Here is a 69,317-nt window from a genome sequence, read left to right on the forward strand (position 1 = left end):
AACGCCCCAAGGATCAGGGCCTGAATGGCTGGGGCTCTGCCACAGGCTGGGGATCGGTGGCAGGAGTCCAGCCCCTCCAGCAGCTCGAAACAAGCTGCCTGAGCAAACCACCCCGTGTCACCTTTCTGCTTCCTGGAGCAGCTCTAAACGCAGCCCACAGAGATCTCCCCTTGCCACCCTGTCCTGCAAACGTTAGTCTGACCCGGGAACTTCCCTCCTCCCTGCTTTCCCCCCTTTCCATCCCCCCTCCGACTTCCCTCCTCTTTTTCCTTTGTTAGAGTTTTCGTTTCACCCATCCACCCTCTCCCGAGGGATGTCCTCTCTGGCCACGCACGTCGAGGGCAGGCGCTCCAGCCCCATAAACGTCGGACTGGGTTGGAGGTGAGGCTCGGAGAGCCTGCCCGCCCGCCCACCCATCTCTTCAGAGAAACCTGTCTTTCCAGGGAGGGAGAGCAATATGTGGGAAAGCCGAGAGTCCTGGAACGTGAATTAGCCAGGGAGAGATGAATGTGTGATAGCTTGTACCTGGCAGCTACCAATTGAGTGCGTTAACGCTTTCAGGAGGGGGTTGAGCAGCGCTGGAGCTCGGGCGTTAAACGCAGGCGTCCTGCTACCCTGGGCCATGGTAGGGGGTCATCAAGGTTGTGCACGGCAGGGACAGGGAGCAAACCCGGTGCCTGGGTCCATCGGGGTGACTGTTGGTCCCTGTCACGGCACAGAGCGTAGGCTGAGGATCTGGCCTTTGGCAGCTTCCTACCAAAGGAGCTGACATTAGGGGATTTTTTTTTTCCCCCCTGGCTTCCCTGGAAATCAGTTAAATACTGCAGCTTTAAACAACATGGAGGAGGAGGAGGAAGATGCTGTCTGCCACTTCTCTCCTCTTCTTGGGGGACTGATGTACCACACAGAGCACAAGTCAGGAAAGGGGAGTCTCCATGTGCTGATCCTTGCCCTGCCCTGTATCTTTAGCCAAGCTGGGTGACCTTTATGCTCTTAACTTTCCTTTTTTGCGCTGATTGTTCCACATGGCATCGTTCAAGTGCAGCCCAGGCCTGGGGGACACGCAGACTGAACCACGCAGGCTGCTCTGATGGCTTGCTTGGAGCATGAGATGGAGCATGAGATGGAGCATGAGATGGAGCATGAGATATGATAAGCCCCAGGGTTTATCAGAGTGGCCAGAAATTAAGTGAAGGGGCTGCTTGTTGGAGGGGGCTGTTCCCGCAGCTCGGACGCCTTCTCTTCTGGGTGCTGGCGGCTGCCTTGATGCCTTGGCCTCCCTTAGCCGCACATGGTCAAGGGGCAGATCCACAAGCCCATCCAGGAGGAGACGACTTGGGTGCGGGGGCCGCCCTGGGAGCCCCTCCGCGAAGCCCCCCGCCCGCAGCCCCGGCGGGCAGGTGCCGCGGGGTGCATCTGCGCGGCCCAGGGCGGGCAAAACCGCCTTTCCTTCCTCCCTCCCTCCCTCCTTCCCACCCCACCCGGGGCCCTGGCAGCCCTGCAGGGACTCATCCATTCCCGAGTTACTAATATGCAAATGGAGGCTTTTGCATGGGCCGGGCGCCAGGCTGCTGGGTGTCAGGGCACCCGAGGGAGCCGGAGGTGGGGCGAGGCGTGGCGCGGCGCCGCATGCTCCCCTGGCCCTGCATGGCAACCGGCAATGGAGCTCTAGGTCCCTCGGGGAGCGGACCCACGGCCGGTTTGAGAGGCAGCGGGTGGCAGAGGAGGGAGGGCAAACTGGCAGCCCCTGGCAACCTGGGGCTGACGGCAGGAGGCTGGGCGCACCGCGGATTTCCCTCCGCCGGCAGGATGGTGAACCTGGAGTCTGTGCACGCAGGTAAAGGAACACTTGAGGAAGGATGGGGCTGGAGCTCGCCGCGTAGCCGAGATGGTGGAACTGGGGCAGGAAACGGGACTGCTCTGATTCCCGTGACCTTTCCTCCCGCCTTTCCCTCCTCTTCTCTCCAGCTGGAGCTGGCTATCGCAGCCGGTGCCTGGTTAAGTGCCCACATTCCTACCTGGGGATGGATGGATGCTGCCCTGATCCCTATTTAGGGGGCTGCCAAGCCATGCCCACAGTGTGGGCGCACCGCTCGCGCTGCCAGCCCTAGCACGGGTTGCGAAGCGGAGCGCAGGGGTCTCCCGGGCGCCTGGAAAATGGGCATTTAGTGCCTGACCTGTGGGTCCAGTCACTGGGATAAAGCTGGGAAGAGTGAGAGGGGATAAATTCACGGAGGGATGCGGCAAGGGAGGAGGGGGGTGTGCGTGTGTGCATGAGAGAGTGAGATGGGACATGGGCTGGAAGGAGAAAAGTTAACGACAAAGAGGGAAAAGGAGGGAGAAATGAATGAGGAGGGAGCTGTAGGAGGCTGGGTTGAGCGAGGAATGAATGAACAGGGATACTCAGCAGGAGCGAGACTCCTTCCAGGGGCTCTGACACACAGGTACAGCTTGGGTAGTCTCGCATCTTCTCTGAGCAGACCTCCCCTCTGCAATTACCTGGGGAACAAGAGCAATCACTGCCAAATCCCTCGGAGCTGTGCTGAGCTCCGGCTCGCCTCGACAGAGTGAGTTTGGCTTCTGCCCTCAGCCCAAGCCCCCGTGCTGGAGGGGAAGGACCACGTCCCTGGGCATGCCGGAGCTGAGGGTGACGCTGGGGCAGGAGCGGAGCCGCAGCAGCAGTGAAGGACAGATCCTGACAACCCCTCCTGGGGCAGGGGCAGGCAGCAGGGTGCCGGGGGTACGGGAGCCACGTCCCCCGCTAGTGACCTGTGTCTGGCGCTCTGTGCAGCAGGAGATGCTGTGTGTTGTCCCCAGGTTTGGAGGGGAGGAGGCGGGGGGTGGGAATACATCCGTCGGTCTGTCCCGGGCTCGTTCCTTTTGCATACCTATTGGCACGCCGCAGCGAAGCTGGGGCATTTGGTGGCCCTGCTGGGTCCATGCCCAGTGCTTGTAGCCCCCTCAACAGGCCCTGCCTGCATGTGGGCTCGCAGGCGGGCCTGCAGGGCAAGGCAGATGCTGCGGCAATGCCATCATCTAACACAGTGTCAGCCTGCAGTGGCTGAGATGGCCAAAGCCTCTGCTCCACGGCTGCATTGTAACCTCTCCATGGCTCTGGGGTGCCAGCAGCCAGCCTCCCTGTGCCAGCCATGGGGAGGGCAGCTGGGGAGCCCCCAGTATGGCGCAGCCGGCAGCGAGGAGAGGCTGCAGGAGGCTCGTGGTCTTGGCTCAGCGTGTGAGCCTGACTAGTCTGAGCACCTGCGATGGGTGTGCTTGTGTGCGGTGTCTCTCGGGGACGCATCCCCCGCAGGCTCCTATCCACCCATCTGCTTTGCTTGTGGGCGACTCTTTCTTCATGAGAAGATTCCCAAAATCGATACTGTGCCCTCTGTCAAAGCCAGTGGCATCACTCCCAGGGTGGATTTGGCCAGGAGCTGCGCGGAGCTGGGTGCGTGCTGAACTTCCACACTCTCCCAAGTCATCCCACCCCTGCCGTCTGCCGGAATGGCCTAAGGTTTAAGCAGCCTTTCTGCAGGGAGGGAGACCATCCTGGGCCCAACACTTCCATGTGCCAGAGCCCAGCGCTGGTGGGAGGATGTTTCTTCACCCTCCTGCAGAGGCGGTTCAGCGTGTTTGGTTTTGGGGTCCCTGAGCAGCAAGGCCTGGCAGTGAGCAGCTTGCGGAGGTGTGCTCTGTATCTTCCCTGGCCATGCAGAGAGGATGCAGCCTGCAAAGCGAGGGTGGGCTGCTCAGGCTCCGCACGCCCTCCTTCCCTGCAGCAGCGCCTTCCCCGGCGCATACCACCGCCTCCTCCCCAGGCATTTGGATATTGCACCTTCCTGGAGCCTCCAGAGGGACTCGGGCACCCAAAGTGGAGAAAATTCAGTAGGCTCCAGGTGATGGTCGCAGCCAAGCTGAGCTCCCCCACCATCAGCACTGGCTTTCGTTTTGCCTTTTAAAGTCATCAGGCTGGTTTACCCTAGTGCCCGTGTCTGAACAACTGCTAGGAATAAGGGCTTGGGAAAGCTGTATTTGCTGACACCGTTTGTTTCAGCAAAAATACAGATGCAGATATATCCCCAGAGAAGTGTCTGCACTGGTAGAGCTTCTTTGGTCTGGGTGAACAAACCAGACTACCCCTACCCCAGGTATGTTTGCTAGCCGAGGTATAGCAGCACATTTTTAATATGGCCCAGGCCGCAGTGGCGGCTCCTAATAGGTCTGTGGTTAGGAGTTAGGCAGTCCTAAGTTGCATTATTTTTCCCAGAGATTTTTTTTTTTTTTTTTTACTAGCCCGCTTATTCTCTGTATATTGCCAGCCTCGCAAAGGAGCCTGCATTTAGTCAAACTCACTCTCACAGCCTGTTTTGTCTTGAGATATTTTGTTCTAATGGGGGGTGTGTGTGTGTGTTCAAATCCAGATGCATCACTCCATCCTGGTTCATAGTGGAGTACTTTTGGGTGTCAATAAAAAGCTTGCTTTTATCTCGGCTACACTTATGGCATATTAGAATGTAATTCCTCTATATGCCTGCTCCCCGTTCTTAAGGACACCTTGGAGGATGACGGGTGCTGCACTGCTGTCCTGGCCAGCCCCAAACCACTCAGTAGGCTTTGACCAAAAGGGGGCTTTCTTTTTCTTCCTGCCTTGTGGGTTTTTTCCCCCCCTACAAGATATTTAAGCTTTTATTACATTTATGTAATAAAAATGTAGTAAATATGTGTACATTTATGATGGGAATTCAAATCTTTGTGAAAATAAAATTCTTCTGCTCTGTGTACGAGAGAATCAGAGGGCATCTTGTTATCTCCTGACTCCAGGAGGAAGGAATTTAACTGATGGATAGCATGTGATGTGTAATCAAGCTACAGCTGCAATTCCTCCTTTCCTCCTGGCCCACCCCAGGTTATAAATGGCAGAGGGGCTGAGGGCTCCCTCCTGCAAAAGGGAGAGAGCTTCTCATGGTTCGCTTTTGCAGCTTCCCTTCTTCAGTTCTGTCTGAATTGCTCTGTGTCTTGCTCTGTGCCCATAAGGGGCTCTTTGGTCTTGGGGATTAGATCACTTCCTTTCACTAATATGTGTTTATTTGTTATTTGCTTGCCCACAATGAAACCTGCAATACTCTTTTTTTTTTTTTTTTGCAAGCTTGCAGACTTTTTCACTAACCAAGCGCCAAACTTTTGCATAGCTGAAGATTTTTCTTACTCTATTTTATGAGAATGTGGCTTTTTTTTCTTTTAAGATAATTTTTGGCATCCGACAAAACTTTGTGCTTTGTAGATTGCCTAAGTTAGGGTCCCTTGGCAGTATTACAAAACAAGAAGATGATGATAATTACTCTTCCTGCAGTAGAAACACTTAGAAGCCCCACTAAACGTTCATGTCTTAATTACAGAGGGTTTATTTGAAGGGGGGGGGAATCCCACAACTCTTTTTCTCTCTTCTTTTTCCCCTCACCCCCTAATACAATTTAAAGGAAGGAACTTTATGAAATATGTGAATGCTTCTGCAGTCCACCTCTGTTATAAGATCTTGTCATTTTTTCTTTCCTTTTTTCATTTGCTGAAGAAAAAGCTTCAAAATTTAACCTAAACAACGCTATTTAATTTTGGCCAAAAAGCAGGTAACTTTCAATTTACACACTGGAAGTTTGAGGAGAGAGGGAAAACCAAACCTGAACAAACAAAAAGGCCTGCCTGCTTTAGTGTGAGTAACAGAGGGAAATGGGTATAAAAAGCTATAGGCTTCTTCTCAGCCTTTTGGCCGTTTGGAAATAATAAAAGGCATATATAGGAAAGAGGAAAAGGTTTGCATGATGCCTTTGAGAAGGCTTCCACCTGCCTTTTCTACCCCAGCTAAACCACAGCAAACACTCGCCCAGCTTCCACACTGTTGTTATTGCCCAATGCAAATCGGATGAGCTCTGTGGCCGGGATTGGCTGCAGGAAGCACATGCAAATCAGTCGGTTCTTTATAAAAAAATTATTATTATCTTCCCTCCCCCCCACTAGCCTGGAAAGAGTTAAAATTCTGATGTTAAAGGTAGAAGAGCATGAGGGGGTGTCCATCTGAATTTGAATAGATATTCTTCCTCCTTTCACTGGTGTGTACTTTGCCTCTTTTAAGGAGGAGATGAGCAATCCAGTGTAAAGTTGACTATTCCCACCTTTTCTTTCAGCTGTGCCCGAAGGAGAACGTGGCCCCGGGTGTGGTGGCAGCCATCACTTCAAGGGTAAATGACAAATTTATTGGCATTGATAAGGGTGGAGGGAAATGTCCCGGGAGCTTGATGGCAAAGTACTCCTCTTCTTACTCTTCTTGCTCCTGGGTTAGGGACAGTGCTTTGGAGCAAGGCAGCTCCTCGGTGGTTCGCGAGGGGTGGAAGCAGAGAGCAGGGCAGGCCGTTTGCAAACAGGGATCAGATGCGTTGAGAGAAACCATCAGATGTCTTGAGAGTTCACAAGGGCGTGAGAGGAGAAGAGGGACTTTGCTTCCCTCCCTGAGAGCATCTTGCTCCGCGCCTGCCTTCCTGAGGCCGGTCCTGCCTGAGCTTCCTACAGCACCAAGCACCGGCCCGGCTGAGCATCTCAAGGGACAAGGAGAGGATGCGGGCGAGGAGGGCAGAGCTGGGAGGGATCCCCTGCCTCCTCAGGTGTGGGTGGTGGACGGTGTCAAACTGAGAGCCACGCCAGCTGGCTTGGGAAGCCGGCATAAAGCCGTGGGGAGAGGCCACCGAGGCTGGGAGGGCTCCTGGTGGTCAGACAACCCCCTCATCCTCTGTGCGGGAAAGGAGCCATGAGGAAGGTGAGAACACAGCAGCAAATTGGGGAGGGGGAGATGAACGAGGGGGATGCGAAGAGCAACAGGAGGGAAAGTGCATCCTCGGAGCTGATGAATATTCTAGTGACTGTATGTTGAGGAATCAGAAATTTGAAAGTCTGATGGTTTATTATAATTACACATTCATTTGTGCTGTTTAGTGGAAGCCACATGTGCCTGTTGCCTGGGACTGTGACCTGTTATTAAAATCAGTTGTGCCTCCTTTTCCAGAGATCAAGATGAGCGGTGATGCGGCAGATTCCACAGATACTCGGCATGAACCCGACCAGGTGGAGCCAGGTAAGGAGGGTCCGGGACCTGGGGGGCAAGCGAGGGAGCCCGAGGAGGGAGGGGAAAGCAAAGCAAAGGGGCGTTATGGGTGCTGGAAGTTTCTGTCAGCGCTTTTCTTGACTCCTGTTGCTGCTACGTTGCGCTCTTCCAGCCAGCCTGGGAGTTGATCAAGAATGCGCTCTGGGCTAGGATTGCGTCCGTATCTTGATCAGCATGCAAGATCCTTCCGTAAGAGCAGTGAATCAGCGTGTGTCTCGGTGATGTCCTCTGCGGTTTTAGCATGGAAATACACCCGCGTCTTGCCAGAGGAGTGATGCCATTGAAACAGTCTTGGTCCGCTCAGCTTAGCACAAACAGCTCTTCGTTTTACACAGGGTTCACGTCAGGAACATTTCCTTAGACAAAACTCCCGGGGACTAAGCCTTTTTTGGCCACATGTATATAGAAAAAGAGGAGTGACTTTGGGAATAATCAAATCCAGCTAGGTAGTTCCAGCAAAAATTTATCGCTCTTCATCTTGAAGCTTGATTGAGTTTCTCATCTCCACTACTCCCACCTGACGGCTGCTCAGACTCTGGCTGTTCCGTGGCTGGAAGCCCCAGTTTTCCTTGAATATGCAAAGCTGAAGAACAGGGCGATCCTTTGAAGACGATAGCACTGGTGTTAGCACTGATTTCTGCCAGGTTACCTACCGACTCCTGCGCTGTCACAAGGCGTGATACACGCCAGAAAAATCAGTTTGGCGTTTTCTGGCACGACTTCTGACTGTCGCTGCCTGCAGTGGGCTTTGAATGCAAGACCTCGAGGCTGTCATTTCACAAAGGCTCGTGGTCAGATTCCTTTTTAGGCAAATAAACGGCAATAAGAAATATACGTAGCACCTACTAAGGATAACAAACTAAGGTTATTAGAAACTGTGAGGCTCATCTGTAGACACACCTTTTAAAACTAAAAGTGATAAAGACAACATAAGAAGAATCATTGCTCTTTGAGTAATGAAGAGCCCTAAGGTTGGGGTGGGGGTAGGTGTGACAGCAGATTAAAATTTTACACGGAATGATTTTACTGTTTCTCTTTTACTTTTGTCATTTGAGAGGACTTAGAAAAAAATATCTTGGTAAAGCCAGAGCAGCTTAGGCATGTTTAAATAGGACTAAACCTACCCCTTTATTTACACCATACATTGAAGACTAGAAATCCTCTGTGCTCTTAGCTATTAAGCTGGGTTATTTGACATAATCTAATGTAGAGATAAAATCTGGTTCTATTCATGTCCGTGAACTCTGATTGACTTTGGTCAGGTCAGCTTCTGCTCAGGGCTTTCAGATGACCCCAAGCTGGTTTTTGAGATAAATGTTTCCAAGCCGCCTAGCAACAAACGTCCTCAACTTCCCAAGCTCTTTCAAAAAACCCTGGTAGCTGATACAGGGCCTTAAATTGGGAACCAGGGTCTCCTGAAATGTTCCGTGCATCTTGGCACATAGAGCTGATGGAGAGCATAGTTGAATCAAGATTAGGGAAAGCTGTGTTACTACGAATTTGGTTTTGGCATTGGCTGTTACTAACTGTAGTGGGAGACTCCGGCTGCTGATGTTGTAGTCAAAAGTGTTAAATAGGTGAGAAGCTGGCACCGCAGTTGATTGGGTAAAATATGTTTTCCACCTTAAGCTTCCCAGACAGCCATTAGTGTTAGCTGTAGCACCTCTTTCTAGTGGTAATTGAGAAAAGAAAGCAGAGAAGTGAAGTCAATTTGTTTTAAAATAACAAAAATGTTTGCGGCAGCATTAGCTCTGCTCTAGGAGCCTTCAAATCAAGCAGGGAAATCAGAACAAGTAAATCTCCTTCATTTGCAAAAGAGTGACACTTCCCTGCGGACTGATACGAGGAACCTGTTTAAATTAAATTATTCCTTTTTCTAATGCAGTCCCCGTGATCGGTTGATCTGTTCGGGATCTTCAGAGATCACCACATCAGACTTAGCTGTGATGAGAGACCCCGCAGTGAGTCAGGAGCTTCTTGCCGGGCTGTAGCAAACAGGCAGGACCCCTCCTGCGGGGTGACGGGTCCCTTGCAGGACTCCCAGAGAAGAGGGTGGCCAGGGCAGCATGACAGGCTGTTGCTCAGCTCTGTATGTTGTATTTCAGGTGTGTCACCTGGCACATCAGCCCCACTGGCAGTCACCACGGCAGCCAAGCCCACAGAGGGTCTGCCTCCATGCTTTACTGAAAACCTCTACCCATCTTTGTCGGAGTTTTTGTTGGTTTTTTTTTTTTTCTCTTTCCGACCCTTCTGTTTACAAACAACAAAGCTCTTTGTACTGAACTGCCCTGGAAGTTTTTATTTTCCCTTATACACATTGTTAGAGGAATATTTACTGCAACACCTAATAGTTTAGTGTTTTGTTTACTAGCTTCATGTGGGAAAATCTGTTTTCTGATGACTCATTAATTGAAGACCCGTTTCCTAATGAATTGGTCCAATCTACACAGCTCCCCAGGAATCTTGTTACCTCCAAAGGAGAGGGCAGTTACCAAACTAACAATATTATAGTTTATAAAGAATGGAAATCCTTCTAGGTGCAGATTTACAAAGGCCTTTGATCACCAAAAGATGCAGACTGGCTCCAAGAAGAATTAAAAAAAAAAAAAGGCAACCAAAAAAATACAGGAGGGAGTTGGGTGCCAAAACGCTTTTGTAAACCAAGCCCTTGATCTAAAACTGATGCTCAAAGATCTGATGGGAAGTGTCAGTAGCAGAAGCATAATCTCATCCTTTCATATCTCAGCCAGTTCTAGGCTTAGAGGGGGAAAAAGGGTAATTTGGGGCATTGTTTTACTTTGAAAGTGTTTAAAATAATCGCGGGGCTTTTTCTTTTTTGAGAAAATTGTGAAAATTGTTCATCTTTCGTAGGAGGTTAAAAAAGCGAAGCTTTTTTTTTTTCTTTCTTTTTAATCCACACCAATTTCATAGAAAACACTTCAAAGCTTTTAGTAAGATGTTCTCCAAAACCCCATATTTGTTTGATTCCACCCCCTTCCACGTCTACTGGTTGTAGTGAAATTTTGCCATTTTACAAAAAGCCATGATTTAAAATAAAAATCAAAATCTGAGGAACATCACCTACCCTACTCAGGCTTGTAAATTTTAAGCCCTCCTTTACCTTAACTCTGCCTTTTTTTTATCACACTGCATGTGAGAGGGGGAAGAGGGGAACAGGCAGGAGTTTCTCCCGTGAGGGCTGTGGGTTGGGGTGCCTTCCCCCATCGCCCAGGAGCTGTGTGGGTCCCGAGCACCGGGTCATCCCTCTGGTCTGAGGGTCCTCTTCACCCTTTCCTGCGTGATGCCAGCGTGGTTCAGCGCTGGGCGTGCGGCGGCCGTGGCTGGGCTCGCAGGCAGTCCCGCTGACTCCATGGGGGGTAATGACAAGCGTGAGTTTTATGCTTGGCTGTAAGCTCTTTTCATCTTTTTAAACTGATGAAAGCCATGCCAGCAAGTTCTGGGTTGATTTTTTTTATGGGAACTGTGGGGGCTTGGCACTGCTGAGTGTCGCCCCTGGTCTTCAAGCCGAGAGGCAGAGATCTCCCCCTTCTTGTGGTTTATCTAAGCCCTCTGTATCTGATGCAACAAAATGCTGAGGTGGGACTTGCCTCTGTCTGTCTGTTTGTTTGTGTCAGACACTTGTTCCCCGTTTATCTGCTTGATCAAAACAGGTTACACCAAGCAAAGCTACTTCCCTTTGATTTCATCTGTTGAGGCTATGGGGGGGAAGCCAAAGCTTTAACAAAAGGGCGATAGGGAAGCTCTTCAAACACAACCATCGGTAACTGAATAGCTGCGGGCGCTCCGAACATCTTCCCTCCCCACCCTGTAACACGGGGAACTGGCCGGCCTGCCAGGAGCCCAGGGCGGGGTGCGCGATGGGCACCCCAGCACCCGGGGAGAGGAGCCGGGGTGTGTACGTGTGGGTGCAATATAGGACAGCCCTACAGCGCTATCGCTGCCTCGGGAGCAGCCGGTATCGCTCCCCGGGGACAGCGGTGGTTGCCTGACCCGACAGCTTCGCCCAGCTCCCTCGGGTGTGGGGTCTGGAAGGGCAGCAGCCAGGTAGAGGAGGGTGGTTTGAAGGGGAGGGCACGTATCTGGGTGTGCTAGGAACCAATAAAGCAGGTATCTTCTCTCTGAGGGTAAGAAAGACCCTTTCCTTTAAACCTCAGGAAAATTAAAATGGTAAGGAGCTAGGATGCATTTGCTTCTACGGTCTTGAAGAGTGTCCCTTTTGAGGGGACGGTCCTTTGAATGTCATTCTGCATCCTCGGCTTCAGCCAACTCGTGCCGGTGGCAGGATGTCAGCACGAGAGACGCCTTCCTCCACTGCTGCCGCAGGACACCTAAGGTCCCTTGGCAGTGGAGGCAAGAAAGAAAGGGCAGCTCTGAAAGTGGGCACCGAAATCTCCCACCCAAGGGAAAACTCCTCCCAGAACCCTGGCTTTTATGTCAGTGCATTTTGGTATTAAATCCACACCAGGGCAGACCTCTCCTCTCTGCCACACAGTCCCCGTACAAGCTTAGTTAAGTCTCCCTGTGTTCCTCAGCTCCCGAGGTGAGGGTCCCGATCTCTGCTCCCACCTTTTTGCCAGGGTGTAAGCTCTTTGGTGCTGGTCCTGCTCTCCCCAGAGAGGGGTACAGCTCTTGGCAGAACGGTGCCCTGATCCCTGCTGGGCTCTGGGAAGGCTGTTGGTTGTTGGGTTCCAATCGCAGGTGGCTGGGTAAGGTCTCTTTTATACTTGGTGACTCGTGCCGAAGTAGGGTATGGAGGCTCTGACCTCTGTGTCAGCTTCTAACTCGGGCAAAAGGAAATGTGCACAAGCAAGGGACGTCAGATTTGAGCAGTGCAATGGCTTGTGTGAGATGAGTTGGTGGGTGCTCAGGCTGTGCTGCTTGGTGCCCCCCTTGTGGCACTCAGGCGGCAAGCTAAGGGATGCACAGTCTGAGCTGTTTTTCTTCTGCCTTTTGTTCTTACCTCTTCATAGCAGGCTGGAAACAGGTTGCCAGGCCAGAGTCTTTTGAGGAAACTTGGCCTTCCCCGGCCCCACGCTGAGCCTAGTCCTTGGCTACGCCTTTGCTCTCCAAGGCTAGCTCTCCCTCGTGAAACTTTCCTCAAAGCCTCCAGGATTTCTCTTGTCTCTCCCCCCCGCAGCCATGCGCAGCCCCAGGACAAGTCCCGAATAAATAACAGCAGCAGCAGCCGGGCTGGAAACAGCTGGTTGCTATGGCAATTGGGCCTGCTCGGGATTTGCATAAGGCTGATGATTTTCATAGCACAGCCACATTTAAGGCAAGCAGGAGAAATTTCCATATTCCCAGCTCCGAGTCAGTTGGGGCGTGGGGGAGGCCAGGAGGGGGATATTTGAAATTCAAATGAAGGTGATTAGGGTTTGAGGTTGGGTTATTTTTTTTTTTTTTTTCTTAAACATCCCATTATGGAAGAGGATAAAAAAGGATGGGGAGGGGAAAGGGGAACAAAAGGCTGGTTTGACTTGAATTAGAGGGGCAAAGGAAGAGCTGGTCTGATCTGCCTCTTGCCTCTGGTCTAAGAGAAGAGACTTGCCCTCTCCCAGCACCTGCAGGTGAAATGTTTTCCGTGGGAACAACTGCTGCCCTCGGGTTTCCTTCTGGAAACTGCCCGAGTCTCCCACACTCGCTGTCCTGCTTTCTCCCCCTTCTCCCTGCCCCACACGAAGGGTATATCGCACTCGGAGCTGCAGTGGGACCAGGAGACGGGTTTTCTTTGAGGCACTGCTGACAAAGGAAAGGTGTTTTTATAACCCAGGGGTTTCCACCCAAATGAAACACTTGAGACTTCAGTGAAAGCTTCCCCTGGAGTCTGTAACCACCTGGCTGAGTCAGCACAGATTCACTTTTCTCGCTCACCAGCCTTAACTTTCCCAGGGAGATGCTCCAATGCCCCGCTTCGGTCTCTATGTGTCTTTAGAGCAGAGTGTTAACATGAAAACTGCAGCCCTACCTGGCTGCCTAAAAAATTCCCCAGCCTGTTCACACTTTCCCCTGCTCCCTTTAAGAAGTAATTCTTAAGGTAAGCCTTGGGAACAGCGAGTGTCGCAGCAGGGCATGTAAGGATCCAGGGAACTGACTGGTGTCTGCTCAGCTTCAGCTTCTGCTTCCCAGTGAGACTGGACACAGCTGGAGGGAATCAGGGGCAGCCACTAAAATGGTGAGAAGGTGATTTAAGTGAGGTCCCGCCAGCCAGGGCTCTTCCTGCTAGCTCTGGAGAAGTCGCTGGCCTGACTGCTGGGAATGGCAGCGTGAGGTCTATGACTTGGTATTTTCTTGAGCCTCCCAAGCGAATTGAAATCCTGAGGAGCGCATTTGATGCTGGGTATCTTTTTTTTTTTTTTTTGCTTAATAGAACCACATCCTTCTCAGTGCAGGTGAGCATTCTGCTTCGTTTATAGTATGTGGGTCAAGTATTGTTTATAGCTATAGTAATTGTTGCCAGTCTTTTCCTTACCCGCTCTTGGGTAATCTTTTAACTTGCCGTGTTGTTTGAGGTGAGAGGTTTGATTGTCGTATCAGCTAATGTGAACAAGGACGTTTCTCAGCTTCTAGAAAATGTACCTTGGAAGGCGCTCTGGCCTGCTTTGTCAGTCTCTAATGGCGTTGTGCTTTATCATCCGGAGTGCTAAAATCTTCGGGATAGGTGAGAGTAATCTTAATTTTAGATATTCAATACTTTGAGGCTGGAGCCTGACCTACTCACCCCAGGCTCCTTGTACAGTCAATGATGAAAATAGGTATCTCCAGAAGGTGACTCATCTCCCTGCTGTCTATCTTGGGGTGAGATGAATTGCCCTCTGGAAGCGCCTGCTTCCTCTCCCTGGCTGCAAAGGGAGCCTAGAGCAATTGGCTCAGAATTAGACACCTAAAAGTTAGACATCTAAGCCCAGGCAGCTGAATCCCCTGCCTGGTGTCTGCCTGGCACTGTTCCTCCATTGCCATTCAGCTGTTCCGAGTTTCCCTCCCAAATGCACGCGGCAGAAAACCGATTCCCTGTGGGAATTCCCCAGCACCTGCTAAAGATTGAAATCACCTTCTCTCTCATTCCCTGTCCCTTCTGTGCAGCTGAGATCAAACTGCCAGGTGAATTAGGTGTGCAGTGGGGTGGGAAGGGGGATAAGGTTAGCCTTCTGGTCGCAGCCCTGTTTTTGTCATCGGGTGAGAAGCCACGGGCGGCTGTCACTCCCCGCAGGTGACATCTGCATGTTGCTGCATGTGTTTGCCTCGGGAAGATGAAGGCGCACCACAATCTTGATTTTACTTTTCTCCCATCACGGCACTTTTATCCTCAAGTGCCGGACTGGCTCGGCGGCTTCCAGTGGGAATCGTGTTGGTTCTGATAGAGCGCTCGTCTTTGGTTTTCAGAGCAAACGGCGCGTTGCAGGCAGGGGGGAACAGCGGCGGGGCTGGGGGGGGGGGCGGGGAAAGCCGTCCGGAACTGTTCTGTTGCTCCCATCCCCAGAGAAACCTCCCCAGGCAAACTCGCACCAGATCTGATGCCAGTGCTATGCAAAACAGCTGCCAGGTGAACCAAGGAGAGCAGCGCAGTCCTTGTCTGCCGTGCTGCAGGGAGCCAGCCGAGCTTATCGCTGCCTTTTCCCCCCTGTCCGGAACACCCATAAAGAGGGGAATGAAGCCTTGCTTGATGGGGAACTGTAGTGCAAGGGGCTCAAAGCAATCTTTCTCCAGTTAAATCCCAGGGCTTTCCCCAGTTCGATGCAATTTAAGGAGGGGAGGGCTGTGTCTAGCAGACGCTGGAGACTTTGGATCCCACTGTGTCTGGCTGGTGTAGCAAGAGGCAAGCTGTTGGCTGGTGTGAAGCTCCATTAAAATTAGTGGAGTTCTGGCAGTTTACAGCAGACGAGAATCTGCTATGCTTTTCTTTCTTTTTATCTCCTGGAGCTAGAAAAGATTATATCTTAAGTGCAGATCCTCATCGTTTGAACAGCCCGCTCCTTTAAGGAGAGAAATGACTACTTCGGCGTGAGTCCTGATGTTGATAGAAACTGGGAGGAAACTGAGTCTATTTCAAAAATATTTGTAGGAAAGTTACTGATTTAACTGAAAGAGGAGAGTTGTTACCACTATCACACCCAAACCTTGCCTTGCAGCTGGAATTATTTTAATTTTACTCCAGCACAAGCTTTTACTGAAATAGAAAAAGATGAGATTTGTTTGCAAATAGATCTGTGCACAAACACTCACTGGTCCTGCTGAAAAGCTGAAGAGATTTGTGTATCCAGTTCCTATTTACATAACCACTGGGAGCAAAAATCACCTCACCCAGTTTTAAATATCTCACTATTGGACATCTAAGTCTGAACTAGTTGCCCCTGGGTCCCTTTGTAGTCAATAAAGAGAAATAGTCACCTCCAGAGGGCCATTCATCTCAACTTAAGATAGGCGTCTAAGATAGGTCAGATGAATGGCCTCTGGAGGTGCCTATTTCTCCTCACTGTCTACCAAGACAGCCTGGGGCAGTTATCTCAGACTTAGACGCCCAAGATACGACTAAGTTAGTGTCAATCTCCATGCCTGTTTGCAGCATGCTCCGCTGTCACAAAATACTTGGCTGAGGTGCTCCCGAACACCTCTGTTGATCTATGGTGGGATGTGCAAGAGAACGGAAGGTAGGACTTGGAAGAAGCTGTGTCTGGATTTGTAGGAGAGGAAGGGAAAAAGAAAGGTAGAAGGCTATCAGCCACATGTGCTTGTGCGGGGAGGGGGGGAAGTAAGAGATGGGAAGCTTGAAAGAGGAGGAAAGAATGTGCTGGAGAACTTGGGCCTGGTGGTAGCGATGTGGAGTGAAACTCCATTCCAGCTGTGCATCTCAAGTTCCAAGTTTTGGGGCGCATGATAGTGACTCAGAGCCATCATCACTGGGACCTAGGGATTTCCCTCAAGGACTTTGAATCTTGCCTCATCAACGTGCTCCATTTGAACGTGAGTGAAACTCTTGTATCCAAGAAACCAGAAGATTACCTTTTCCTTCCTGTTCTATTTTAGCAACTGAGAACTTAGTTTCCTCCTTCTCTCCTTCTTGCCTTTCTTCCCTTTAGCTACTGCCTTTAGATTGCATCAACCCCCCCGTGGGTTTCAAAGGTAGAAACTGCAGGCCTTGAAGATCCTCACGTGGTCCTGCTCAGGTGTGTGGATACTGATTGCGATCATCTATTAACACTATCAGCATTCCCATCGTTATATGTGCAGTTGTTGGCTCTTGGGGCGTAGAGCTGGAACGCAATGAATGAACGAATTCCTCGGGCGAGAGCAGCTGGAGAGAGGTGGTCAGGGAGCAGATGGTTACAGCGAGAGGCACGAGAGCGCGTGGCAAGCTGGAGGTTGTAGGGAATTACATGGAAAGAAGATAAAGCCCCGAGACCGGGAAGAGAAAGAAGCTTTGAGGAGCAGGTCGGGTGGAAGGCTCTAGCACAGCAGAAACGCAGACAGGCTGGGGGAGAAGGTGCAGAGCCGGATCTGGGTTGAGTTACAAGCAGTGAGAAGGCAGAGGAGATTTCAGAGAAGGGGGCAACAGCTTGTCCTGCTGCGAAATAGTGCTCTGGTATTGTTTGGTAGTGAAGACCTGCAGCTCAGTTCCCACCGTCAATGCTTTTAACACGTTGCAGATTAAATCTCCAGCGCTGTTTCTAGATAGCAGAGAACCAGGGTGCCATGAAACTGTTATCGTTGACTCTAAAATATTTTGCCGTCTATGAATAATTGTACCGAGTGCACTCGCCCTGAGGATCTCAAAGAACCGTGCTGATTCACCTGGGAATATAAAGCGTATGGTGCAAGCTGAAAAACTGCATGCGAGGTCAGAGCGGAGGCTCATTCGGTTGAAGAAAGCAAGTCAATGGGAGAGAGTTGGGCTTGTGCTCCTGCCTGCACAGCCTCTCCTAACCGCCTTCCAACTTTTTGCAAGAGAGACTTGGACTACTGAGAAACACGATGTGTTGAAGCTTGATCAGATCACAGGGCACGGGCTATGCTTTATGGGGAACGTTATACTGGGGGGGGGAGAGAAAGGAGGGGGAGCCCCTGGGGGCTTGTGCCTGTGGGATGTGAACAATTTAAGACTGTTTATCACAAACTCGGTTGGACTGGAAGAGAATGAGTGAGGGAATGGATTGCAAAGGGAAGGGAAGAGGTTTCTTGGGGTTGCCTTTGCAACTAAAGAAGCTTCGTGGAATCCCTTAAAGCATTCATATCTGTGGAGTGTACAACTTTTCCTCTGTGATGTTCTTGATGAATTTGGCAGGTGTGATGGGGGGGGGGGGGAGAAGGGGGGGGATGTTTATCATCAAAGGGGAATGAGTGAGGGCCTGTGCGGTACCTTCAGGCTGAAACCTGTCTGATTTTCCCCCTGTGCCTGCCAATCTCTTTTGGAATCAAGGAGACGCCTCTTGAGCACAACCCCACGGCACCCTCTGTTCCTTTAGATATCCCGTAATTACTCAGTGCCACACGGGTTCCTGAAGATCCCTGGTTAACAGCCTCGGCCACCTGTTTGCTAGCCTCTCCCACAGTTAGCTCTTGCTTTATGTACATTGCCTTGGTCCTGGACTTCCCTGGAGATTTGTAATGTCCTCCAGCTCACCTCTGCTGGAATCTCCCTTGCAGTCAGTGAGCTTTCCCCCACCCTTGCTGCTCGGCCAGGTCTCTCCTAGGCAGAAGCCCTTCTGTTATACTCCAGCAAAGCCTGATACCACCAAACGTTGCAAAAGCTGCCTTCATACTTCCATTGCTGCATTCGCATTGACTCCACCTTCCCTCTCCTCTCCTTGCTCTTACAGTTAACTGAGCTAGGCTTCCAGCGTGTCTTCAGCTATGTGTGTTCCCAGTTCTGGAAAGTTTACATCAATGCTGACTGTCATTAATACCGAGATATTTTTCTGTTTGTTTCGTTGTAGGAAATGAACAGAATGGGCTGGACTTTAACAGGCAGGTAAGACACTCCCTGGGTTACCAGGTATTCTCCTGCTTTCTTGAATTACTGTTTTTTAATTGCTCATCTTGCTGAGTCCCAGGCAGCTAAGAGATAAAAACTGTTAGGTCAGAAGCTACCATTAAACAGACCACATAAGTTCTTCCCAGTTCCCCTTGTGGGATAGAATGACAGATTAAACTTCTGGTTTCCAGGCCTTCCTATTTCATAGAAGTTCAGATAATTATGGAGTTTCTTTAAATCACCATTTGCTTGAGGCTTTTTCTGGCTTTTTTTTTTTTTTTTTTTTCCCCTCCCATTGTCATTTAGAAACAAAAGGGACCTCAGTTACACTGGCAAACGTGCAAAGCCTGCCCCAAAGCCCCATGTGTTTCTGCTGCTCGTGACGCTGGCGCTGAAAGCACTGTGGCGTGCGCGTCTGAGAGCAGGGGGCTGACTCACAGGAGTATCAGCAGGGGCTGAAGATGAGGCGGTTTGATGTCCTGGAGTGCGTAGGTCAAGACCAAGCCTGCCTACGATGGCAGATTCCTCTCCTCTTTGAGAGATGGGGTTGGAAAGGGACAGCAGATGAAAGCAAGTGCTTCTTGCAGGGCAAGCAGGCCCTAATTGCAAATGAACACGTGAGGGACCGCTGTCTTTGCTGTGTTTGCTGTTATCCTCTTGCTTCATATAGCTAAAAGTAACCCCTTGTCTCACCGAATGCCCGGAGATTTTCATACGTGACTCTGGGAAATCCCCAAATCTCACATCAGAATTGTGAGGGCAGGAAGGTGACGGCCCTCTGGAGCGTATAGATCTTGAGTCTGTGCAGACACGTGAGAAAATGTTCTCCGAGTCCAGAGCTAAGGACTCCTGCGGCCACCAGTGGGGCAGGACTCGGACCTTGTGAAGAAGAGGGGGAGGTCTAGAGAGCTAACCCGCTGGTCTGCTGCAGGCCTCCGGGGGCTGGAGGGGAACTGGAGCGAGGAAAGCAGAAGGGGCTGGAACTCCAGGGGCAGTCACTAGCATTCGAAGCAGATGTTGGCACTCCTAACAGTCCAGAAACCTGCCGGCTTCCAGCCATGCATTCCCCAAGTTCAAGGGTTGTGATCCTTCGCAAAGGCTCCCTGCCGGCAGCAGATGGGCAGCTGAAGCTTCTCGCCGTGACTTTTCTGTCCTTCAGGCTTGCCTTGGTGGTGGCTCTTGTCTGACAGATGTCAGCGAGCTACTGTTTGTTTGTTTGGTTTGGCTGCTCCGGTTTTGGGTGGGTCGTAACTTCCTATCAAAGGTGTCTTAACACGCTCAGCCATCTTCCAGGTTTTTGGAATACCCAGCTGAAAACAAAAAGTCTTGTGTCTCCAGCTCTGTGGATTGCAGAGCCCAAAGCACAGGCTTTCTACACGCCAAGAGAAGAATCCAATCTGCTTATAACTAGTGATAAAAGAAAATTCCCTCGAGATAGAAATAAGCTATGAAAGTATAAGATCGTTACACGTTGCAAACTTTTCCTATGGCAACACCACAAAGATGTTAGAACTGGAGGCTGTGCTGAGGTTAATCAAGGGAACGTTATTGACTGTGGTGAAGCGGTGCTGATTTACACCCACTGATGATTTGACCCATTATCTTTAAGGTCCTAGTCCCCTGCACGCCACCGAGTGAGTGGGTGCTGGTAAAGCTGTGGGGGCAGACAGCCTTGCAGTCAGTAGGATTTGGACCAGAGTCTGCTCAGCAGAAACATTCTCCCCCCAAAAAGAGACCGTAGTTTTATGACAGTCTTTTGTAGCATTCACTTCCCACTTCTGTTTTTTTCCTTTCACCAAAGGGGTACCGCAAAATCCCTTTTATTTGTGCCAGCACGTCTGTGTAACTGAGTAGCAATCCTGACTGGGGACTTATCAATGTTTAAAAAGCAAAAGCCTGTGAACAAGCTCATTTTAATTTTTTTTTTTTTAAATTTTATTTTTTTTTTTTAATCTGGTGGGATTCCACAGAACATAGATAGTGTCCGCAGCAGGGGTTTTGCAGGGGTGTCAGGGATGGGGTTGTAACAGTCCATGTGAGTGGACATAGGTGTGAGCAAACGGCTCTTTGTCTCCCTCTCTTGGCCCTCCCAAGGCCATGTGGAGACTTGAGCCATTATTGTTGTTATTATTTTAAATGAACGTGAGCCCAAACGCGCACACGGGTTATACACTCACGTTTCAGGTTGACCTCAGCTACTGGTGAATTCATCTTCAATTTAGCAAATAGATTTCAAATGATGAGAAAAAGGAAGAAGGGAGATATGGAAATATCAAAGTGTTTTCATGTAAAATCAGGTGCTGAGCTCTTTCATTAGGGGTGGAGGTTGGTGGGTTTTTTAATTTTGGTTTGGGGTTTGAGGTTGGTTTTGGGTGGCTTATTTTTTTTTGTTACCTTGCAATTCAAGTTTTCAAACTGAAGCCAGAGAGGGATGGTTTGAAACCCAACTCCAAACTGCATGCAAGAGCTGCTGAGCTCTCTTTGACTTTATTTGGAGCGCTGGGCGCTAATCACTTTGAAGATCATAAATCTCATATTATTTAAGCCTCTCCCCCAGTCTTTGTAGATGGCCTACATTTCAGGTCTGTTTCCCTCCCATGTTATGCTCCAGGCGGGAAGAGAAGGGTGGAGTGACCTGGTTAGACCCCTTACCTGCCTACCGATTCCCTGCTGTGGCTGCTCTCACCCTGAAAATGGGGAGGAGGGAAACTCCTGTGGAGTTTGAGGTTTTCTCGCAGTTTGTGGGTCAGCCCTGCGCTTTATGAGAAAGCTGCCTTCTGATCCCTCAACCTATTTGGCAAACATTTCTTCCCCCCTCCCCTCTTCAAACTCTCCTCCCACCTGGATGCAACAGTAATTTGTATGTGAATGAGAGGGAAAAGGGTGTGTATGGAAAAAGAAGCATCTTCTGCCTTGCCTATCTGGTTTGGCTTTTTATTTAGTGAGTCTAATGCTGGTTGTTTCCTGTTTATATCAAGGGAAATGCAAAGAGACAGTAATAAACTTTCACCTTCGGTGCTGGCAACCTGGGTAGGGACATCTGCTTCTTGATGGTTTGGGATCGTGTCCAGAGCGTGTCAGGGACAGAACCGAGTAACTGGGCAAGCACGGCTTCAGAGCCGCCACGAAAGGGTGTCCAGTGGGACCAGGAAAAGATCTGACTGAAACTGTTGAAATGGGAACTTTTCCTCGCCGTGATGTGGTGATCACCTCACCAGGTGAAGCTGCTGTGGTCGTAGCAGGTCTGGCCCGGTTTATTTCCCTGTTGGTATATGCAGCCTTCAGCCTTTACGGAAATATTGCACTGTTTGGTTTTGTAGATGGCTCCGAAGAGAGCTGTTCTGGAGAGCCAGGGAATTCACCCTTTGTCTGGAGTTAATCCCTGAGATAATATTGCCTTCTGGAATACACACGTGGAGCTAGCACTGATGGTTTTGGGAGACGACAGGGCTTCTGTGGGTGTTGTAGCCCAGCACATAGTGCTGTGCATTGATCCGCAGCTGGAGAAGGAAAATACACAGACACTGAATCACCGATCTCTTCTCCATCAGGAAAGTGATGTGTAGGATCGTGTCCTTGCGGCAACGCAGTCTCCGAGTGCCAGGGAGGAACGAAGGCTCAGATCTCCTCTCCTTCCAGAGGAGGGAATGAGAGGTCCTCTCCAAGCCCCTTTATGCTCTCAAGCACTAAGCTGCATCCCAGTGCTGGGAGAGAATACGTCTGTCTTGCGTTAAAGCTGAAAGGTTATGTGTTACCAGCACAGGAAAGGCTTAGCAGGATCTGCATGTGCTCTGTATCCAAATACGTCATGCAGTTTCATGCCAGCAAAAGGCTGACCCTTGCAGGCAGGCTGTCATTTGTTTAATGATAATGACAGGTTTGATGTTTGTATCAATGTAAAGGTGATCCTGCCGTGCGACTCTACAATATTTCAGACAGACAAGCAGGCATTAGTGAGCAGCTTGAATTTTCCTGTTGGTTCTTTACTCCCACTACTTTATTTTCTTTGGTTTACACCAATTATAATAAGGATATATACGTATTTCCAACAGGCTTCCTAGAAATAGGGTCTTGGGATGGATTTACCTGGGAAATGGACGTAGCTTGGAGATGCATTGCTGGGGCAGGATGGATTCTCAGAACACAAAGGGAAGCATCCAGACCAAAATAAGGAAATAAGAAATGCAATTGAAGTGACCTCGTATTTCATATGCACATTAGCTCGACACATTTGCACGTCAGGTTGTCTTGACTGTTGCACTTGACTGTAAGGGACAGATTTCAAAATCCCTCTCTTCCAGTGATCAGTCAGCATTAAATAATTCGAGTTGCTTAAGATTCCCAGTCAGTAGGACCTGAGCAGACTTTTTTAGCCAATTGAGTGTGTCTGTATATCTCAAAAGAGCGGTGAGGGACTGGGCATGTTGAAAAATTTTTCCCTTCCAAAACCAAGCGAAGGCTCCTGTGAGTTACTGCCCTGCTCTCTGCAAGAGGTGCCAAAGGGGTTCCCGTCCCTCAGGACCTCCTTATATTAGATGTCCCTGCCCTGTTCATATCTGACAGAGTCATTGTCTAAGGGAACTTTAATTTTTGAGGTTTATGTGGGCTTTTCAACAGTTGTTTTGAGGTAATAGAGTGAGTTGTCTCAGGTCTTCACAGCTGATGTCCTGTAGATGCATGAAATGAGAAATTAAAGTGGGCAAACTGCATCTGAGATCTAAAGTCACTGGTGGCTCTTTTTCGGTGCCATTAATAACACTCTGACCTTGTTTGGTGCTTTCCACCCACACGTCTGAAGGTACTTTGCTAATGAATTTAGCATCCCGGTGGCTCCAGAAGGTAGGGAGGTGTTTAACCCCGTCTTACAGATGAGGCAGACACAGACTGACTACCTGGCTTTTCCCAAAGATGCTGAGCATCATGATTGCAGTTGAAATCAGTGGATGTTTTTTAGGACAGTTGCCTGTGGACATTGAGGTGTATTGTAATCCAGGGACCTGCTCCCTGGCAGAGCCGGGATATGGACTCCGATTCTCTGATTCATAGTCTTGTGCTCAACCACAGACAAGTTCTTCCTCCCCTCCATCCTTTTGAAGGTGGAAAGAAGGGCCTAACTTGCTAGGTAGTTTGTTATTAATATCTGGGATGCAAAACTCTGCAGATTTAATTTTGCTCAATCAGGGCTTCCCTCCCCGCAGGGATCTCTCTCATAGTTTTTCATTCCACTTTGTGTTCCCACCTCCCCCTAATCTCATGTGTTCCCTATATGTCATTTCTGTTCCTGCTTGGCTTTTCCCTGTGGGTAGTTCAGGTTTCAGTCTGCCCTCCAGATTTCCATCCCAGTCCTGCTTTGCCCTCCTCTCAAGGGGAGGTTCACATCCTCCTTCCTTCTCCCCTCTGGCGATCAATTCAGATTTCACTCTCTCTTCTTCTCCGCATTGCCCCAGGGTATCTGCCTAAGTCTCGCATCTGCTTTTCATCTCTTGAGCCTTTACTAACTGGAAATCAGCCCAGCTGTCCATATCTGCCTTGATTGACACTGGATCTAAGCTGAACACTACCTTGGCCTTTCTCTTTTGAAGTTCCCCTGCTCTGTCCTAGGGATAGACTGATTGCATAAATTTGTATGTGTGCTGGTTCCTCATTGAAATGCAGCCCTTTGGGAAAGCATCAGAGAAAGCCCTGGCTTGAGGGAAAGTCCTCTGTTTCTATATATGGCACTGTTTTGCTTAGGATAGATATGTAGAGGAACCCCTTCTTCAAGCTAGTTTTGTTCTGGCGCCTTGCAGAGGCCCTGAGATGAGATTGCTGGGAATGAACTCCAAAACAGGTCAGTGAGTCTCTGGGGAAGCTTATGAGGGAAAGGGGAACGGAAGCAGGAGGAAGGATTTGGCCTTTTAAAATTTTCTCTCAAGAAGTGGACTGAAACCGCTGAATTAATTTGACGTTAGCCAATAACAGTTGACAGCAACCCAGCATCGCTTCACAGTTGGCTGGATTGTATCTGTTCCTTAAGATCCAGCTGCAGTGCATTCACAAACTCCCACTTTCCTGGTCCAGGCTTCTAAAGAGCAACCTATATTTATAAGGCATTTCCTACGCTTGTTGCCTTGGTCCACTGGCAATATATCTTGTACAGCTGTTTCAAAGCTGTCTTAGAGATGAGAGAGGGAGAGACAGGTCTTCCTTTCGTGCAAATTCCCTGCTCCACCTGGCCTTCTATCATCCTTTGGGAAATATTTTCTAGGCTTGCAGGTGACGAGCCCTAGTTTCCTGGACCTGTCTAAAGGGATACAACAACTATTTTCACAATAGAAACCATGCTCAAGGCATGGTTGTCACTGTCAAACCACTATTTAGGTTGCCCGGCACCTTTTTAAGCGGTGAGTTGCACGAACTACTGTGCATGGATATGACTCTTCTGCCTACTAGAGAATGGCTCATCGGTAATAAAGAGAGGACTCCGAATTCTTGAAGGCCTTTCATCTGGTGAGCTCCAAGAATTCAATCAAAAGCCTGCACCACCCAGCAAGGGTGGGGCCCTACACCCATTTTGCAGAAGGGCAAGTCATAGCATAAAAAAGGTGAAGGCGATGGGGTTTCAAGCAAGGCCTCTAATTTTGGAAGGCTGACATCAGAGTGCACTTTCTCTCTTCCCAGAGGTGCTGATCTGCTAGCGCTCCGTGCGGAATCAGTGGGCTGAACCGGGGCTGCTCAGCCCCTTAGGAGTCAGATGTTGGGTTTGTGCTAGCAAGAAACCCTCTTGCTCTGTTTCCCCGACACATAGAAATTGCCCAAAGCCACCACGATGGGAGTGGAGAACTGGCTTTGAGCCCCCTCTTCCCCTCAATCACTAGACTTCATTCCCTCCACCCAAAAGGAAAAACTATGTGATACTTTCCAGTGAAGTTGATCTTTCTCACTCTCCCTTTCTTTTTTAATTATATTACTTGTGTGTATTTAATGCAATCCCTCTAGCTGTTCTTCCTGTGTCCCAGATGCCTGGGGCACAGCAACTGGTGCCAAAACTGCCGTGAACCAATCAGAGACACCTGCGGAGCTGGGATGAAGCCAGCCCCAGTCACGGGAGCCGTCTGATTCCAAGTTAATTCCTTTCAAACGTGGGATGTGGTGGGAAGTGCCTTGCAACCAAGGGCTACCTGCACCCCGACTCGCTAGATGGACACTGCTCTGCCCTCCTCGGTAGATGACTGATCCGGGAATATCGGTACTGGACAGCAGGGAAGCAGTGCCAGATATTTGGATGGTTTGTGGCTGGTTCACAGCCAGAGGGCACAGAGAACACAGAACAATCAGAGTCTGCTCCCCTGGATGACAGATCCATGGGAAGGGGAAATTTTTTCACGCAGGGAATTTGGAGAATGGTTCAGGGACTGGTTCTGGCCCCAGAAAAGCCCAATAAGGCAACTTTGCTGCTGACTTCAACAGGAACATGATTAAGCTCCAGGGAACCTGTGTGAGCATGCAAGAGGGCATGGGAGAAGCCATGAAGCCCGGTGTGTGTGTGAAATCGGATTGATAAGGAAAGGGGCAGGGATGCAGCCCAGGGTGGGAGCAGAGAAGATAAGCACAAAGGTGTAGGCAGAGGTGGAGTTCTGGAGAGCTTTGGAAGTTGGGCAAGTGAAATTGAGAGAGATGCAGGGAGCAGTGCTGTAATGCTTGGGAAGGCTGGAACAGAAGGGCAGGACCTCCAGGCTGAGGATGGCTAGGGAGGAGTGGGCAGGGAGAGTCCTGGAATGGAGACATGAGAGAAATCACAGCCTTAATAGTGGTAAAATTGTTTTCTGCACTTTGTTTGGAGATTCTCACTGTTCTGACCAAGGGAATGGCATCTTTCCCTCCCCTTTTTTTTTTTAAAATACCTCCAATTTGGCATGTCCACAGGCCTTGGCAGAGAAGGTACCACATGCCTGAGTACCAACAGTAAGAGTGAAGGTGCTGTAAATTGTTGCTTCCCAGTATGTTTTTGCCAGCTCTGCTCCCTGAACACGGATCGCCATAGGAAAGCACCAGGTAGCCTCTGTGCTCTCCTGCAGAGGCTGGAGTCTCTAAAATGAAGAGCAGCCCTTCGTCAGGACGTGCAGGCGCCGATAAGAGCGTGGCCGTTCATACCTCTTCCCATCCCTGTTTTCGGTTCTCCGCTCCCTTGCCCAGCGCCTGCTTTAGGAGCCTGCTGTGCTACACGTCATCATTTTGAGGTTTATCGTTCGGCACAGAGGGGTGACTTCTTCCTTTCTCCCCTTCTCTGTTTAAAAGCAAAAACACTAGGGAAATGCTGGATCGGGAAGGCTGTGAATGCGCAGCTGAGCGTGGTTCCGTTTGTTTTCTTCTGCGAAGCCTGTAGCTTTGTTATTCTTAAAGCTCTGATTTTCCACCCTGCCTCTTACTGCAGCTAAGGCACAACTATTACCATCCCCAGCTGAAGCTCAGGGGATAAAGCACATCAGATCAGGCCTCAGTTAATGAACTCAAAGGCCTCGTATAGCTGTGATGCAGGTGTGTTGAGGGTAGGGGTTACACTTCAATTTTTCAGTGTGCTGTCATTACTGAGTTACAGGATATTGTCTGTTAGGCGTTCGGCGTGGGATTAATTCCCCTTTTGTCAGGCTGACAGCTTCTGAAAAATCCCACCCTTCAGTGTGAAAGGATATCAAATGTTATAGGGTGAATATCATTGCATTGACACAAGGGTTTTCTGCTTTCTTCCCGGGTGTCTGTTAAGCCTTGCCGTACGTGCAGGATAGTACATGTGGAAATAGTAATTGCAAGCCCATTATTATTATTGCTATAATTTATTATTAGTGTGTTTTTTATTTTATGGTGCCCACGTGTGCAGGTAATTCACAGAGAAGTGCACTTACACCATCGGAAGGTGGGAAGGCTCAGTTAACTGCAATAGCCTTGCATCCAGTTTTTGATACCCGTTTCTGTCGCAAAATTTCCTCCCTTGACTTCAGGCGAACCATTTTTTGGGGCAGCTTCAGATGGTCCTGTTGTATTGAAAAGTGATTTTGGAGCCATTCAGCCCTGGAAGAGCCCTGCTGTTTGTTTTCAGCAAGGGGCAAATTGGTTCAGACCCTCTTTTAAGCCTGTGTGCACCTGATCCTCTTTTATCCAGCGAAATAGCCTCAAGAGTGGGGGAGGGAGCCATGTGCCTAAGTCAAACTCTTCAACAGTTGTGAGTTGCTGACTGTGAGATAACCCAGATACGAAGGCAGATAAACATCTGTTTCAAAGAGGTTACTGTCTAAATAGTAACTGCACAACAAATACGATTGTCTTCTATCCTACAATACCCACCAGGGATCCTGCCTCGTTAGTGGTACTGGAGAAGGCTGACACGGCTTTAACGGCCTCGCTCTGGCAGGGTGCGGGGATCTCTTATCGAGATCTGGGGAGAGCACACGAGGCTCTGGGCGCTGAATCGGTCGGTGGGTCCCACCTCTGCGAAGAGGGTGATGGAGTGGTGCTCACGTTGCACCAGAAGCGCTCGTCAGAAGGCGGTGGCTTGGGGGTTGCATTCAGGCTGCCTGCTCCAGTCCCTTGACAGAGGAGGAACACCAGTCCAGATTACCAGTGAGCAGTGACCCTAAACTGGGTTTATACGGGGAGGGCTGCAGCCAGAGTCCTGCCCAACCAAGGGGATCCAACCACTGAATCAAATGTGGGCTGGTCAGTCCGTCTGTCTGTCTGTCAGGAGGGTATGGCCTTCCACACAGTGAAATCAGAGCTTCTAAGGCGAATCTTTCCAACTTCCTCCTGTAAGGCTGGCTTTTCACAGCTCTGCAATATGTCTGCAGGATGTTTTTCATGAGCCAAATGTTTGCCAAAAGTTCACAGATCAGTTACAAAACAGATGTACTCTTTCTTTTTTTTTTTTTTTTTTTTTTCTCCCCTTCTTCCTACTGGTAAGGAAGAGTTTGTGCAGTAATTGCAGGCAGGTTGGGAGATGTTTTCTTCATAATTCTCCTTCTTATGAAATGTTTATGAAACACCTTCCACAAATCGGTTACGCAAGCAAGCTGAAGAGCTTTGATCATTTTCCATCGCCCTCAATATGTTTCTTAGTTTGTTTTGCTTTTTGTTTTTGTTTTTAGGCCAGCGATAGGTAAGAAACAATCCATCCTTGGCCAGGCCCTGCAGAGGTGCTAGCCAACTAAGGAAAGGACTCTCTTTCCATCCAGTCACCCTTCCTGTGTTTTTCACTCCGATTTGCTCGGGGGCAGCTGACCCTATTTTAAGGCTGTGAAAACATCCACTTGAGATTTGCAAGTGTGATTCCTTTCCTATCCCGCGGAAGCCCGAAGGTAGCTCCGCGTACCGGTGCCGCCATCTGCCGTTACCTCCTCGGGAGGAGCTTGGGAGCTGCTCCCAGCCCTGCCCCGAGCCTCCCCTCCAGCCCAAAGGGAAGAAGGTGCCCGTAGATCCGCAGCTTCCAGCCCAGTTTTCGCACCTCTCCCCGCCCGCCAGCGAGCGGGATGTGTTTGCAGTGCATCGCTTGGTCCCGCTGTCCCGCAAGTTCGGGTTTTTTTTTTTTTTTTTCCTTAGATAAGTGTTATTTCCCCAAATCGAATTCAACCGGGAAGAAACTTAGGTTTGCTCTCAATGACTTCTCGTTCCCCATCTCCCGGCTGGCCTGACCGTCGTGTAAAACCAAGGTCCTGAGGAACCACAGTGGGATCTGGTCCCGGTTTTAACTAAATCACTGTCTCTCGCTTGCAACGTTTGAGCATCAAATACCTACGCGAGGTGATTCTGTGATCGTTCCAACCTCTTTTTGCTTCCTTAAAGAAAACTTTTCTCGTATTTGCAGAAAATGCCTGCAAATATGAGTCAGATGCGCTGGGAAAGGAGAAGGCAACTCCTCCCCTAGTTTTATTAATTTGAAATTTACATTATTTTAAGGGAGTCTCATGATATTGAGTGGCCTCGCCCACAATGTGTGTGGTTTTTTGGGGTTTTTGGTTTTGGTTTTTTTAATGTACAGTTGGTAATACTGCCGGTTTAGCCAGGGAAAAAATGAAGGTGCGGGATTTGCATAAACCATCCCAAAAGTTTTGGATATACCCCGAACTCTTGCTAATGAACAATTAGCCAGCTGCAGGCCTGTTGGGGAGAGAGAGAGGAGGGAGAGGTAAATTTGAGCCTAAACCCAATGAAAATAGGTGCAGGGGAGAAGGATTTGTCAAGAACACCCAGGTTCCCGCCCACTGCGCAGGAGGGAGCCAGAGAATTCCAGGGACGGGGGAAGGAGCAGTGGGAGATGTTGTTGTTTTTAAATCGGGAACCGGTCCTTTGCCAAACCCACCTCCCGTTCTCATATTGTGCGATGCCGGGATGCAGCTACACACCCCTTTCGCCCTGGAACGCTTCCAAATCATTCCGCTTGGCAGCTGTAAAAATTGATTTCAGTTTGGAAATGGCTTGTGCTTCTTCAACACTCCACTCCTATTGGGATCATAACTTAGGCGGGATCAAGTGCCTCCTTCTCTAAGACGTGGATAATTTTTCTTTTTGGGACTCTTCAGACTTGGATGACTGCATTGCTTGAGGCAGACACAATGAATTGCAAGCAGGCGTAACTTATTTATTTTTTTAATTTATTTTTAAGTTTTGGCTCGGATGACGACTTTTTTTTTTTTTTTTTTTTTTTTTAATGCACCCTCAGAAAGAAAACGTGCATAAAACCATTTGCCTGCAATGACTGAATGGCTCAGGGGTAACGGTGTATCCTCCTGAGCCTTTTCCCTAACATTTAGTAACTTAGACGCTATCCGCATTGATAGCCATCAAGAAGATCTTTTCATCTGATTTTTTTTTTCACCAGGCTAAGAGGGATGATCATGCCAACCTGAAAGGTAGGAACGGACTGGAATTGATAGCACGTATAACTCTTGTTGCAAGGAGCTAGCATTATTGCAAAACGAGTTTCGGCAGCGTCCAGAGCTATCGTTGTAATGAAAGGAGATGTTGTAACTCTCTCCCCTCCACGTAGTACCTGCCACAATGCAGAGGTGAACGTTACAGGGCCAGCTCCTCCACTGCGGCCGAGAGCTTCTTGTGGTCGCGTTTTCTCCTTTGCTCCGGTGGAGATTCATTTGCTTTGGCCAAATTGAAGTAAAACCTTCATCAACCAAAAATACTCGCTTGGGCCACTGTTTTTAAAAGCTGAATTTCTTGTCCCCCTCTGCTGGTGGGAGGTTGTATGACCTAAAGGCCGTACGGCAAAACCCCTGCAAAGGTGACCCTGCTTGTCCTTCTGGGGGATGGTGGGCTCGGGAGTAATTTGGTGGGAGATGGTGAGGTTCAGCCCTAGGAGAAAAGTGAACCTGCAATGCTGGGCCCATGGACAGGGTTTTCAAGACCTGTCTTTTCTGGTGTCCTCCTGGTTTTTCCAGTTTGTGGAAACTGGAACATCTTCTTACACTGGAAAGGCTTAGATGAGGAACGGGGCTCATGATGTGAGCCTTGTTCCAGGCGTTCTCATGCTTATGAAAAACGTCAGCCTAAGTTTAGAAATTGTTTGCTTGGATCTTTTCTTAGAGAAAAAATATGTTATAAGAGCTGTTATGACTTTTCTGTCTCCTGTGCATGGCATCTGCGTGTAGCCACTCCTCAGACAGCTTTCAGGAATTAACCTAAAAACTTCTAAAAGTTTCCCAACCAAGTTCCCCTTTCTCCCGTCCCAGTCAACCTTAGCAAAGGATTTCAGCTAGTACAAAGTGATGTAACAGTTTTTTGTTTGTTTATTTTTAATGTAGTAGCAACCTTAGAAATTAACATGGGGACTATGGAATAAACCAGACACAAGGACTCGGTTCTAGTTCCTGGGTAAATTCCTGTCTTAAGAATGTGAACTCAGAAATAAAGATTTTTTTTTTTTTTTTTTTTTTTTGTAGACAGGAGTCTTTCTTGAACATTAAAGTAGGTCAAAATGACCACTGGTCAAAGGGCTGACAGCTGTGAAGTTTTCCAGTTCTTTATCCACCGTTTGTTCTAGCTAAGAAAGCAGATTTTTCCTTGCCAAGACCAGTACAATTTCTTCTTGTTTTCTGAGCTGAAATATGTTTGGTGCCTGAGGTGTTGCATTTGCAAGTCTGGAAGATTACACCGCTTTTTGAGGTCTTTTACTTCATGACCTTTCCTTTCCCGTCCCCTTGTACCGTTCCCTGCCACCTGCAGGACGAAATCAGAGGCTATCTATAGCCAGCCCCGCCAAGGGGTTGCGAGTCGTGATCTGTAAAGGAGAATTGCTTCCTGTTCTTCCTTATAACTCCACAAAATGCCTCAGTGTTTTGCCAGAGGAAAGCACTCGGGTGTTTGAAACCTCGCTAAGTCACTGCAACTTTGTTACTTCCTCAAGTGTTTTAATTAGTATGTTTTCTGCAAGCCTCCCCTTGGCTTGGCAGAGGGGGAGAGCTATGTTCGTGTTATAAACCGGAGAGCAGAAGTGAGGAAGGACCCCATGCTTCTCTGCAAAGCGTGAGATGGAAGCGTTGAGCCCTGATCTCTAACTTTTTTTGAAAGGAGCCCCTTTCCCGATGCCTTCCAGCCTCTCAGACTCCTAGCCCCCCCCCCGCCACCTCCTCCATCCCCTTGTCTCTGCTCCCTAATGCTACAACTACTTTGCTCTTTTTCAGATTAAAACCGAAGACCTCAGCGACTCCTTGCAATCTACAATCCCCCCTAGGTCAGGTCACCTTGTGCAGGGATCATCAATGATGCCCGGAAGCCAAATCGCGGGGGTAAGTGACTTCGCTGCTTCAGGGATCCAGAAGTCTGAAACGGCACTGGTTAGAGAACCTCTGGAGAAGAGGCTGGGTTTGACACGCTTGCCAGACTACATATGCCTTTTGGCAGTGGCGAAAGGAGACGTGAGTGTACAATGGACACTACATTGAAAAAGTGAATTTGCGTTGGCAAAAGTCAGCTTCCTCCTCAGCCTCTTTCTTTTCTGCAGAAAATTTTATGTGTGTTCAAAGGCAGACTGGACACGTACTAGGAAGAGATTTCCTTTGAGGGTTTACTAAGTAGGCAAACCACACCATGCTCAGGAAATCCCTTGAACTGAAAATAATCGGAGGCTGAGACAACACCAAGGGGAAGCATTAGATATGCTTGCCCTGGTCTTCCTTTTTCATTGAGCACCTGGTTAATGCCATTGTTGGAGATGGCATCCGAGGCTAGGTTAACTCTTGAACTGAACCAATATAGCCATCCTTGAATATGTTGGCTCCAATTGATTTACACAAGAGAAGAAATTAATTCCTTGAGGGATTTTTTTTTTTCCTAAGGTAAAAAATTGGTGTTTAGCACTTAACTCTTGTTAAAGGCTAGTGGGAGTTAGATGCCAGAAGGCCACACAGCTGCTAGGTAATCTCTTCCTTCATTCTTTCATGGGTTATTCAGATCCCTTACACAATTCAGGGACTGTTCAAGTTCCCCAAGGCTTCGAAACAGTTCTTGAGAAGCTCAAAAGTCTCATCTTATTGAGTAATGAGCTCCTTTAAAAAGGTACTGCTAAAAAGAGTTGGTCTTATCGGGGCTTGTGTGTGTGTGTGTGTGTCCCAAGCAAATATAAACTCTTATCCCCTAATTCCTACACCAGACCTGGGGCTGGGACCCCAGTAACATGAAAGAGTGCTGGGATGTAATCCTCATCTCTCGGTACCTATTGCCCGCTCCGCTTAGTGCAGGGTGGGGAATTCCTGGCAGTGACGTGGCAAAGGACGGGAAACATTTTGGGATCTGGTCACTGGGTCCATTGCAGTGCATTTGCTGTCGGTGCAGAGAATCAGGCACTGCTGGGCATTGCTTCTTTCCCATCTCAGCACGCGGCTGGCTGGGAAATCAGCCTTCCATGGAAAGTAGGCTACCGGTGTTCGTGAGATAGGACAGTCAGCTGCACATTCCTGTGTAATTTTAGGGAGTTGACTCTCTGAAAACACAATATCTGGAAGAAACTGAAATCCAAGAGGTTTCACTGTTACTTCTAACAACCGGGTTTTGATTGTACGTGCCTCAAAACAATCATTTTTTCAAGAATTTACTTTTTCAGATAAAAGTAGACAATTCTCCATATGGATGTCTGAATGTGCGCAGAATTATTCTTATATAGCTGAAAACTTCAGATCCTAGAGCACCTCTGGATCCATAGTTCTCCAGTGCACGAATTGCACAAATCTGGTGTGTTGGCAGTTAAATGAAAAGTGTGCATTGGATCAAGGACGGTATAAAAGAGCAGGGAAGCTTTAATAGGAGAGGTGATAGTGTGTGAAGAGCAGACGTCTCTGAGTCTTGTTGTTCCCTTTGCTTTCTCCCATAGGATATGAGCTCTCTTCACACCCTGCAGCAGCTTGTATTGCTTCCTGGTCACATGCAGTCAGTTCCCCAGTTTCTTCTGTCTCAGTCTCAGGCTGGACAACAAGGTAAGAGCAATAAAAGCTGAAAGGGGCATTGTTATGAGCAGATACATATCTAGGAAAAACCTCCCTTCTCATGACTGTTGCTTTTAATCTGATCTGGTAATGTTTTCCCAGCACGATGGTGTCTGTTCCCCTGCTGTGTTACTAGCTGCATTTTCCCCTGCTCTTCCCCCCTGTGCTGGTTCCCACAGCTGGGATGATCCCAGTGGTTGCTCCGGGAAAGGTCCAGTCCTTGAGATGCTCCTGGCACCTGTGGCTTGTGTGCGCCAAGAGTGCCACCTTGGGGCCAGTCTTTGCAGGCTTGGTGGGGATCCCACCTCCGAAATTCGGGACAGCATCTGCTTGCCTTTCAGCAGAAGAGCCAGGAGCCTGCTCCCTGGGAGCTCCCAGGAGCCTGCCTGGGCTCCCAGCCTTGCCGGGTTAGCACCCTCAGTTTTCTGGAAGAAAACTGAGGAAGGGTTGAGTTGACCTCTCTAATACCTTAGAGGGAGAGCGAATCCAGGGAAGGAGCTGAGCCGCTCTGGTGGAAGGATGATGCTGGCACCGGAGCAAAGAGGTTTAACCTAGCCGGGAGCAAGCCGGGGATCAGAGCTGAGAGGTTTGGAGTTGCCAGTGGTTGTTCCCAAATCTCGCTCCAAGCCATGGGGCAGGAGAGGACAGGAGGTCTAAGTACTTCTGAAACACAGTGTAATCAGCTCCGTGAAAGGCCTGCGGACTGAACTCAGTGCTTGAGAAAGTCCCTGTGTTTCTATTTTTACCCCTGATATTTTTGATGGCATTTCTCCAATAACAGGGGTACAAGCATGCCATTGATGAAGTTTTATGCTGCTTGAGGACAGACGAGCATAGGCTGACAAATAACTTGACAGATGCAAAGGTACTTGAGTCCTTTGCTCACATTCTTGATTTATTCCAGCACAGAGGTCCCTCCGTATGAACCAATACTCAGAATTAAAAATGCAGAATATTTTAATATTCAGAATTAAAAATTCTCTGCAGCTTGAATCCACTGGTACACATGCTCCGAAAGAAAACCTGTATTGTAGGCAAATGGGAAACCTATTTCTCATTGACGGTATATAAACTCTTTCTCTTTGCCAAATCACGCTAAGTGGTGTAAAAAGAAACTACTTGTTATATATTTACCAATAATCTAGAATTTAGTTTGTTTGAAATGGCAGAGTCAGGATAATATGTTGTGTGCTGCCTGCTTTTATTCATGTATAATAGGAAACATATTATACTGCAAAACAGAACTTGGTTCCTTTTCATAGAGTTAGAGTTTCTTCTGTTAAGTGACTTCCTTTGGCAGCTATAAACCCCTCCAACAGATGGCCATTTGTTTGGCCATGAGCCCTTTTGGTTCCAGACGTGATAAAGCTGGGATATTCTGGCCAGTAGCCAGCTTTTTGTGCAAGAGCCACTTCCATTTGCATAGGTGATTGCCAGGTTTTAATGATCCTTTGCCATGTGCACGCACAGCCACTGGGGAGTGAAAGTGAAGGCACAGGTTAGTTTTGTGGAATTAGTTGTTTGGTACAGGTACAGGTGGAGCGTTCTTCATACCAAAGAGATGCCCAAAATATTCCTGAAGTTGTCCCTCGGGCCATCATGGGAACACCCTCAATGTTTCCCGAGTTCTGACTGATGGATACATCAGTTCACGGATTTCATGGCCAAAGGGACTTGGCTGTGGGCTTAGCCTTCCCAAGAAGTTGGGTGCTTTCTTTTGGGTTTTTGTGTTTTAAAGGTGTTTTTAAGCCAGGTAAGTTGCCAGGTCTGATTCAGCCCTTCAAAAACAGCTAATGCTGGCGGACTTGATTGAGGGGGTGAGCTCTGTGCTGTAAAGGTGGAACTGAACAGCCAGGTAGATGCTGGGAATACTCTCAGCCAAGATTTTGCTGCTGAAGTCTTCATCTTATGAAAACACAGCCTCCGTCTCATCAGATGTCAAACCGGTGATTCCTGAATCCAGTCCATAATTTTCATTTGAGCTAGAGCTTAGCTTTCGCAAAGGTGTTCAATCATGATTTTAAAGACTCCAAATGACAGAGCATCCGCCATGTCCCTAGGCAAGCCATTCCAGTGATTAATTACCTTCACTGTTAAAAATGTGCACCTCATTACCAGCCTGCATTTGAAATTCAAAGTTGTTCCAGCATTAGAGAAAGCTTATTGAAACACCAATCTAAATAAATAAATGGGATCCTGCACATTCAGATCTAAATTAAAAAAGGAAAGACAGAAAGGGAGAGAGGGGGGACTGATTGATTCTGGAGATTATCTTTTTTCCTTTTTTTCCTTTTTTTTTTTTAGTAGAAGTCCATAAATTTCTATAGTTTTCCCTATAATTGTCAGTTACAATCAATGGAATATATCGACTGTTTCAAGAAAGGTTATAAATCCTTACTAAATTCTATAGGCTTCACCTCCAACAGACTTGAAGAACCTAACTAAATTTCTAGGGAACTACACTGCTTCTGTCAGTACTTAATCCTTTAGGACGTTCCCTCTAAGATACAGGCTTGTGCTTGGCAGTTTGTCAACTAAACAATTACACAGTCTCCATAAATACTAGGTTTTGTTAGTTTTATAGATTTCCCTTCTTTTTTCCTTTCATCATTTTGTGTCAGTTTATATATTCCAAAAGAAATTCAATTTATTTGAAATACGGTAGGGTAGAAAAGAAAGGGTCAGATGGCTTCAAAATGACACTTCAAAATGAAATGTATAGTGGAAAGCAGAGTGGGAAGGCTCGTGCGATTTACTGTAGGATCAGGATTTTTTTAACAAGATCAAGTGGCTGAAAGTTGGAGTCAGAAAAGCTTCTTTTGGAAATAAGATGCAAATGTTTTTTAACAGCTACAATGATTAAGCACTGGGAGAGAACGCCACTAAGGATGTAGTAAATTCTCTGCTGCTTGGCATCTAAAATCAAAGTTTTGATGTCTGTCCCCTAGTTCAGCCTTGGGTTAATGAGCTACATGCAGGGATCAGTGGATGAGATATTTTACCTATATCATTATTGTAATAATTCCTTTCAGCCTGAAAAACAAAACAAAAAACATGAAAAGAACCTTTCCTTTCTCATAATCCAGCTCAGAGACATCCACACTCATAATGGCTAAAATTCTCATATTTTGAACAAGAGCTGACGTTTTCCATTCAGAGATGACCCTTCCCTGTGCAGAGTGACATTCAGCTGCCCAGGTGCTGATGAAGGAGCTGGTCTGATCAGATGCATCTCTCTTTCTCTCCTCAGCTTTGCAGCCAAACCTCCTCTCCTTCCCTCAGCAACAGGGCAGCCTTCTCCTCTCCCAGCCGGGACCCAGCCTGGCATCACAGGTAACTTGCCTCAACATATACAGTCCCACCCTGAGAAGCACTCATCTGCAAAAAGTGCTGCTTCGCTAAAGGCAAACGGCAGAAAAAAAAAAAATGTGTACTTTTCTATTGTTGTGACTTAATGCATCTTTTTTTGTTGTTGTTTTGTACAGGCTGTGGGCCGTTCTGGCCTCCCTGGCTCATCGGTTGAACCCCACCTGGACGTACCCCAGCATTTGCAAGTGGCAAAGCACCTAACTCCATCAGGAGCATCTGAGGAACCCAGTGACCTGGAGGAGCTGGAAAAGTTTGCTAAGACTTTCAAACAAAGGCGAATCAAACTGGGGTTCACACAGGTGAGCGGCCTCGTCAATGGGAATATGATGTGGACGCGTTGGAATGGGGGAGTTTATGGCAGAGACACGGATGGAGGAAAGGCTGGATTAGATACAGTCTGGCTTTCTTTGGAGCACCCCCTTCCAAACACATGAAGAGACTAAAAGCCCTTCCTAATATTTCATTACCACAGCATCATTATCTGCACCTTCTCCAGTGCACAAAGGCTCAGGGGTGTGGGGCAGATTCCCGTGGGAAGAGAAGCCACTTTCTCTGGAAGGCAGGTCATGGAAAGAAGGCTGAAGCCGGTCTGGAAGCAACTTGAGAGGTGGTCTGACAGCAGGAAGCTGTGAGGGGTTTTTCTGAGCTCATGTTGTGATTTGGATCTTTTCTGGCAGGGTGACGTTGGACTTGCCATGGGGAAGCTCTATGGCAATGATTTCAGCCAGACCACCATTTCCCGCTTCGAGGCTCTCAACCTGAGTTTTAAGAATATGTGCAAGCTCAAACCCCTGCTGGAGAAGTGGCTGAGTGACGCAGGTAGGTGACATTACATGCAGAAATGCCACCGGTCTTGGCCAGGACGAGAGGGTCCATTCAGGAACATCCAATAAAAGCTAGGAAAATCCAAGCTGGGGCTAAGACCTCTCAGATCCGCGGCCAGGCTGGTAACAGGCCGCTTTCTGCTGTGGATCACACAGCAGGTTGCACGAGCAGCCCGGATATCAAACCACATCTGTCCTTTCTCCCTGGCACTATGGGATTCACATGGCAATTCGGTGTCTGGGGCAGTCCCTTCCTGCATCACCTCTTGCTCGGTTGCATGGCCCAGGGCAAATCACTGGATTAATCCATTCAGTCCCTCCCTGTGTAAACTGGAAAGAATAGGAAGGGATTCCTAGAGTGCTCAGAGGTCAGCCCGTGATTAGTAATTAGAAAAGGAAGCTATCACTGCAAGGGGAATCCCCAGTAGCAGCAGGATTGGGCTGATGTCCTCTGCTGGCTGCGAACCACTGCAGGAATGAATGGATTAGTCTCATGTGCTTTACTCAGCCCTTCAGCAGTTGCCTGTTTGACCGATGTGTCGTGTCAGGAGGTGTTTCACCTACACGAGGCCTGATCCTGGGGGTGTAAGTCAATATCTTTAACTGTGCGAAATTAAACCATTGGAAAATGCGTGGTCCCCATCAGAGCAGGCTGGAAATCAAGCTGGAAAAAGGAAAACTAGTGTGCTGATTAAAATTTTAGCACTCGTATTTCTTTCCTGATTTGGACAAGATCATTGATGGATTTAGGACTCATAAGCAATTTTAACCATCAGGGGAAGGATCCACAATGTAGGAACATTTTCCTTATTTTAGAAGGTGCCACAGTTCCCAGAAAGGATCTAGGAATGAAAATAGCTCATTATCTTCTTGAATATCTCTTTTCCCCTTCCTCTCTCTCCAGAATCTGCTCCTTTGGATTCTTCCATGAGCACTCCCAATTCCTACCCCTCAGTGAACGAGATGTTTGGACGGAAAAGAAAGAAGCGAACCAGCATTGAGACCAACATTCGCTCCACGCTGGAGAAAAGATTTCAAGATGTGAGGGGAAAATCTTTCAATGTGTTGCGAACTCTCTCTGATTTTGGTATTTGCTAGGTCATAGGAGCACTGAATCCTCAAAAAAAAAAAAAAAAAAAAAAAAAAGAGATAGCAGGTTAGAAAAGGCTTGAAAGGGGTTAACAGGAAAAGTGATTTAAAAAAAAAAAAAAGGAAATCGGACACAATATTTCCTCAATTTCATCACCACACCTCCCCATATATCGCCCCCCGATCGGTGCCCTAGCCAGAGCTGATCTGCTGCACCCACCTCTTCTCTCTGCGAGCTGCAGGCGTGTGTCACGGGAGTTGCGTGGCCACGGTGCAGCACGGGAACGGGCGCCCCGTTAAGCAGGTCTTGTGAGACCACAGAACTAGTTGCTCCAGATATTGCTGCTGAATCGTTTCAGAAGTGGAGCCCTTCACTTTTTAAGAATCAAGATTTCCAAGAAAAATCGCTGCAGAGAGCAAACAAGGCTTTAAATCAGTAGGACTGAATTGTACACTGAGAATTTTTCATCAAAACTGTTTTTGATCAGCCCTCATTTTTTCTTGGTTTCTCCCTCGTATCTTATCATCTAAAATTTTCCTCCTAAGGCTGCTAACGAGAACAAAAGACAGTCATTGCCAGACCATTATCGGCACCTCATTTATAGCTAGTATGAGGGATTCTTTGTAATGGGAAAACTGTCTTGGCATCTCTGTGCTAGGTATTTTTGACCCTCACGTCTCCAACTCGGATCAAAACTCACAGAGCTAAATGCTGTCAAATGCACCAGAAAATAAGAGATGCAGAAGAAAGGACAGGTACTATTATTTCCCTTTACAAACGAGGGATGGGCGAAGAAAGAGAAGAAGTGGCTTCTCTGAGATGGTGCAGGTAGGCGCCCAGACAGCACTCAGAACTTGTGTGTCCTGTGTAGTGATAAGAAGACCACCAGCCATTAGCTTCCCCCCAAGCAATGATTTAGGGCGCTGTTAAGATCAAAGAGCGTGGTGCTTTATGCAATAACAGGACAAGGTACTGTATGACTCAACCCCCACTGATTCCATGAGACCTGATGCTGAATCAGAGGCACTTTCTGGGTCACAGAACATAATCTCTTGCCCTAATATTTACCCTTTTTCTTAGAAGCAAATTTTCTCCCCTCGCCAGTTTACAGCCAACCCCACCCTTGCCCTCTGCCTTTCCAGCAGTGGGACCGTACATTGATGCTGTATGTTACAGCTCTTTGGGGCTTTCTTTAACCTCCTGCTCTTTCTCAGCAGAACCCCAAGCCCAGTTCAGAGGAGATATCCTTGATAGCAGAGCAGCTCTCCATGGAAAAGGAGGTGGTTCGGGTCTGGTTCTGCAACCGGCGCCAGAAGGAAAAACGGATCAGCTGCCCGATGCCATCCCCCATCAAATCACCCATCTACAATTCCAGACTGGTGAGAGACTTTGGATTAAGGAGTTCTACATGCCATCTCAGACAAGCGGGGAAAAGGGTGGGGGGATACAGGAGGGTTTGCTGGAAAAGGAGGCAGGACGTGTGCTTGTACTCACAAGTCCTTGAGTTACTGGGAGGTCCCCTCCATGGTCCAGTGGGGGACTACTCCTGCAGGAGCTGGGCTAGCCAGCGATCGGGCATAGACTCAACGTCCCAACTTTAATAGAATCTCATGCTCGCATTTACAGAACATTTCTTTTTATTCTATTAATGAAAACAATAGAAAGAAAATACAAGTTTGCTAGAAGGTGCCGGTCAGTTTAATTGTAGGATAATTTATCCAAATAGGGTCGCTATCCCAAAACTTTTCACCCCAAGATTGGTAAATAAAAGCTTTCCGAAGTTAATGGGGGAGGAATCGGCATTCCCTGCAATGAGAATTACATCCAGAGTTGTTAACTCTGAAACCTCGTGGTAACCATTTACATGTTTGTTGTTTTACGTCTGCGCAGAAAGGCAGAATACACTCCAGCAGTGCTAGCTCTCCTGCTCTTGTGTCGTACATTCACATTTTGGCAAGCACACTTTCATTGCCAGGAAGGATGAGGAAAAGAGAAACTGTTGTGAGAGTTGCTGGAAGCATGTTCTTGCAACCTGCTGTCAGTGGCTACTGCGGATAACAAGCTACTATTGCGTTTCTGCTAGTTAATAGTTGCTTAGCTGCTTCCACCTATAAAAGTGTCAGGAACCTCCCTACAGCGTTGTTAGTGCTGGAGCACACGTGGGTGGGAGGGAGAGTACATATTCACAAGCAATATTTTATCTTGAAATCTTCTGGGTTTTGGAATTATGCATCAGAAGGCAGGAAAACATCACAAGAAGTTTGGTCACTTGTTGCACAACACATTTGGTCTACAGTCACAAACACAAAATGCTGCTTGCGAGCCATGAATTCTTAAAGCAGTAGCTTTGATGAATAGTTTTCCTGTGAACGCGTTCTACAAAGTAAGCCTTTGCTCATCAGTCATTCTGAACGTGTTGCCTGTAGTTAAACTATCACGATTGAACAACAAATGCCGCAGGCTCGCTTTGAGTGCGGCCACCAAATTACTAATTGTCACCTGAGAGTTCTCACCCATCAAGAACTCCGCAAAGGAGAAGGGATTATTTGTGCCCAGGACCAGAGGGAGCTGGGATGTTTCAGACTAGGAACATCCAGGCCGAAACATCCAAAGGGCAGTGGCTCCAACTGATAGGATCTCGGGACTTCTAGAAAGTTTGGCTTGCATTTGATAATTTCAGGCTTTTCCATAGCTGATCCATAAGTTTAGACCTGTGTAGAGAGTGTCAGGCATATGTACACTCATTCTGATTTCTTTGTGTGACCCTGGATACGGGAATGGTGCTTCTACACTACAGTATGAACAGAAATATCTGTGGGAGCCTCAGATGTAGATCGGAAGGCTGCCTGGGAGCCAGCACACTCTGAAAGGAATATGAAAGGAGTGGCATTTTGTGATCTATACCCTCATAGTGCCAAGCGCTCACCGTTTGCTTCTGTTTGTCTCTAGGTCTCTACCTCAGGGTCCTTGGGGCCCCTCTCCGTCAATCCAGTGCACAGCACCATGCCTGGGACTGGTAAGCCTTTAGAATAAGCCTTTAGAAACCTGCCTCGCTCACCATTCCTTCCCTCCTTCCTCTGCTCCTGCTCTCTCCCTGCTTGGTCTCTAGCTCGTATTTGCAGCCCACTCTTAGTAAGACCCTTGGGTTTGGCCAGGGCAAGTATCCCCATATAACTAGTATACAAGGGATAAGAACAGCAGAGCCTTTCTCTTGGCTGGAACAAAGACGCGGAAAGCTTCCTGGGCATGGTAACATTCCCAGGATAATCATCCTAGGCAAATTTTACTGGGGTGTTTAGGTTTTGGGAGCCAGGCACACCTAGAAAGGTGGCCAAACGGGAGAAGTGCTTGGGGGTAGGTTGTCAGATCTCCTTTGATAAGTGTGATTCACATGAATAGAAGCTACAGAGAGTGCAGTCCTGGAGACCCCCACCTTCTCCGGGGCTGGGGCACAGATCCTGCCTTGCTGCTGCAGGGCAGGCAGTGACTCAGATGAACGGGATGGGTACAAGATAGGGTTGGGAGTGTTCCGGGCTTGGGCTGTCCTTGGCAGGAAAAGGAGATCCCGGCCTTATTCTGCTTTCTCTGCTACGCAGTAACATCATCGTGTTCCCCAGGGAACTCCAGCAGGCCCTCCTCCCCTGGCAGTGCACTCCATGCCAGCAGCCCCGGCACAGCCCAGAGCAACTCCAAAGCTGCAATGAACTCGCCCGGTTTCAACTCTTCAGGGTAAGACTAAGACAGCGGGGGGCCCCACAGCTTGCTCCTCGGCAAGGGCGTCGGAGGGTTTGGGAGAAAAGCAGCGGGACCTTAGAGGAGAATGTGCAAGCCCTTAGAGACTCCAGCAATGTGGAGCCACGTGGTGGCACCTTCTTACGTGGAGCTTCACAGCTAACCCGAAGTTTCTTGGGATAGGGCTATTTTTCTGCTTGAGGACAAATAGTAAATCAAGTTTTGCCTGAAAAACTGTGCTGGGAAACAAAAGGGAAAAAAAAAAAAACCAAACAAAAAACAAAAACCCAACAAAACCAAAAGGGGAAAAAAAACTCCAACCAAAAACCTGGATAGAAACACTGGCCATAAGGACTGTCCTAAACTAACTCCTTGTGTGGAGGAAGCAGAGGAAGGCTTCTTTTGCTGTTTCTGCTTGGATAACCCCCTCCACAGCCAGTTTTCTCTCCTGCAGCGCCACCCAGAGAGCTCTGCTGCAGAGTTAACTATTCCACAGTGGCCGATGAAACAGGAAGAAAGATTTTCCTCTGCCCTGCCTTTAGACGCTGCAAAATCATTAAACCACGAGTACGGGCTCAGAGCCCTTCTGGTTATTTCACTGAAGGTGCCTCTGCCACGGTCTGTGCTGCTCAGGCCTCTCTGCGCTTGTGGTTCCTGCTACATGGCATCAAGGATGCTGTGTTAGTAGGAAGGCCACAGGGTGCAGAGGGCGTTACCTGTAGCTGCTGGGCTCCCTGAGTCAGGGATCATCCTGTGCCGTGAGTCAGACCTCCTCTTACGTGGAGGAAGTCCAACAGCCAGGTGAACTCATGAGCACGGTGGAAGATGTTACTTAGAAGGACAGGGGGGTTGCTATTGGCTTCCTGCAGGAGCAAAGGATCATTTGCTGGCAGTAGTCTCTTTGGCTACAAAGAGAATAATAATGATTTTTTTATTTCAAGGGAAGTGGTTAACGACATGGCAATTGTAGCTCTTATTCCCTGTGTTGCAAACAGATCTTGGTACCGATGGAATCAACCTACCTACCTCCACTGAGATGACTCCTCCATCATGTGTAAAAGGAGCTCTGACTTCTAGCTATGGACCAGCTTCTCTAGGAACAATGCTTGGGGCAACATCTGGCGTTCCAGTGCCTTCAAAATGCTGCCAAATGAAGGTCTTGTTTAAGGGAACCCATAGCAACAGAACTCTCCAGGGACTCAAACTGCAGCTGACCTTCCCCAAGGATTCTCTACGCCAACAGTGACATTATAATATTCTTCCAGGCATTCACTTCAAGAACGAGCCCTTGCTTAGCACTATTAGCATGAAACACTGCCCTCTGCTTGCAAATCTCTGCATTCACACTGGATTGCCTGGCAATCTCTAATCTGGAAGGATTTCTGTGTCAGGACCCTCTTTTCCCCTCACTCATTTCAGAGCTTCCCGTAAGAAGGGTCTATCATGCTGTTACTATCACGCACACATACCATAAAGCCCCAAACTGAGCCGAGGTTACCCAGTTCATTTCACCAGAGACCCGTGTCTAGACGTGAGCCTTGGTTTCCAATAGACTTCTGAGGTCAATGGCACTGAGCTTTATCCACCACCAAACTCGCTTTGCTTTGAGCCATTCTGCTCTGTTTCTAAAAGTGCTTTTTTTTTTTTTCTTTTTTCTTTCTTTTTTTTTTTTTTTTAATTAAGTATTTTAGAGCTTTCTTATTTTTTCCTTTTAAAAAAAATTGTTGTCTTTTGCAAAATTTGTGTCCAGGTCTTGTTATTGTTCCCAGCTAGCCTCGCTGCCCCACTGGAGGACGTCACTGTTCAAAAACCTTGGGTGAACTTCTCACTCCACTGAACACAAAAGCAGTTTGCGTTGATTTGGTGGGAAGAGGATTAGTCTTGACCTTCCCTTCTTTCTTTTATTCATGCTTTGGGTTTTATCCGATACCAAATGGAAACCACCTCTCTGGTGTAGAGGTGTGCATGTGTTCTGGTCTTTCCTGAATCGTAAGCAATGTAGCTTGCCTGTTCTCTGCAGCATGCTCTTCTCTTCCTGGGAGGACAAGTGGTATTGCTCAGGTGTGAACCTTGAGGTTTGTGCGTGCGAGTGTTTCTTAATTTCATGAGGTGCCAAAGTGTAGGAAACTTCAACTGTCGCAGCATATCACCAGGGAAATTGTTACTTTGCAACTTGCCACTTGAAAAGAGGTAGATATTTAATTTTGTTAAAGTAGACTTTGAGTAAAACAAATTCCTGGTCAGGTTGTCAATGGGTACAAATAATTAATTCAGTGGAACTAGAGTAAATGAGTATCTGGTTCACAGATTGTAAATAGCCATTTTTGAGTAGCAGTCTTTTTTTCTGATGGCTTTTTTTTTTTTTTTTAGGTAAATGTGAGCTTTTTTTTTTTTTAAAGTAAAAAATATCCTTTGACACTTCTGGGGAAAAAAATATTTGATCCATTGTTTTTTATCCTACTCATCCAGTCCTGTGTGATGAATTATTGCTGTAGGGAGCCTGTGGACCTTAAGAGTTTCTCAGCTACCTTCACACAAAGTATTGAGCCCTACGTGTACATTGTGTATAGAATCGCATTTGTTGCTTTGAGTGAGATTTTGTTATAGAAGCAGATGCTGATAATAAGAAGAGGGGACTGGAAAAGAAAAGGAGACCTTCTTGAAAAATGGAAACTAAGAAAAATATTTCTTTTTTTTTTTTTTTAAAAATACTAAAATAAGTTTTTTCAAAATGCTCTAAGACAAAAAAGGGAGAAATTGTATTTCTGTTTCCTGGATTCCCCACCACCACTCATTTACCTCTAACTGAAACACTTTCATCATATCTGTTTTTCAGTGGAAACATTAAAATTAAATGAAACGGTTTTTTTCAACAAATTTTGTTGTGATTTAAAAAACATTTTATGTTGGGAAAGCAAGAAATGAAGATGGGAAGTATTAATCTAACTCTCCTCATTACTGTGGCCCTTCTATCTGCTGTTACTTAAATTTTCTTACATGCTTGGAGGGTTAAATTCAAGCCTTGTTCTCCATTGCTTTCCAACTATATTTGGAGATGTGAAATGAATTATTTGAATATAATCATTCTACAGCTAAGCTGTGACAGGTTTGGTGCAGGTTGGGTGGGTTTTCTTGGCAGGTTTCTTAAGGTGCCCGTTACTGTCTCTAACAGGGGCATCCCTGCGAGAACTTGCCTTCTACGGCTAGAGTGACAGGGATTAAACACGACAGCTTCTGCTGTGGCATGCTTTAATCACACGCTAACAGTGGAAGACGAATGCACTCACAGATTCACAGCCAGGCGTGGGTACCAGTTTTTCATCGCAGGCAAGATCTTGGTTACTGGGCAGAGAATTGGGGGTTGATACTATATTTAAGCATATATTTCCCTGATTCATTTCCAGTAATTTCGTGTAAGCAGCTGGGCTAAACTGGCTGGGAGACTGGTGGGGTGAGACAAAGGGGGTCTGTACTAAAATGGTGGAGGGTGGGAGAAACAGGAATGAACAAATCAGGAGAAATTCTTTTTGCTTTTTAACTAAACCATGCCAGCGTTTTATTGGTTGTGTTGGAAAGAAACCTTTCCAGAGCTGTGTTTCTCTCTTATCTGGCCTAAAAGATCAGGAAAAAAAGTATACTTTCACATTAAAATTTCAATTCTGTCATGGTTTAAAAACAATCCATTCCGAAAACAAAGCGTTGACCTGTACTCGCGTGCAGACAAAGCGTGTAGGAGGAGAATTTTCCTCTCCTGTCTCTGGCGGGATGGTGTAAGCTCCACAGTGTGCTCAGGGGAGCCAGTGTCCGTTGACGACTCGGTCATATCCGCCACGGCTGAACCCGACCAGGTGCGTCGCTATGGGCTTGTGTCCGTGGAGAAGAGATGCTCTAAGTCCTAAGGGAGAGGGGTGTAGGTGATAACTGGGAAATTCATAACCCCACCCTCAAGGAGCTGCCTTTCCTCCCAGGCCTTTCATTGAAACACCTCAGCCGAGCTCCTGTGAGGGCTGGCCAACGCTACGGGAGGAGGATGGAGCAGGAAACAAACAATCTCTTTTCCATGCCAGCCTGAGAAGTGATTTGCATGTGACTGTTCGCTGAGTGTGCTGCAACCCTATGAATAAAGTCAGCAGGATTTGGATTCTGACCAAACAACAGCCCTGGCTAGGGATGAAAGAGAGGGGTGGCTGCCTCTTGCTCTGTAATTATAAAGACCCCTTAAGAAGCTTCCAGCTTTTTAAACAATGATTTTGGAATCCTTATTCAAAGCCAGTTCCATATGAAAAAGATGTTCAAGTGGCATGAAGGGATCTTGCACCAGCCTCTCCTTCCTAAGATATAAACCTTAAAATTAATACTCTACATAGTGGAAACAAGTGCATCACACGATGGCAAGCTGCTAAGACAATGACCCCCTCTTACTTTTTTCTTTTTCCTTTTTATTAAAATTTTGGCTATTACAAATATTTACACGTTAGCAGATAGGAAGAACAAATTTAAATCACCGATCTGTACCTTTGGGACACCCTATCTTGTTTTACTTCCTGCATGACCTTGGACAAATCACTTAATCCCCATTAGGCGACGGTGATGATAGCCCTTCCCTTCTCCCAGTCCTCAACTTGTGCTAAATACCATAGTTCATGACTGATGAACGCTACAGCTGATTCTGCTGCCAGCCATCGTAGAAGACATTTATGCCACCGACCCTCAGCACAGCCCTAGTTTCCAGCTATTTTCTACTGTGAAAAACCTCGAGTTATTTCATAGATTATTTAAAAGCTCAGAAGTGACCGTTCTGATTGCCTTCATAAACCCAGCCTGCAAATTTCACCCAGTAATTCCTGCATTAATCCTCTACCTGGTAGCTGAGCTGTAACTTGGCTACTGATTTCAGAGTCAGTTGACAGTCTGCTTAAACGCTTGGTAAAGCCTCCTAGAGGTTTGTGAGCCTCTATGTCAAAAGAGACCAAAATTAAAGTTGTGAAAGGCAGCTAACTATTTACAATAATATATTTACAAGTTACTGTACATGTAGAGACTCCTATAGTATAGAGAAGATACATCATGATCAAAATCTGGTTCTTAACCGACAAGGACTATTCCATTTTATTTTCAGAAATTCCTCAAAGTAATTTGCTCCCACAAAAGCAGCACTGCATAAATTTTGGAATATTACTTATGAAAGCTAGGAGGGAAATTACCAATGCATTAAATGCTGAATAACGGTTTCTGCACATCAGTACTGCAGCTGAGATCAAAGCCAAGCTGTGCCAGGTGTTGTGCAAACATGTCATTAGAGCTGATCTCCACTGAAAAGTTTATAAACACGGTAACAAGTCTCCCAGATTTATTGATAAACTGGTCCTGAACTGGGAAACAAACCCTAGCAGCTTGTTTGTTTCACAAAAAGCTACATTGGGAACGGAAAGGTCTCGATTCCCCTATCTTCTAGGAATACTTCAGTCACACAGGAGCATCTAAGGGATTAAAAATATACAGAGCAGGAAATTCCAGCTTTCCAAGACTGAGAGTCACCTCCCACAGCCATAGATAAACAATGTAGGGAACCATTGCTCACAAGCAGATGTGCCTCACAGTGGCTATAAGAACTCACGTAATCTCCTGAGCAACCTTGTGCCTGAATGGTCTCCACGCTCTCTGCCCTCGTTCCTCTCTTGAGGAGAAGAGCTCCTCCACCATTAGGACTCAAGCATCAGTGCCGTGAACCAAGAGTGAAGAGCCAGCTGTCAGCTGAGTCCCTGTCCAAAAACACCTCTGTGGGTCCCATCCCTGTCGCTTGTGAGTATAAGGGGTGCAACCCCGTTCATCTTTTATTTTTATCCACGATCTGGACATTCTCAAGATCTCTGGAGAAATGAGCCAGACCCCACTCAGCTCCAAAATCAAATCAAGGACACGGTATGCCTTTGGACGTCGTGGTAGTCATCTCTCTAGTTCCTGCTCTCCTCAGCCAGAAGAACTGGCATCCTCAGAATATAAAATGGACAAATACTCCTGACTTTCCTCTCTGCTGACAGATATTAGAGTGCATACAGGAGATGTACTCCTATTAATGACTGACATCAAGGGTGACTTTGCCACTCAACTGCTGTAGCAACTACAGAGCTCTAAGTGAGCATGCAGATGCGGCAGGAGGTGGGGTACCTGATACATCCCTGATGTTTAGCAGTGCCGAGGTACAAGCAGGAGTGGGAAGGACTGGAAAAGTAACAATTTGCTGTTGGTATTTAATTTCTTTTATTCCTCATTCCCCTTTCTTTCCTCTTCTGCTTTCCACCTGTGAGAAGAGTGAGTGCAAGCTGGGAGAACAGGGCTCTGTTCCTTGCCCTTCCCAGTTTTCCCTGTGGCCTGAAGGGAGACTTTGAGCATTTCTAAGTGTCCAAATGATCCCATCAAGTGCCCTCACCATTCCTGAAGCTCACGGCCTTTGGGACTTACAGCCCTGGTTTAATTAGTGTATATCCTAACACTCCAATACAATGCCTTCAGCAGCTGAGCTTAAATTCAGGCTCATCTTTACAGATGCCAGCAGGGGCTAGTGCTCGAGCTGCAGTGGGACCCCCGTTCTCTGTGCCGGGGGGTCCCCTGCCCGCACAGCCTCTGGGCTTGCTTCAGAGCAGGGGCCAAAATGCTGGCAAAGGAGAGAAAATGTGGAAGTTTTAGCTCAAATATAAGAGCAACATGTAACCTACAGTCCAACTAGAAGCATATTTTAATGTGTTGCCAGAGCTTTTACAACACAGAGAACCATCCTCTGGAGCGCAGCACGCACAACAGATCTAAGTGACCATAGACGAGGCCTCTCATGCTTTGAGTGATTGGTTTCACTCCCAGTATAGAGCTCTTTGGCTGCAGGGGAGGTTTGGGACAGTTTTTAATGGAAATGGAATAAACAGAAATTACGTGGTACTGGCCCCAAGTTCACTGTCAGGGCTTGGAGGAAGCACAGCCCTTTCCCAGTTACTCACTCCTGCCTCTGCCCAGCCCCGGTGCTCGGCCCCAGCTCAGCTCCTCGCTCACTCATCCTGTTCTGCGTGTTCTGTGTCACATCTCCCTGTGCATCCCGCACCGCTCCCCAGCTCTGGACCCAAGGGGTCCCAAACTCACCGACTCCTGTCTCAGGCTCCCCAACACAATGGTGGGCACCCTAAAGCCCCCACCCACACCTCCCGGCTTCTGCTTTCAAAATAAGGTACAAAACTTGAAAGGGGACTCCAGGACACTTTTTTAAAACAACAACAAAAGGATAAAAGCACCTCCCCTCTTGTCTGATCCAGCTTTATTCTCCACTTTATTCTCCTTCATCAGAGAGGAAAACCTTCAGCCAAATTGAAGTCTGGGGGCCCTGTGGGGCTCCCACCGGAGGGAGGGCTGAGGCTGGCTGGAGGTGCCAGCCCTGCCCACACACTCCAAACGCCCGTCCTTATTTCTCCTGCCCAGTTTCCCCTTCTCTCCGCCGTCCATCCGGCAGCACGGCCCTTTCCCTGCTCCGGGGCACGCAGCTCCGTCGCTCCGAGCCCTCTCCGCCTGCGGGGCGGGTGAGCGGGGATGGGGAGCGCAGGGACCGGGGGAGCATCCTCCGGGGCCGCGGAGAGCCGGGGAGGGGGAGTGTGTGGAAGGGGGGTTGGAAGACCCTCCCCCGCAGGAGCTGCCCCAGCCGGGGGCGGGGAGGGGAGGGAAGATAAAAGCTTTTCGGTGCGCTCCGGCACCGCCTCCCGTCCTCGGGCAGTCCCGGAGCCCGCAGCCGGGTGGCGGAGCCGGCGAGCGGCCGGTGACAGCGGCGAGCTGGGGTAAGGAGCGGGCTGGGGGGCTGGGGAAAGGGGGTCCGTGCTGGGGAAGGGGGTCCGGTTCCCCCCCGGGATGTCCCGGTTTTCCCCCTCGGGTTGTCCCGCTTCCCTCCCGCTCCGTTCCCCGAGGGGCGAGCGGCGGCCGGTGTGTGTGTGGGGGGGGGGGGTGTGCGTGTGTCGCTTTGGCTCGGGGTGGCGGGGGTGTGTGTTTGTGTGCTGGGATCTTGTTTTTTCCCCCAAAGGCGTTAGGACCTTGGAAACGAGGAGGGGCTTGCAGGGAGATGGTGCTCGGGAGGGTGTCTGGAGAGCAGCATGCTCACGGGAAGGTTATGAGGTGTGTTTTGGTGGGGTTGATGGGTTTGTTTTGCCCATGTGTGTTTTGGGTTTGGTTGTTGGGTTGTTGTTTTTTTTCACTGGGGTTTTGGCAAATGGGCTGGGGTGGCTACTGAGGCGGATGGTCTGGATGAAGACCCCTTGCTGCAGGGCTGCTGCGCCCCTGACGTCCTCGCTCTGTGTTCAGCAGGATGGTGTCCATCGTTCTCGAGGTGACCTGCAGCCTCGTGTCCTGGCTGTCCCTGTACGCCTGCCTCTGCCACTGGAACAAGCGCCGTTCCTGCGAGTGGAACTGCCGCTTGGTCACCCTGCTGCATGGGGTGATTGTCACCTGCCTCTCGGGTTATGTTGCTCTCTTGGATGGCCCCTGGCCTCTGGCCCATGCAGGTATGTTTGGAGTCTTACCCTGACACATGTCCTTGTCATGTAGCGTGGGCACCTCAGGTTACAGGTGGAGTGGGGGGCTGATTGCTTTTGCTGTCTGTTCTCTTATATGTGCTCTTGGGATGTGTTTGGGGCAGGATTTTAACTCCCCTGCTTCTTCTCCAGCCCTTACTACTTCCTACTGTTAATCTTTTTTTTTTTTTTTTTATCCCAAATTACACATGTTGAAAGTTTTCAGGTTGGCAGGTTAAGTTTATTGCAAGCATTAGGTGTAGCAATATATTGAGAATCTGCTAAGTGCTGTTTACATTTTTAAGGGTGTAGTAACTCCTGGCATTTGGCTGTGGGGTTTCTTTTTGAATAGTTCTGCTGATGTGGGTCAGGCTTTCCATCTCTGCTTTTTGAAAAGGTGGAAAGAAAGAGGAACAGGAATGTGGCAGGATGGGATGGCCTGCCTGGGTCTGCTGGGCAGGCTGAAGTGTAAAGGGAGAGCAGAACCAGACGTCCAAGCCTGGCACTTGGCCCGTGGGATAAGGCTGGAAACTGAGGAGGAAAGGGGCATGCTCACAACCTATATTGCTTCGCATTGTAGAGAAATGGCTTAAGTAAGACCCCAGGCTTACGTACATCTTTCGTTTCAGGTTCACCAAACACATCTCTTCAGATCCATGTGCTGTCCCTGACCTTGGGTTACTTTATCTTTGACCTGGGCTGGTGCCTCTATTTCCAGACAGAGGGAGACCTAATGCTGTTCCATCACACGCTGAGCATCTGTGGCATGATCATGGTGCTGGGGCTCGGGAAGTCTGCTACGGAAGTCAATGCTGTTGTATTTGTTAGCGAGATCACCAACCCACTGCTCCAGACCCGCTGGTTTCTGCGAGAAATGGGGCGTTACCACACTTTCCTGGGAGAGGTGGTGGATTTCTTCTTTGTGTTCCTCTTCCTGGTGCTGCGAATCGGAGGAGGAGCTTTGATCATGTATGCGATGGTGACATCCCCTGATCCCAGCTGGCTCCTCAAGGCTGGAGGCCTGGCCATGTACACTGTGTCTTTGGGGTTTATGGTTGAAATCTGCCGCTTTGTCAGGAGGAAAATGTTGAAAAAATATCATTCCTGGACAAGCCTGAGGAGTACCAACACACCTGTGAAAACTAATGGGCACTTGACAGCTCATTGACGGGTTGTGGGTGACAATCCCTTGCATCTGGCTACTGGGGGTCCTGGCTACTGATGCCTATTGCTGTGAAAAGAACCCCTAAAAGTGAAGTGGAATTGACTTTCTGGCACTCCAGTGGTCTGCTACCCCTGGAGGAGATGAATCAGCGCTAGGACCACGGCAAAGCTGACAGAAGAGGGGTTTGAATGGAAATCTGAGGAACCTGGCATGTCTCCCTGACTTTGCCAGCAATGGTACAGTCTCCAGGAGGGCAGCAATGTCAGGTCTACTCAGTCTGCAAGCGGTGATTGCACTGTCTGTATGTTCTGTAATCATTTTGGAGGTAGAATTATTTTACAGTGGAGAGCCTGAAAATCAAATCTGAAAAATCCCATCTTCCTGCCAGTGGGACGAGGTGTGGGTGTGACCCAGCAAAGCTTAACTGAGCCTCGCTCTCCTTAATCCTGGAGTTGGACAACACACTTGACTAAGTACTTGGATGAAAGGCTCTGAACAAGATTCAAGTGCTTGCAGGGGTATAGTGGAGTTGTCCTCTGAGTGTGTGAAGTGATGGTACTTGAGGTGAGGCAGTGTTTTACCTCATTGTTTTTAACGATACATTTCTTCCTCTCTTTTTTTTTTTTTTTAATACTTGCATTTGAGCAGATACTGATCTTAGAGCAGTGTGACTTCACTGGGATTGACTCAGGCCCTTGCAAACAAGAGTCAAGAATTAGACTTGTGCCAATAAAGTCCACAAGCAGGTGTTCACCTAGCCTTGGATTGCTTTTAAAAAAAAAAAAACAAACCACCACCAACAAACCAGGCATTCTGTGGGTGAGAGATGATAAAGAAGAGCCCTCTGCAGATGCTCTTTCTGTTCTGGGGTTGGCTTATTTACCAGCCACTTAAGCTGAATGCGTGGCTAACAAGTCTAATAAGTGACTGTGTTTTCAGGGGTGACAGTGATGTTTAGGCAGATCTCAGTGTAACATCTGCTTCATACCAGCAGGTCTCAGAGTATGGCCCAGTTGTCTTGTGTTCTTTACCGCTCGGAACTGAGTTCTGACATTTCCCCTGGGGTTTTAATGTGAAATTTCCTTCTGTTTAAGGCTGCAGTTGAGATTCAGTCTCCTATAAAAGCCTTGTGTACAGCTGGGAAACAAATGGGTTTGTGTTGCCCTCAGGCTTAGCGAGACTCGTTGCCTTTCCTTCCTGCTTTCAAAGAACGTGTTTAGGAGAGCTGCTTCATGGAGCTAAAGAGCCCCTGAAACTCCTGAAGTGAGGTGTCTCCCCTGCCGCAGAGGTGCAGGAGGGGAGCAGTGGGAATACGGCTGCCGTGGGGATGCAGCCTCACTGCCTCCTCCGTGTCTCTTATCTCACTAACTCGGGCACCGTTCAGGGCAGATATCTGCCTTGGCTGGGGCTTGGAATAAGGTGTCTGGAGAGATTAAAGAATGACATGAAATAACCTCATTTTTTGACATGCCCTCTGAATGCGTCGCAGCTGTGAATCCAGGCAAGTGAGCAGGCTAATGTGTTTAGAGAAACAGGAGCCTTGCACCCCTCATACCTTGCCAGCGTGGCTCTGGGGACCTGGCCTTGTGAGGTGTGAACTCTTGCCAGAGTCACTGTGCTCTTCTGAAAACTCCTATGAGTGATGAGACTTCTAATAAAGTTATGTTCTTTTTTTTTTTTTTAAAAAAAAAAAAACAAAAAAAAAGAAAGAAACAATTGCTGTAATGTTCTTTTGTTCCGGGTCTTAAGGAGGCAACTGAAGTTAATGCTGAAGAAAACAGGCTTGAGGGTAACCGAAGCATGCTAAGGCTAGTAGTCACTGGCAAAGCTCTGGCTTATGCCCTTCGTGCAGTTCAGGAAGGAGTGAGTTGGTGCGGAAACAAGCAGGAGCTGAGCCATGTGCTCTGGAGCTCAGGCTTGGGGGGGGTGAAGCATAGGTGAAGGTCAGCTGAAGCTCACATTTATGACTAATGTCCCCATAACCTGCCTTGCCAATGACTCACGGTCAGTATCGCAGGGAAGTTAAGAGTGGGCCATAAAACAGAGGTTTTGATGGACTCGAGGTCACAGGGTAACTGTTAAATTCGTGGCCTACGTCCCAGGCTGCCTTTTTTTCCTCTGCAGCACCAATGCCTCTCTGTAGCTCGTTGAGTTTCTTATTTGTTGACATTTCAAAGAATGTAATTTTTAATACACGTGCCTGATTTTTTTAGCTGTCAAATATCCTTGAGGGCTCTTACAGTCACAAAAGGCGAGCATCAGCCTTGGCCTCTCACCAAGGAAGGCTACTGGACCCCGGTGTGTTTCCAGTTCCTGTATATTTCCAGTTTATTTCTGGAGAAGTTTCCCAGCATTGGTGAGCTGGTACACTCTGTGGCCCATCGGTGTTGTAAGCTCTCCTTAGAACAGGGACAGAAAGAAGACAAGAAGAAATAACGTGCTGCCGAGGGAGGGTGTAGCTAGACTAAAAGGGGCGCAAATAACTGCGAGCAGAGGCTCCCGTCCTGGGCTGTTTTGCTGAATGCTGTTTGTCTGCAGGCAAAGTGAGCGGGTGCAGCTCAGCCTGCCCTTTTAAACGGCTGACTCTGCACAAAGCAAACCAGAAAATTAGTGTATAAGCTGCACCCAACTTCTGGTACAATCCACGGGGAGATGATTTAACTTGCCACCTCGCGTCTCCCCAAATGCAAATTTTGCATGTTGTATGACCTAGAACAAAAAAAAACAAAAAAACCAACTCCCTTCTTCTCTGTATTCTACCTCAGGCAGAATGGTCCTTGCCTTGGTCTTTGAGAGGACACATCTGCGGCCACCTCTGTTGTTTTTCCTGGTGGCTCAGCTTCTGTGCCGTGAGTTGACATTAGCCCCGTAGTTTTGTGTCTTGTCGATGCTGCTCTGTCTCCTAAGCTCAACATTAGAACGGCTCCGTCTCAGTTGTTACTGAGGCTATCGGAGGGGGCTGGCGCCTGGCCCAGCAAAGGTGGAGGAAAGCAAGATGGGACCTAAGGTTTGTCAGAGGAGCAAGTGCGGTATTACTGTTCGTGAGGACGTTGTGCTGGTAGGGCTGAAAAATGAGCATCTTGTAGCAATAGGAACCTGTGCCTGGCCCGAACTGGAAAGGTAAGATGGATATCCAGTTGAAAACAGGCTCGTTACAGGTGCTAAAAAGCAGGACAAGCCACTCCCACCATCTGTATTTCAAAAGGTAAAACTTGTCAGGATGAAGGGGGAAAAAAAAAAACAAAACCACCCACCCTATTTCTGGGTGTGAGAGATTGTTTTGGTTGCATCTTACGAAAGGAGTTAAGTGTGTTGGTTGGAGGGAGGTTTTTATAAGCTACTTTAGGTGTTGTGCATAAGCCCTGGATTTTGCCACTCGGTGGACGGAGGGAGGGGGAGAGGAGAGATGCGGTTTGGCACCGAATTCTCACAGTGAGAAGAAACTGCTGGGCCTTGTACCTGCCGCAGCAGCGCCGGGTGAGAAGGGTACGTTCGGGGCCGGGCTGCGTGCCTTCCCGGCTTCTGCGGGTGATGAACCCCGCGGGGTACGGTGCCTCGACGCCGGTGCTTTCCTGACACAGTTACCGTGTAAAAGCCGGTCGCGCCACGTCCGCCCGCAGCCCGGTGGTCTCCGGGATGAGGTGGTCGAAGCGGGTGGTGGGTGCCTGGCACCAGTTTTCTGTGCCCACGGGGCTGAAGAGCTGCTCGGTGTGTGCCCGGTGGGAACAGGGTTCTGCCAGCGACCGCCTCTTGGGCGATGAACGGTGGTGTGTCCCGGACAGGGAGGATGGACAACCGGCGAGTCGGTGGCCCGGAAGGTCCCCAGCTTCTCGGCTGGGCTTAGGTGGGATGGACAAGGGGTCTGCAGGGGAGCGGCTCCCCTCTTCCCTCCTTCCCCTCCCTCCCCGCGGCCCTTGCCGTCCCTCCTCCCCGCCAGCAGGTGCCCCTCGGCCGCCGCTTCCTCTTTCCCGGGCGGCGGAGGCGGCGGCGGGCCCGGACCCGGCAGCCGCGGCCCTGCAGGTGGGTCTGAAGGGAAGGGCCCGGCCTCCGGCCTTCCCCGGCCGGCCCCGAGGGCGGCGGCGGCGGCGGGGTCCCGGCCCCCGAAGGCCGAGGTGCGGGCGGCTCGGAGGGAGCGGAGCGGGCCGGGGGCGGGAGGCCGCGGCGGGCAGGGCCGGGCCGGGCCGCGGGAGGGCGGCTGCCTCCCTCCTTCCCTCCATCCCTCCCTCCATCTCTTCTTCCCTCCATCCTTCCATCCATCCGTGGCCGGGAGGAGGGCTGGTGGCCGCCGCAGGGCTCGGGGGTGGCCCGGCGGGCTCTGCCCCTGGGTTGGGGCGCGTCGTTTGGGCCTCCTCCATTTTCTGATAAGGGGAATTAACGGTGCGGTGCCGCAGGTGCCGGTTTTCGGGGAGGAGCGGGGCCGTTCTGGAGTAGGGTTTTAGGTGCGTGTGATTATTGCGGAGCCTGCTTCCATCCCTTGCTACCGGTGGTACAAACGTTAATACAATTCCCTTGGTTTTTAAATGATATTGCCCTTTCCGGAGTGCAGGGACGGGCATAATTCACAGGTGCAGTATATATTGTATATGTTAGTGGCAAGTGTTGAGCTTTGATGTGCAATTGGAGGATAACCCCCTTTCTTTCCCCTCTTTCCCCTCTTCGGGGGATGGAGAAGTATCTTTTTCACAAGTAGGCATGGAAAACACCTCAAAATGTTTAAAAGGTCGTTCCTCATCCTTCTACCAGCCTTCCCCAGCTGGTCAATCCCTTTTGTTGCATCAGAATTCCTCCTGCCTTATCTGCCTTGACTCTGAATGCGTTGGGACCTCAAGTACCAGGGATGTCAATGGAAGCACCTGCTCAGAGCAATTAATCACATCCTCATTTCATCTCCCCATCTTCCCAAGGCCCATTACACCATAATGGCTTTGTTTATACCCAGCCTCCCCAGTCCAGTGGTTCCTGGTGGTGCTTGCAACAGGCCAAACAGGAAGGTTAGGAATTGTAGCTCTGACTCTTCTGTCACGCGTTTTCCTTGCGGTGTTCCCCAGCCCAGGGTGTGAATCCAGCGCCCTGGTCAGCAGGTACCAGCAGGACCAGCAGCGCGCTTGCCATTGCACAACTGGAAACTCGCGTATCCCGGAGCGTGACTCAACTTCTTTTGATGCACTTCCCTGAACGCTGAGGAGTAATGAGACACATCTTATATTTTTATGGGGAGGTGTCATACTTAAGAAGATGTAGATATCTGAGTTTTATATATTTGGGAGGCTCTTAGCAACAAAAGCAGTATCCTCCACAGATGTTTATGCACTGTAATTTTGTTCTGGCAGTATATCTGTTGCTTGACTGAGAGATTCTGTATTGCACAGTGAGTAAAGGAAGGTGTAGGAAAGAAATACTGCTGGAAAAAAATATCTTTTTTGTGGGCATAGCTTCTAATCCTTTTGCATCGAAAAGATTTGGAGGTCTTAGTGCCAGGGAAGGGGAAATGAAGTCTGCAGTTAGGAGAGCTAAGTGGTTTTCACCTTGTCTTGCTCCTCTCAAACTGGGGAGGAGGGACCGTCCAGTGCCTTGCCCAGGGGAGGTGTGCGGTGGCGGGGGGTACTCGACGGGTGCAGCCAGGGGTGGGAAAGGGATTGGCTGTGGGAGCGCTTGGCTGCTTCTGAAGGTGGTGGACCTCTGTATCCTATCACTGTTGGCTGGGGGATGCTTTATTCTAATCTGAGCTTTGTTCTCACGTGCTCATGAAGTTTGAACTGTATGTTGTTTCGCTGTAAGTTTTCCTGGGGAGGACAAGGGGATTTTATAGTGGGTTTTTTCCCAAATTGTCCTGGAAATGTGTTCATGTTAGAAGGTTAAAATTCAGGAGCAGGAGGAGATGGCTTTGTGTTTCTCTTGACTTATTTGCCGTTGGTGTCACTGCACTGTGAAGGCTGATTAGCAGTGAACCTAGCAAGAGACTGTGTTTTTGGGGTTTTCTTTGTTTTTTTGTTTCAGGAGAGGAGGAACCGAGCTAGCCAACACAGGATGAGTAGATCAGGCAGGGCAATGCAAGCAGACCAGTCAAATGCAGAAATATGGGCAGGGAAGAAAAACAAAGGGGCAGGAGTAGCTCTGGATCAAAGCCTTATTGCTGGATGTGGCACTCCTCAGCCTGTCCCCCGGGCAGTGCAGATGAGCACTATTGTATCCCAGCAGATCCTGCATCGTAGACTGGTTGGGGAAGTCTTCCAAGGTGTGTTACCAAGTTGTGGTGTATTTTCTGTTCAACCAGGCTAGGAACTCGCTGCCTTACAAGGGCAATGCTTTCGGTGCACAGCTAAGGTGACACTGGGTGGGGGTCTGTGTGCTGGTGGCCACATGGTCAATCTGCCCTAACTCTCAAGGATACCCTTCTTTGATGTAGGCCTTTCCCCAGGGAAACTGTAGTTCCTCTGCAGAAAAAAAATGTCAGGAGCAAGCAACAGCATCAGGAAGGAGCACAGTAACTCAGCACTGGGACGGTTACAGGTGAAATGCTGCACTGGGTTGTGCTAACGCTGCCGAAGGCTAGACCTTCTGATGCAATTTGTCTTTCTGTTCCCGTGACAGGATGCTGTTCCCCCTGCCTCTGCGGGTAGCCTGCAGTCTGCTTGCCTGGCTCTCTCTCTACGCTTGGTTCTGCCGTCGCTACAAGCACCGGAATTATGAATGGAGCTGCAGGCTGGTCACGCTGACCCATGGCATCCTTGCTACCTGTCTCTCTGCTTACATTGGCTTTATCGATGGTCCCTGGCCTTTGAGTCACCCCGGTAAGTAAAGCTGTGGTCCCCAGTCCCCCAGTGGGTGATGGCACAAAGTGGGGTTCTCCTGCCACCTCGTTATGCAGCCCACTTGAGGAATGATGATTGTAGTGGTATCTGAGGTACTTTGTGATGGAAAGTACTAGAGAAATGGAGAGACTGGTATTGTATTTTGCTAGTGTAATGGCCCTCCCCAGCTGCAGTCTGGCAGAGTGTGTGATCATGTTGTGAGGCCATTATGTGCGTGCAGCTGTTGGGCTAACAACTATAGTATTGTGACTTGTCTGACTTCTCCAGCTGAGCCGTGATCAGTACGTGCTAATATCAGCCTGCCGATGCTGAAGGTGAATGCCCCTTCCTTGTCTCAGATCCTGCCTCCTTGTTGCCTTCATGCTTTAAAGCTCTGTCTGGTGTCTTTGTGTTTCAGGATCACCAAACACAACTCTTCAGGTACACGGGCTGTGCCTTAGCTTGGGCTACTTCCTCTTCGACCTTTGTTGGTGTGTGTACTTCCAGACAGAGGGTGCCCTGATGCTGGCCCACCATCTGGTGAGCATCTTGGGCATCACAGCGTCACTGGCACTCGGGGAGTCAGCTGCGGAGGTCAATGCCGTCATCTTTGGTAGTGAGATCACTAACCCGCTGCTGCAGGCCCGCTGGTTCCTGAAGGAGGTGGGGTGTTACCACAGTTTCACAGGCGATGTGGTGGATTTCTTCTTCGTGGTCCTCTTCACCGGGGTGCGGATTGGAGTGGGGGCCTGGCTGATGTACTGTGAGCTTGCATCTCCCAAACCCAGGTGGTACATTAAGCTGGGAGGCGTCATCATGTACGCTGTCTCCTGGGTTTTCATGGTCAGCATCTGTCGCTTCGCTAGGAGGAAGAGCATGAAGAAGTACCACGCTTGGAGGAGTCGGAGGAGTGATGAGTTATACTTGAAAACTAACGGACATCTGAAAAACCACTGATTGGATGCTGAGTAAAAACTTACTTGAGTTCACAATCTGGCAAGAAGGGGATCGTGCCTGAAATGCCACTGTCGGGAGAGGAGCCAACACACGTTAGCAGTTCTGGAGCCAAATTTATCCCTGGCATAACTCCATTGGAATCCATGGAGCTATGCCATGGATTCACTGGATCTGCAGTGTTTGGCCTGGCAGAGGCTGGCTTGGTGTGTACGTCAGCATATACTAAATGATACGAGTGAAAGAAGGGCTAATTTTTAAAGACTACACATAACTAGTCCAGCAGTGCGGATGTAAATAGTAATGTTAGTAGCTAACTCCTTTGGCACTGGTAGAATCTTGGAAGAGAGGAGAAAATAACACTAGATCTTCATGTTCGGTGTCCTGTACAGTCTAGACAGCTAGAGTGACTCTTCGTACTGTTAGGAAGAAGCATGTTCTAGTGTTTCGTCAGAGTTGGAATTCCTGGCTCTTCCACCAACTCGCTATGTGACCTTGGGCAAGTCACATAACTCTAACTTTGTGCCTAAATTCCCCATCTGTGAATTGGGGGTGATGGAGCTCATCCATCTGTGTTATGCACTTTCAGATCTTTACTTGAGAGGTGCTATATAAATGAAAAATGATGGTTGTTATCTGCACTTTGTTCATTATCCCTGTGTTTCCTTTGGGAGAAAGGATTTTGGTGGTTGAGCTAGAAGTGTGACTCTAGAAAGAGCAGTATTTTATTTAGGTAGGTCTTTGTTTCCTACCCTTTCTAATTCCTTTTAATAACTTATTAAATAACTTGTTGATAACTTATTTTTCAGTAGTGTCCAGAAGCTCTAATTGGTACCGGCGCCTTGCAGGACTTGGTGCTCTGTGAATACACCCAAAGACACAGCCCCTGATGTGAAATGCTTTTCTGATTTTTTTTCCCCTCTTCTTCATCCCTGACTGTTAAAACTCTGCCCACCCCCTCCAAATACTGCTTTTAGCTGGAGTGACCGGCGCTCTCCATTACGAGAAGCCCCATCAGGACTTGCCAGTAAGTGGTTTTCTGGCTGATGGACCAAATCCTGATTTGTCTGCAGAATGCCAAAATTCCCTCTGCTGTGCTTATTGACCCAAACGCAGGTGTAATGTGGAGCCAGCCTAAGACCAGACGGCTTGCCTTGAGATTGTCAGACAAATTCCTTCCCCCAGCTGTAAGTAACTTTTAAAAATAAGAACAGTAAATGCAGAGTGTTTTGCTGCAGCAATCTGCAAACAATCTGTGCTTGCTGGCATCGGCAAGCTAAAGGGAAGAGGGGCCAGAACCTCATTTGTAGTTGTCATTGAAGTGTCATCCCAGATTCAGGTCAGTGTATCTGAACCCAGAGGCTGCCACAGCGTTTGGGGGCAGTGGGGTACTGTAGGTGAACGTCTGGAAGCTCTGTGGGAAATTGATTGAAAACCACTCGAAACTAGCATTGGCGTTTTTTCCCCAGGACCATAAATACCAGTTTTGACAAGAGTGTTTCGTGAGACCCAAATTGGGATTTCTGGTTGAGAAGTGGCCAGCATGCATCTTCAGAACTTGGTGGCTAAGGTGGGAGAGCTACCCAGCTTCAAATCCATCCTCTGCCCTGTTCGAACCCGAGACCTAACCTTGGCTCTCCTTCATCTGAATTGATGCCTTGACCCCTGGGCTTTCTGTCTCCCTGATTGGATCTGGGTCACTTTATAAAAGTGAGCATTTATAGCGTAAGAGAGACTTATTTTACGGCCTAATAATTAAAGAAGCTAGAGGCACAGAATCTGGCCTTTCTTAAGCAAAAAAGTGAACCTGACTGGGAGGAAAAAATAAGCATTACTTGTCTGGTCCCATTTGCAGGGAAAAACTGTCTCCTAGTTGGCATCTTCTGGTGTTTATTTCACTGTATGTTCTTAAGCACTGTTCCTTTGTTATTGCTGTCATCATTATGATCGTTTATTTTGAGCCTCAGCACCAGGCCTCCAGTGCAGCTCAGGTGCCAGTTCTGCTGTGAGCCTTGCCCGTTGCAGCCAAAGATGCGAAGAACCCAAAGCACTGCAGATCCAGAGCCAACTGATGGGGTGAGCTGGTCCTGAAAAGGGAACTTGACTCGTTTAGCACAGCGCGGTGATACAGCTATTCAGCCTTGAAGGGGAGACAAGAAGGGCTAGTTGGGGCTTGCTGGTTCTTTCCCAGCTCTGCTGCTGCTGTGGGGCTTGTCAAGGAGCCTTTTTGCCTCAGCTTACCCACTTTATTAAGTGGGTACAGTATTACCTACCTCGTGGGGTGTTTTCATTTGTTAACATTAAGCCACCTTTGATGAATGTTTGGTGGTCTGTGGCAAGCTGTGCTGTATAAAGGCAGAATGCTGTTGCTTTGAGTGAAGCGCTTCTCGCTATGACCCATCATCAGTGCTTTTTCACCTGAACATGCCACTTCCCAGTATTTGGCTTGCCTCACAAAAGCAGGAATCCAAGGTGTTTTGCAGTGGTGCTTGTGGGTGGGAGTCAAAAGGAGTAAGCTAGACACATGGGTAAAGATCAGCCGTGCTGCCTTTTGTTCAGGTGGACTCCCAAGTTGAAGAAAGGCTGTGTGGTGGGTTTTCCCCAGTAAGGATTGCAGTAAATCTGGAGCCAAAAGAGTTTCAGCAGCCAGCCTGACCCAGGGAATAAGGGCTATCAGCAGCGAGTCCTGAAGAGGTGTAGGTGAAAACAGCCTGTTCGTTTCTCAGTGCAGCTCTTGATTTGCGCACCAAGAAGAGTTTCCTGAGCAGTCCTGACGATTTGGACTCTGACATCTGGTGAGGTTTGGTGTGCAGCTTAATTTCATGGTTACAGCCCTTCTGTGGGGGCTGTACAGCCCGTACCTGCCCAAGTGAATAAGGATGTCAGTTAGTGACTGCAGGTATCTATGAAACACAGTGTGGGAAGATGTTTTGAAAGATAATGCACTAAATGGTTGATTCGTCCCCTTTGAACTGGGGGAAAACTTGCTTGGAAGAAGTAGAGTACTGTGGTCAGTGTTGGGGCTTTAGAAGTTAAACAAGAGCAGCAGAAAACAAAAGAGCAATTAGGAATGGCTTTATGAGGTAGAGCTAGCAACGATGTCTCAGAGCAAGGCCTCGTAGTGGGCTCCAGCATAGAATCACAGGCCCAGAAGAAGTATAACTCTCAAGCTATGGAGCACGTGGTGGGACCTGTCCTCAGGCTAGTCCATAGTGGCTAGAGCAAATTGTAAAAGGAAACTGCAGAACTAGTGTGAAATAATAACTTGTGTTTGAATTACTGTGTAATAGCAACTAATGTTCCACCAGTGAATGGTGTAGACGCTTTGTATTATGTTTTATATAATAAAGATTATTTAATTATATGAGGAATTCGTTTTCTGTCTTTGGATGCAGTTCTTAAGTTGTGCCACGTGTTGCTGGATGGGTGGGCATTGCCAGTGTAAATGGACTAGTGATGGTCGGTGGGTACTTTTTAGGGACTGAGCTGACAACTCATACAGCTTTCACCATTATTGCTTCTTACACGGTTAACAGACGGAGAAACCACTTTTCTTTGCAAGGTGGTTGTGAGGAGTACTTGGTAGTTTGATGTTTGGTAATAGATGCTTTCACGTTGTTGACTGGCTGAGCAGGGTGCGCTTCTCCCACAGCGTTTGTTCCCAGGCCTTTCACACGCCTGTCCTCAGGCAACTCACGGAGCAAAAACGTTTCTGTTGTTTTCCATGTCCTGTATGCTAAAGGAGAAGGTTCTCCTCTGTTTCCACACTATGAACACGAGCTCTTCTCATTCATAAACTAAATATTGTTGCCTAGGAATTGCTTCATTGCCAAGTCTGGTCGGAAGAGAGTATGCTTTAGCATTATTTAATGTTGCCTTGCGTGGGGGTACTTGTAGAGATGAGCCAAAGTCAGTGCTGTGCAAAGGTGCGGATTTAATCTGGGGTCCGAGTGGTGTGAGTCTGTCTCTCCACGTGCCTGCTGTGATGTTATTGCTTACGTACTGGGGGCTGCTTTCATTCAGAGCCAGAGAGGAACTGCAGGGCCGTGCAGCTGCTGGGAGCTGTGTATATCATGTTCTGTTCCTGCCCCAAAGCTCCCCGGGGCAGGACTGACTGTGCCACATAATCTGCTGTGGGAAGTGGGAGCTGCCGGGAGGATGTTGTGCAGGGCTCTCGGGTCTGTTTGCACAGGGGCTTCTTTTGCCTTTGATGGGACTGGGAAAGCCACCAACACACAGAAAAGCTTTGTCAAGTGATTTAGAAAGTTGTACGTTCCTTTTAAAAGCTCTGCTTCAAAGGGTGCTGCTAAAATAAGAGCATTTATTTCAGTGATGCTTTCAACAACTGCAGTAAGAGACCTAGGCACCAACAAGGATTTCTGTGAGCCAGGCGCTGTACAGACCCAGAAGGGAAGAAAAGCCCTGCCCTGCGTGGCCTGTACCAGCAGCTCGGAAACTGTGTGTAGCCAAGCCACGCTCAGGAAAGAGCTGAACGTAGTGTTTGTGTGTCGGTAAAGAATAGCTACTCTGCCTTGCTTATGGTCACAGCATTTTACCAGAGGTCCAGCATGCCAAAAGTCTGTTCTCTATAAATAGTTAAGCCAATTTAGTTGTTTGGATGTAACCCTTAAATCTACCTTAAAATCCTCCAGCGCTGGGGAGCAGCTGTGCAGCGTTGAGCCCTCTAGAGATGCTGGCCTGTTTACACTCTGCAGGCAGCCCGGCTGCAGGACGAAGGGGTCTCAGGGCCTGCGATAATTTATCCTGGGAGTTTGTTTAACCTCTGAGGTAGTCCAGAAGCAGAAAAGAAAAGTACAGCAGCCTTCTGAAGCTTTGGTTTAGAGCTGCAAGCATCTTCCAAGTTTCGTGTCATGCCATAATCTAGCCTTAAGTCAATGGGCAAATGTGCTTTGATTGCAAAGAGAGAAATCCGCTCCCCTTCAATTTACTTCAGTTTTTGTCTTTCCATTATTTCTTTTAAAGCCATTCCCTCCCTGCTGCCTGCCTTTTGCTTCTACTGCTGGCCTTGCAGTAGAGCTTTATAAAATTACCCTCCTGTTTCAGCCCTCTGCCCTCTTTTCCTAGCTGAACTCCTCGTTGTATTTGTAAAAAATTGCAATTTTTTAATATTCAAGGCTTTATTCCCTTGCAGCAGTAGTCCAAGCACTGATGTAAAAGCATAGCATTTTAAGTCTTTGGAGTCTGCTATTAGACTAATACCAGTGCTGTCAGCAAGTCTGTTTCTTGGACCAAAAAGATGAGAGGAAATTTTAAGCTTCATGGAAGTGGTGGGTATGTTCCTGATACTTGCAGGCTTTGTGTAGCTTGGCTGGAAGTAAAATAACACGTCTGCTGCCATTTCCAAAGAAATAAAATTTCAGAGACCGAGAGAGAATCAGTCACCATTAGCCTTGTGTTGCATAAGCAATTTCTGGGCAAGGAGCAACTCTTTTTTTTTTGATTACACCAATGTAGCAGCACTTTTCTCTTTCCAAGTCAGCTTCAGTATGTGCTCTAGTAAATCTGTGCAAGAGAAGGTGTTAGCTTTTGCTGGCTTCGTCCTGTTTCCCTCAAGTTCCAGGAGGAGTGTGGCAGCTGATAAGTTGGCAGCATAAGAGATCTTTAGAAAATGTCTTTAAGAAAGAACTGAACAGATGAAGGTGTATGGAAAAGCTTTTGCAAATTAAGAAGGGTTTAGCAGTAGTTAAAATCATATGGAAAGGAGAAAGTGTCACTTTCTGTGGCTTCTCAAATGTTAAAGGTGCAGGTTTTCAGCAATGCTTGCATTGTGTTGCTGTTTGGATTGTGTCCTGTCAGAAGGTTGAGATCTGTTCAGTGTAACTGATAATCCTCAAATGAGATGAGAAATAATGTTATTCTCCATCTCTTTAGATTTTGCCCTAATAACAAATACCTCTTCCCCCCCCCCCCCCCCCCCTTTCCCTCCCTCCAGTCAGAGAGCACTGATTCTAGCAGAGAGCAAAGAAGGAAACTCATGACAGAATGTGCAGCAGCTTCGTCTGTCCTTCCTTACAAAGGTTGCTGCTTTAATTATGCTGATATGGAAAGAAAGCTTAGTGCTATAAAAATGCTTACTGTGGTGTGGATTATCCAGGTTTAGGAACTGTAATAAGCTGTCACAGTAGAAGCTCTGATAGATTAGGCTGTGTGTGTCTCAACAAAGTCAGCAAAGTATTGCATTTGTGTCCAAGTGACTTAAAAGCATAGACTGGCTCCGTATGCATTTCCAGTGAACTGGATGCAGAACAAGCTGCCTGTCTTTAGGTGCCAAATCACGTGCCTATTTTAAGGTATGAGATGATAAAAGGCCTTGAAATTGTATAGCGGTGGAGCACAAATTCATGGTTTTTTTCCCCAGATTAGAGTTGCATCCAGATGGCGGTTAGTGGCCATTGGATCAGTCCCGTCAGTTTCTGGAGCAGGTTGTATCCACGTCACAGTGAATCTGGTTGATATCAGCCCAGCTGTAAAATTCACCGGATGGGCAACAAGATAGACACGTGTCTGGATTCGATTCAGGGTATCATTACTGTCTTCAGCTCCCTCAAAAGCAGAATCTCAACAAATAACAAAATCCCACACACATTCTCGGCTGGTTCAGAGGAATTCCATGCCAGAGCAGTTCCCTGGCATCGAAGGATGCTGAGTCAGTGCTTAGGTGAGTTTGGTTAGATGGAATTGCAGGGCACTACAAAAAAACAGCAAGGCAGGAAGGTTTAAGTTAGGTTAAGCTTGAGAGCAGGGCCAGGCTTACCCCAGACACAAGGTCAAGGTCCCATCAGTCCCTCAGGAGTCACAAATTCATATGCACATTTGGGAAATGGGCTGTCTGCCCTGTTAGCCTCAGGAATCGTTTCCCCTGTGCCTTTCCTCTCCAGCCGTGCAAGGCTCAAAGGTTGGCTGTTGCCTTCCTAAAGCAGATGAGGTTGTTTTTTTTTTTTGCCAGAAGAGCAGTTGGGATAGCAATTTATGGTAAGTTTAAATACCATTACAAAATACTGGTGCGTTCTATCACTGGTTTTAAATTGATTACTTGTAAGTAGCAAAAGGTAGAATACTCTTTGTCCATTTAATTGTTATGGTAGAGGTCAGTGAAACTCAGCTAACAGCCCATCGTGTCTGACTTACAAAGCAATCCTTTACTTGAGGTCTGCGGGAGATCCGTTGCACTCACAGGTAAGTTGCTGCAATGGTTGATTATCTTGACTGAAATGTTGTGAAGGGAATTTTTTCTGAAAGAAAAAATATTATATTTTCTATTTTTTCATACTTAAAATTTGAAGTATCAAATTTTAAGTAAATTTTAAGTATCAAATTTGCTGTCAGGGGGCAAGGCAAGGTGATACATCTGGCATTAGAGAGTAAAAAAAGTATCTTTTGCTGATTTCCTGCCTTTGTTGACGCTGAGCCCATAGTGGTGCAAACCCTGCTCAGACATCTGAACCCTTCGGTGGTCAGAGAGCAGGCAGAGCCCCTCACAGCCCCCCAACCTGAACCGCTTTGAAATAAATGCTTATTTCAGAAGGGGACCGAGGGTGAGGGCAGGACCTCGCTGTTACCCTGCCAGTGGGGATGGAGGAGAGGTGCCACACATGGTTTTTCCAGCAGATGGCAACAGCTCCTCAGTGAGCTGCGGGTGCGGGGATGGAAAACTGGGTCTCTCTGCAAAAAGGAGCTCAGTGAAACCTTTCTCTATAAGCCTGCCTTTTCGGGAGTCCCGTGTAAGGCACCCCCAAGGATCTGTCCTTTTTCTGCCGTCCTTTACTTTAAGGCAAAGTAAGGATTTATCCTTCGTAGGACTCAACCTTCTTCGCTTCAGGGCCCTCCTTGCTTGAGCCGCTTAGCTCTGCTCTGGGCTGTAAAAACCAGTCTGTTGGGGACACTGGTGCTTTGCTCTGGAGACGTGGACTGAGGAGGTTAATGTGCAGTTTCCACTTCGGGCATCTGTGTCTGTATGACGGTACTCTCTGTAAATTCAGGCTGAGTGAGGACTTTATAGCTACCAAAAAAAAAAAAAAAAAGAATCTATTTTAATTGGTACTGCCCAGTGTAATTGCTTATTGATTTCCCCACCCCTGACTCTGGATTTCACAGTTAAACTGCCCAGGCAGCAGAAGTATCATAAATAGGCATCTATATTAAGGTAAGAACGTAATCAGTTCCCACCAAAAACATCATTTGGAGAAAAGAGAAGCGGTTACGGTTTCAGAGTCTACTTTTGAATTGTTTTATTAGTGCTTTTCCTTTTTAATTGTTGCATTAAACCTTGAAATGTGAATGCAGCCCATTATGAGCAAGAGTTAATCTACTGAACTGTGTGGCATAAGGGTTTTATGTTTCCTTTTTGTCATTGGTGTCATTTTGTATAATGCTTCTTTTGACAATACTGAGCAAATTTTTGGCAATTGTTAATCACTGTCACCCCACTGAATTTTACATCAGTTTACTGCAGCAGGGGATAAGTTTCCTTCTCATTTCTTTTTTTTTTTTTTTTTTAGGATTTCCTGCAGCTAATTGTTATTGTCATTACGTTGTCATGCACAATAAAATATAATTAAAGTAATAAAAAAGCATTGAGGCCTAATATGCAAATCCTGGGCCTGCCATGAAACAGAAGGTCTCCCAGGAGCCTTCCTCTCTGAAAGCGCAGTATGTGATGTTCCCCAAGTTAAAAGCTGGGGGGATTTATTGTGGAGAAGATGCAATAAAGAGATATATAGTAAATGTAGCTAGATAGAGGTATTCAGTCACTCCCTTACGGCTGACCGATGTATCGTGTACAGCTGCAGTGAGAGGCAGTCGTGGCTGCATGTCTTGTACCCCCCCTCCCCTTTTTTTCTTTCAAGCCTCTATCTTCCTCCAAAGGAAACCAAAAGAGGAAGTCTAAATGTCCTGTGTATATATGGCAAGTATCATCTAGAAAATAATTTCATCCCACGCTTCCCCTCTTTGCACTGAACTTCTTCAAAACAAGAAATTCTGCAGACTATCGAACAATCTCCTGGCTTCCTGATTCGTGCTCACTTCGCTCCCGGGAGGAAAAAGACTGTATGGCGGCAGGGTCCTGAGTGTATCTTCAAGCCAGGTTTGGTCCTGTGTGCTTAATGATATATAGCTGGTCTTGAGTTTCCAGAAGCCTGTTTTCCAGACTCTTTCCAAGTCCGGTGTCCTGGCTTTGAAGAGGTATATCAAGGTAAGGGGATGGTGTCCTATATGGCCGGGATTAGCTAATAAGA

At 48.1% G+C, this 69,317-nt stretch overlaps 3 protein-coding genes across 4 annotated transcripts; all 3 read left to right on the top strand.

Moving 5' to 3' along the window:
* Nucleotides 1-1,551: 1,551 nt before the first annotated feature.
* On the top strand, nt 1,552-43,645 carry POU2F3 (POU class 2 homeobox 3). Its single transcript, XM_074162427.1, has 14 exons — nt 1,552-1,837; nt 6,180-6,233; nt 7,052-7,120; nt 18,100-18,134; nt 31,799-31,903; nt 33,484-33,586; nt 36,846-36,928; nt 37,081-37,263; nt 37,642-37,783; nt 38,693-38,829; nt 40,096-40,257; nt 41,828-41,894; nt 42,475-42,607; nt 43,606-43,645. The coding sequence occupies exons 1-14, from the start codon at nt 1,552-1,554 to the stop codon at nt 43,643-43,645; spliced, it is 1,599 nt and encodes a 532-aa protein (XP_074018528.1).
* A 7,300-nt stretch (nt 43,646-50,945) lies between these two features.
* LOC141474537 (TLC domain-containing protein 5-like) lies at nt 50,946-52,318 on the top strand. The gene is made up of 2 exons (XM_074162480.1): nt 50,946-51,141; nt 51,780-52,318. The coding sequence occupies exons 1-2, from the start codon at nt 50,946-50,948 to the stop codon at nt 52,316-52,318; spliced, it is 735 nt and encodes a 244-aa protein (XP_074018581.1).
* A 3,917-nt stretch (nt 52,319-56,235) lies between these two features.
* On the top strand, nt 56,236-60,063 carry LOC141474538 (TLC domain-containing protein 5-like). 2 transcript variants are annotated; one of them, XM_074162482.1, is made up of 3 exons: nt 56,236-56,324; nt 58,898-59,106; nt 59,525-60,063. In XM_074162482.1, exons 2-3 carry the CDS (start codon nt 58,908-58,910, stop codon nt 60,061-60,063), a joined length of 738 nt encoding a protein of 245 aa, XP_074018583.1. In that variant the 5' UTR covers nt 56,236-56,324; nt 58,898-58,907. The 2 variants fall into 2 exon arrangements, with proteins under 2 accessions (XP_074018583.1, XP_074018582.1); XM_074162481.1 differs by lacking the exon at nt 56,236-56,324 and having other exon boundaries at nt 58,908-59,106.
* Nucleotides 60,064-69,317: the final 9,254 nt, after the last annotated feature.

This window comes from Numenius arquata, chromosome 22 (genome assembly GCF_964106895.1).
Source record: "Numenius arquata chromosome 22, bNumArq3.hap1.1, whole genome shotgun sequence".
Lineage (NCBI taxonomy): Eukaryota > Metazoa > Chordata > Aves > Charadriiformes > Scolopacidae > Numenius > Numenius arquata.

Coding starts and splice junctions, on each gene's coding strand:
- LOC141474537 (XM_074162480.1), top strand. CDS start 50,946: ATGGTGTCCATCGTTCTCGAGGTGACCTGCAGCCTCGTGTCCTGGCTG. Junction 51,142..51,779: donor CTGGCCTCTGGCCCATGCAG/GTATGTTTGGAG, acceptor CTTTCGTTTCAG/GTTCACCAAACACATCTCTT.
- POU2F3 (XM_074162427.1), top strand. CDS start 1,552: ATGGGCCGGGCGCCAGGCTGCTGGGTGTCAGGGCACCCGAGGGAGCCG. Junction 1,838..6,179: donor CCTGGAGTCTGTGCACGCAG/GTAAAGGAACAC, acceptor CTTTTCTTTCAG/CTGTGCCCGAAGGAGAACGT. Junction 40,258..41,827: donor CCATCTACAATTCCAGACTG/GTGAGAGACTTT, acceptor GTTTGTCTCTAG/GTCTCTACCTCAGGGTCCTT.
- LOC141474538 (XM_074162482.1), top strand. CDS start 58,908: ATGCTGTTCCCCCTGCCTCTGCGGGTAGCCTGCAGTCTGCTTGCCTGG. Junction 59,107..59,524: donor CTGGCCTTTGAGTCACCCCG/GTAAGTAAAGCT, acceptor TTTGTGTTTCAG/GATCACCAAACACAACTCTT.